Here is a 72,089-nt window from a genome sequence, read left to right as displayed (position 1 = left end):
ATGGGAGGCCATCCCCGACCCTCAGCAGCTCTCATGAGCGCTGTCTGTGCACACACAGCTGGCAATGTACTTGGTGTCTGTCCTCTCTCCATTGATTAACAATTGCCTTATTCTGTTGATAGGGAATACCAAATAATTCTAATGTTTTTCCAAGCTAATAAAATTAATCGGCAAATTCAGACCTCAAGGATTAAAATAATGATTTTTTTTTGGTCCAGATTTAAGAAAATGTCCATTTTCAAGGTCTGTGTTCACAAATTCTCATGGTATCTTTGAGTCAACATTCATGTTAAATGAATTGAGTTTATTTAACACAGACTAAGTAGTAGAGAAAGATCTAAGATCTTAGGTCTTAAACAAAGATCTAAACAAATGTTACAAGTAAAGAGCAACAATAATAACATCTTAAAATAAACTTTAATTAAACAAGGTACTTTACTAAACATTTTATTTGCCATTATTTTTTTCTTGGTATTCACAAATGCCTCACAAGAGAAGTATCATCATTTTCCATATTGTATAGAAACATGAAGCAGGCAAGGAGGAGTCTCAGATATCTTGTATATGCCCTATTATTGTTTTGGAGACAGTAAAACACAAAGCAGGAAAGGAGAAAAGTATTAGCAAAGCAAATACATTAATCACAATTGGTTTACTCAATGCATTTTTCAGTACAGGATTCAATTGACCACTAAAAAACTAGTCACATTACAGATCTCATGAAAATTGGTTTACTGTGGCATAAATAGCATTTCTTGCTTCTGCATGTCAACATTTATAAGAGCATTTTATTAAGCCAGGCACTACAGAGTTATGCCTATAATCCTAACTACTCAGGAGGCTGAGATCTAAGGATGGCAGTTCAAAGTCAGTCTGGAGAGGATAGTCTATGAAACTTTTTTTTTTTTTGCCAGTTGTGGGGGCCTGAACTCTGGGCCTGGGTGCTGTCCCTTGGCTCTTCAGCTCAAGGCTAGCACTCTACCACTTGAGCCATAGTGCCACTTCCAGCTTTTTCTGCTTATGTGGTGCTGAGGAATCGAACCCAGGGGCTCATGCATGCAAGGCAAGCACTCTACCACTGAGCCACCTTCCCAGCCCAGTCTATGAAACTCTTATACCAATTAAGCAGCAAAAAAACCAGAAGAGAAGCTGGGGCTCAAACTGTAGAACACTAGTGATGAGCAAAATGCCCTGAGTTCAAGCCCCAGTACTGTAACACTTAGCATAACTTTGATGAGCCAGTCCAAATAGAAATACACAGTGTAGCTCCCAGGATTTATGGAACACTTGGAAGCTAGAATGTATCTTATCCATTTTTCCTTCCTCAGTCATTTGCATGAACTTGATATATACAAACCAATTACTAAATCCACAATAAAATCCACAATTCCATTAAGTGTCTATACGTAAGAGGACATGTATATTTAGCAATACTACCAATTTGAAAATTGGTCCAGCATAGCAAATATGTTGGATTTGATGCTATATCAGGCCTTAAATAAAGAACCTTTGACAAGTTTATAAATGTATTCCCATTGTTGCTGAAAAGTGGAAACATAAATGTCATATATTTGAATCTTCCATTAATTGCAATAACTGAAAGCGAGCATAGAATGTGTGTGTGTGTATGATTTAACCAACTGTGAATTCTCTTATAACATACACATTCAGAATTATCCAGTATGTAAGTATCATAATCCCCTTCTGACATTCACTCTGAGGATTGAGGCTTAGAATGAAATTGTAAAGGATAGAAGCACAAATGCACTTGTGCCTCCTCTCACTAAAATACACCTATTTTCAGCTGATTCAAAAGATTCCAGATTGAGAATAAAGCAATACAGGAAGTATCACAATACTAGATTTCAAACTCTACTACAGAGCCATAACAAAAACAACTTGGTATTGGCACAAAATTAGCCCTGAAGATCAATGGAACAGGTTAGAAGACCCAGAAACAAATACACATACTTATAGTCATCTGCGATTCAACAAAGGAGTCAAAACATGGGCGGGGGGGCAGGGAACTGGGCAGCCACACGCAGAAAACTAAAAGTGGATCTCTGCTTGTCGCCATGCACTAACATCAACTCAAAGTGGATCAAAGACCTCAACATCAAACCTGAAACTCTGAAACTACTACAAGACAGAGTAGGAGAGAGATTAGAATATATAGGTAGAGGCAGGAATTTGCTGAATGCAGGCCCACAGTAGGAGAGAGACATGACAAGTGGGAATACATTAAAATGAAGAGTTTCTGTATAGCTAAGAACATAGTTACTAAACTAAAAAGACAGCCAACAAACTGAGAAAAGATAGTTACCATCAATAGATTAGACAAAGGCCTAACATCCAATATACACAAGGTGCTCAAGAAACCAACCCCTCCCAAAATTAATATACCAATTACTAAATAGACAAGGGAGCTAAGAAGAGGACAGAATGGCAAAGAAATACATGAGGAAATGCTCATCCTACCTAGCCATTCAGGAAATGCAAATCAAAACAACCCTGAGATGCCATCTTACCCAATTAGACTTGCCAACATCGTGAATTCCAACAACAGATGCGGGTGGGGTTGCGGGGAAAAAGGAAACCTACTACACAGCTGGCGGGAATGGAAACTAGTACAACCGCTGTGGAAAGCAGTCTGGAGGTTCCTCAAAAAACACAGACCTTCCCTGTGATCCAGCCATACCACTCCTGGGCATCTACTCTCAGCATCACATGCCAGGAGATGATAAAGACACCTGCACACCCATGTTCACTGCTGCACTATTCACAGTAGCCAAGATGTGGAAACAGCCCAGATGCCCCACAGTAGTTGACTGGATCCAAAAACTGTGGTACCCATAACAATGGAACTTTACACAGCCATTAGAAAGAATAAAATAATGTCATTCACAGAGAAATGGATAGAACTAAAACAAATCATGTTAAGTGACATAAGTCAAGTTCAGGGAGACAAATGGCACATGTTCTCCCTGATATGTAGAAGTTAGAGCTAAATCGCAGTCGGATATGACAAATTACACAGGATTCTAGAGACTCACATACAATGAAACCAAAAGAGGATAGTCTTAGGAGAGAATCATAAAGCTGAATACCCAAGAACCCCTTCATATGTATATAAAATAATACACGCACTGAAACGAACTCCAAAGATAAGGAAAAAAAGGACTTTTTTCTTAATTTGTTTCTTTCTTTTTCTGATGGCTCTGTACTCTTTACCTTATATATAGTGTATTCACGTGCTCATCTGTGGGAGGGGAAGAGGGAGGACACAGAAGCTGAGAAAAAAGGGTGAACAAGTGCCGTGGTGGAGCGCACTGGACATGGATGAAAGCGAACTGTGCGACTCGTGCGTGGAGACGGGAGGGAGGGAATGGGAGAGAGCGAGGGAGCAGATGACGCTGCGTGGAAGGAAATGTGCTCATTACCTGACATATGTAAAGGTAACCTCGCTGTATATCACCTCTAACACAACAATAGAGTGGGCTAAAGACTTAAAGAGAAACTTCTCTGAAGAGGAAAGAAGGATGCTCAACCTCCCTAGCCATAAAAGAAATGCAAATCAAAAAAACATTGAGATATCACCTCACTCCAGTTAGAACGGCAAAAATCAAGAACTCTAACAACAACAGATGCTGGAGGGGATGTGGACAGAAGGGAACCTTACTGCATTGTTGGTAAGAGTGTAAATTTTTTCACCCCTTTGGAAAGTAGTATGGAGGTTCTTCAAAAGACTCCACATAGAACTCCCCTATGACCCGCAATCCCACTTTTGGGCATTTACCCAAATGTTTACAAACAAGACCACACTAAAGCTACCAGCACAACTATGTTTATTGCAGCATTATTTACCATAGCTAAGATATAGAACCAACTCAGATGCCCCTCAGTAGATGAATGAATCAAGAAAATGTGGTATATATACACAATGGAATTCTATGCCTCCATCAGAAAGAATGACATTGCCCCATTTGTTAGGAAATGGAAAGACTCGGAAAAAATTATATTAAGTGAAGTAAGCCAGACCCAAAGAAACATAGGTCCCATGGTTTCCCTTATTTGCAATATCTAGTATATGTATGAGTCAAGCAGAAAAGGTCAGATAAGGTGAAGTTAGGAAAATGAACCCTAAGATATGTATTTAAATGTTTTTTTCTTTCATGCATTTGTTTCTAACGCATTTATAAGATTATTTCTTTGTTGCTTTGTATGTCCCTCCCCCACAGTATAACCCCTGATTTCACTGTATTTGATGTGGGTATAATTTGTGGAGGGGAAGGGGAAAAACAAGTCGTTTAAATAAGGATACAAGTGGACCCGTTGCAACAATGAGAAGTACAAGTTGTCACGGTCGAAAACTAACTTTACAACTTTGGGGGTGGGGAGGATTGGGTGGGGGGACAGAGGATTGGGTGAGGGGGTGGGGGGAGGCTGGGAAGGGATGGGAAAGGTAAACAAAGGAGGAGGCTACAATGCTTGATAAGAAATGTACTCACTATCTTGCCCATGTAATTGTAACCCCTCTGTACAGTATTTTCACAATAAATAAATAAATAAAACAATAGAAAAAATAGAAAAAAATTAAACCACAATTTCACCTTGATTTATTTTGACACAAATGTTACTACCAGATTTCATCCATTCTCTTTTCTACAATGAAGTTGGTTGTCAATACAAGTAGAAGAGAATACTTAAACTTAAAAAATCCTGATCTATTTAGTCCACTTACACACACACACACACACACACACACACACACACAAGCATCTGCATTTTAAAGCCTCTTTCCTCTTGAATGTAATTACATTTAAATTTATCAATATAATTACATTTATATTCTCCATGATAATGTGGAAATCCAGTAATCCACGTAATTAGGCTCATTACATCCCTATTTCCTTTTTTTTTTTCTCTAGCAAATAAGTTGCTCTGTTTTCTTGACTACAGCAATGAAGTTAGTTTGGTTTTCTTGGAACTAGAAGGTAAAGGGACCAATTTATCAGAGAGTGAGAAGAACACTGAGCTCCGGCCTGGAAGAGAATGGAGTTGGAAATAGGCACTCTACCTGCCCAGTCTCAGCCCTTTTGTAGCCCACTCAGCACTGAACCACGCCTGGGGAAGAGAAAGAGAGGGAATTATGTAGTCCTGAGGCCCTTCACTGAACAGTCAGTCTCAGTGCAGTACAGTGGCTGGGCAGCAGAGGCTGAGCCTTTCATCTGCACTCATTCTCCATGGCAGTGCTGGCTCCTCACTTGAGACGGTGGACACTCAGCCCACGGCCCGAGCTCCCCAGGCCTTACACTTCTCAGTGGGCCCACCTCAGACCCTCTCCCTCGGTGACCTTCTTCGTGGTCTTCTGCTCTGACGCAGCAGCCTCACACAGTAAGCTTTCTTTCAACGATGCCCGCCATCCAGGCAGTGACTTCACAACTTTCTTCTCCAATACAGTCCCAGACCCAGAGAGCTGTCCTTGGAACTTCAGCCTGTTTCCTACTTTCCTCTGTTTGTCTTTCTCTTTCCCCATGTCCTTCCATGACCTTTGTGATTTCTATGTTCTGGTTCTCATTTCAGATTATAGATGCTCCTTGGCTACCCTGATGCTTCACATACATAGAATTAAATGCACCATCTTGTCCCACCTTCCCCATCAATGGTCTGATAATAGCTCTTTTAAGAACTTTCCTACTACTTCTAAAATGTATCTGTTTTTGAGCTTGAGGGTTATTAGCTGCTAGATACTATATTTATGTTCTTGTAACTTGGATTTTTTTTAATTTCACTGGGTTTTTGAGCTCTATTCTGGGATAACATTGCTACTTTTTAACCTTGATTTTAAGCCTTGGTAAGCAGGATGAGCATAATAGCAGAACGGGCCTAACTGAGCTACAGTATTGTATGTTCCCTGATGCTCTACATTCAGGCTGCAGGAAACATGAGAATCCGCAGCCCTGTGGAAAACCTCAGAGTTTTTCTTTCCTTGGGTAGTTTCCTTGGGTACACACTGATTGGGGTGCCTGTGAAAACTAGAGAAAAATCCGTTACAGGTCTCTAAGGCCCTTCCCTGTGCGTGCAATTCTCTCTGCTACTTTGGTCCTGTGAATTCTAGAACCTTTAAGCCTCTGCAAGTTCCCAGATTTTTCTCTTTAACTCATGATGACTATGGGGTTCACAATCTAAAGTTTCCCTTCCTGAGGTACAGCCGGGAAACTTTCCCCAGTTAATAACTGGGAACAATTTTTTTGAAATTGTTTGAATAGGGATATGGATGGGCCCATTGCACCAATGAGATGTACAAGATGTTATGTTGAAAATGAACTTTACAACTTTGGCGCAGGGTGGAGGGGGGGAGATGGGAAGGGATGGGAAGGGGAAACAAAGGAGGAGGCAACAATGCTTGATAAGAAAAGTACTCATTACCTTGTCCATGTAATTGTAACCCCTCTGTATGGTATTTTCACAATTAAAAAAAATCACTGTTTTGTACTACCATTTGTTAAAAGTCCAAACTCTGTTGATTCATATATTTTCTTTGTGTTTTAGTTATTTTAAGGTAGTCAGGTAAATTCAGTTCCACTCATACCATCTTACACTGGAAATGAAGTATATTTTAGTCTTTTTATATATTGTTGGACTAGACTTTTAAGTATTAGTTTATTGTTCATATTTATAAGAAGTATCAGGCTGTTGTATTTGGGGGATTGGGCTTTGATATCCAGGATATGTCATTCTCATAAAACAATGGGCTATATTTCCTCATCTCAAGAATATGTAAGATTAGCATCCAGTCTTTCTTAAATGATCTCTAGAACTCACCAGTCAAGCCATGTCAGGTGAGAATTTTATTTTTCTGAGGTTTTTCTTTTAAATTTTGAACTCAGTTCTATAATAGATATTGGATATAGATATGGATATTTCCTAGTCCTTGTGTTAAATTTGGATAGTTGTGTTGTTCCAATGAATGGTATAACTGTTAATTTTTTCTTATTATTTAATGCCTTTAGGATGTGTAATGAACTCTCTCTTATTACTTGTATTTTTAATACTTTTAAATATTCTTTTTCTTCTGGATTAGAAATTTCTCCTTGATTAGTCTCTCTAAGATATTATCCATTTTATTAGAACATTTTTTATGGTGCTAAAGATCAAATTCAGGATTTCCTACAGGCCAATTCGGAGCTCTGCCAGCTAGCCTCCCCCAAGTGAAATATTCTTTATTTTATTCCGTTTTCAGACAATGAACTATTCTCTTTGTATGATTTCTATATTACTGACTTACACACTCTCATGTTTTCCTTATTTCCTTATTTATTTTGGATTTAAATCACTCTTCTTTTATAGCATCTAGAGAAGGAAGTATTAATTTTAAGTTATAAAATTTAATAAATCTTGCTTAGTAAATGTTTTCCATGTAATTTTATGAAAAATGTACTAATTGTGTGTCATAAATGTTGAGATAGTTTGTTTTCATTGTAATTACACTCAAAAGAGCTTCTTATTTTCCTTGGATTTTAAAAAAATTAATTAAATTTTATAAAGCAGTCAGTACTTTGTCAAGTTTTTCATTATTTAAGGATGTACTTGGTATATTTTTATGTGAATTTCCAAGTTAATTTTATTTAGTGAGATAAATATTATTTTTGTCCTTTGAAATATCAGACTTCATGATCTATTTTGGTACATCTTTTATTTCCACTATAAACAGGATATATTTTGTAATTATAATACATATTTTGCATGTTACAATGTAGTTATAATAGATACAAATAGATATATTTAGGTCAAACTAGTTAACAATTTCATTTGAATTTTCTATATCTTTATATAAATATAAGATATAAATATAAGATTATCTTTATATAAATATAAGCTATAAATATAAATATAAGATATAAATATAAGATAAATATATAAATATAAGATATAAAATAAATATAAATAAAATAAAATTAAAATATAAGATATAAAGATATAAATATAAGATAAATAATAAGATATAAGATAATCTTTATATATAGATAAGATTAGATAATCTTTAATTAATTGTGCATTTATTGATTCTCTTCTCTCAATGTTTGTTTTATTTTATTCTTGATTTGTATTTTTATGTGCATACACACTTAAGACTATTTTATTAGTGAACTGTGACTTGTCTTTTTCACTAGCAATACTTGGATATCTACTTTGTCTAATATACATACAATCAAAATGGTTTTCTTCTGATTCATTTTGCATTCTTTCTCTTTAAACTTCCAATGCATTAAACAGCATGAAATTAAGAGAGAAATCAGGCTACAAGTAAGGCAGCATTCTCTACAATAGCTAAAAAGTACAAATAATCTAAATGTCCATCAATGGATGAATGGATAAGTAAAATACAGTATGCACTTATGATGCAACATTTCTCAACTGTAAAGGAATGAATCACATGCAGGAACTCATGATAAACATTGAAGACATTGTGCTAAATGAAAGAGGCCAGACTACACAGTTCTACTTATATAAACTGCCTAGAACAGGCAACTCCATGGAGGTAGAAAAAGTAGATTAGTAACTTCCAGAGGCTGGGGTTTTCTGGATGAGAAGTTATAAGAATATTCTGTACTTAGTGATGATGATTCTGAAAACACTTCTGTGTATGTGTTAACCAATCTTAGGGCTTGAATTTGGGGCCTAGGTGTTGTCCTAAGCTTCTTTTTACTCAAAGTTAGTGTCTGCCACTTGAGACAGCTCCCTTCTGGCTTTTTGTTGGTGCTGAATTGGAGGGACTCAGAGATGACTTGACCACGCCACCCAGACAAATGGAAAGATTAGTTTGTCCTGTGTTTAAAGCTGCTTTGTTAGATTTCTTATGTTTTACTAATTGTCTTTTCTTAGTTTCCATTTCATTATTTCTTTTCTAGTTTTGGTGATTTAGTGACTTTGTCATTTTTTACATCAACTCATGGTCTTGTTTTTACATGGTAATTGTATGTATTTAGGTCTATCTAATTAGGTACTTTAAATGAATTTGGTCATATTTATGTATAAGCACATTTTACTGTAAATGTTTGGGTTTCTGAATTTACAACAGATGTTTATTTCACTATGTAGCAAACAGTATCTTAAAGTGTCCTATTCACAACTGTTAATTTTAAAAGTTATTAATAAAAAAAAAAAGTCTCAACGTCTTTCCTGACCAGCCTGTGATCCTGAGATACCACCCTCTAAGTAGCTAGGATTTTAGGTGTGAGCTACCAGCGCCTGGCCCAAAAACATTTTTAAAAACAGAACTGTATAGCAGATGAATTTTGCCTCAATAAAAATACTAGCCAAATAATATAGGGTCCAGATTTTCTATTCTTTAAGTGTTTGCTCAAGAGAAATGAAAGCATAAGCCCCATACAAAAACACAGACATGAATGTTCACTGCTACTCTGTTTCCAGATGTGGAAACATGTTTCCAGAAATAATCTTTCTAGAGAAAGATCATCACACTATAATATGCATATACAATGGCCTACGCTGGCCTTGAACCACAAATCTCCCATTTCTCAGCCTCCCAAGTAGCTAGAATGCAGATGTCAGCCATCAGTGCCAAGCCAAGACTCCAGAATGGAGTTCACAGTTCACAGATCTGTGTATATATAGTGGTTAGGGTACTTCTTTAACACTGGATTCTAAATAAAAGGCTCTGTTGAAAAGGCTAGAATTCACAACATGCAATGAGATTTATTTTTACATTGTACAATTAAGTAGAATAGTGTATGGCAAATATCAAAGGCTTTCCCATAATGCTTCATGTTAAGAGTCAACTTCTGATTTCTTCATACTTTGCAAATGTTTATCATCTACCCTCTTCGGACCAGTTTGAAATTTGTTTCTGGAGAAAGCAACAGTCCAAGTATGCAACAACCATTCTGAATTGTCTTCTGCTAGCCAAGAACCTATAGGTTCTTCTTTTGGACAAACTTTGAAAAGGTTTGTTTTTTTAAAAATTATATTAAGTGAAGTAATCCAGGCGCAAAGAAACATTGGTCCCATGGTTTCCCTTCTTTGCAATAACTAGTATATATCTGAGACAAGCAGAAAAGGTCAGATAAGATGATGTTAAGTGAAATGAGCCCCAAAATAAGGACCCAAGTGGTTTTTTTATTTCTTGCTATTATTTCTAACGTATTTATAAGGTACCATGTGATTTTTTTTTGTTTCTTTGTATGTCCTTCCCCCACAGTATAACCCCTGTTTTCACTGTATTTGATGTTGGTATAATTTGGGAAGTGGAAGGAAAAAAAAACAAATTGTTTAAATAGGGATACAGTTGACCCATTGCAACAATGAGATGTATAAGACACTATGTTGAAAAATGAACTTTACAATTGGGGGGGGGAGATGTAGTTGTGGAGATGGGAGGGAAGGGATGGTAGGGGAAAAACAAAGGAGAAGACAACAATGCTTGATAAGAAATGTACTCATTACCTTGCTCATGTGATTGTAACCCCTCTATACAGTAGTTTCACAATAAAAAACTTATCTTTTTAAAAAGAAATTGTTATTTCTTCAGTTATCCAAGAGATGCTGATTTTCTTCTGTGTAAACATATTCGTTACCTTCACTATATGTTGCTTCATGTATCAAGGTCATAATCTCTGGAAGGGAACAAAATGAACTGTCTCTGTCCACATCAGGAATTGCTAAATGGTCTCTAAGATACTGATATTCCAACACAATTGCTTGGGAGATTTGCTTCTCCTCAAACACTCTACAAGATGACCTAACTAATACATGGCCTGCCTTCTGGAGAAACGATTCACTAACAGAGCATTTTGTGCTCTGCCCAATCTATTTCTTAAATTTTTAATTCTCTGTTTTCCGGCCTGATGTATTGATGCAAAATCTTTCATAGTGGTCACCTTTTGACAAATAGCATTCCTTTTCCTAAAATCCAGTTGAAAAACAATTTCAGCACTAAAATGGCAATGAGGACTCTATGAAAATGCTCTCCACCCGACGACAGTGCATGCACCCGCGTTTACACACACACACACACACACACACACACACGCCTGCCCACACCCAGTATCAAGTGGCTTACACACACAGAGAAGATAACCAATTGCATTGCCACATTCTCTCTTAGGCTCTCTTAGACATTAGAGATTTCATTTAATCTCTTTTAAGAAATCCAATTTTAATGACTTCCTTTTTTCTCCCAAAACAAAGCTGAAATGATGGCTCATTTCTCTGACACCCTTTCAAATTACTTCAAAGTATCTGTATTATAGAGAGGCCAATTTATAGTTCCAAGGTGTAAGTCTAAAAACAACACGTCTTTGGTTTTCATAATGCATTCTTTTCCTAAAATCAAATTACAGTATTAAATTACAGCCTCAACAAACATTAGCATTCCTTTGCTTCCCCTAAGCCCAAACACCAAATGAAGAAATCTGAATGTAAGCTAAACTGAAAAGTTGAAACCATAAACAATAACCTGGTGAGAACTTATTTCCCATAGGGAGAGGAGCTCTAAAGCCAGCAGCAATAAATTCCAGCCTCTGGAAGGCCCAGCCCTTCTGGTCTTTTCCACCTCAACTTAGAGCAGCCTAGTGGCTTTTCTGGTGGCATAGTCATTAACATATATAGGTGCCGATACGTCTCATGATACAGCGAAGGTAATCAGAGCACATGATCAATACCTGGGCATGCCGTCATTTTAACAGCTGCAGTGGTTATCTCTGAACAGTATACTTTCTGTCTGCTTTCAACTAGAGTCGAACAGCCTGGTTTAAACTCGGGAAGGTGGAAGTGGGGCAAAGGAAAGCGAAATCTTGTGCACAGCATGAGTTCCAAAAACATCAAAACATTGCCTGTTCTGCCCTTTTGTGGAGGCAGCCCTTGAGCTGTTTGTTCAGGTTGCAGTACCAACTTCATGATGAATGAGGTTTTCCAAGGGCTTTTAAACATAGCACTGTTATTTCACTGGGACTCGGTAAGTACTTTAAACAGATGAAGACAAAGAAAGCCAACCATATAATTCAGTGTCTGATTGCTTTTCCACACTTCAGTGCTGAAAAGCACAACTCTCCCTTGAGCAGCTCTGAGTGCTTGCCTGATTGAATCTGGTAAAGGCTGAAACATTTTGGAATGCTCTCTCAACACAAGAAAAATAGCATCTAGACAGAATACTGTATAACAGCCAGGCTCTGCACCTTGCGAGAGAACTCTAGCAATCAGAGCATTTCACCACTGGACTTCAAGAGGGAAAAGCTAAAAGGCCTTTTCTGTTCTCCCCCGAGGACTCACCAGTAGGTGGAGGGTGTGAATCGATTCATATTTTGTCAAGTGTTAACTACACTCACCAGAATAGAAGCAATTGGTTATTAGTTTCCTTTTTAAAAAACATTCTTAAGACTGAGCATTTCCAGAAACAACACCTACAAAGATACAGTGAGGAAAGAATGGATGCAGTTTTTTCTTTAAATCACATTTTCTACTGCCTAAGGATAGAAAAGTGCCGTTTGGTTTAATCTAAGAACTAACAGGACAGGATGAACACAAAGCAGTATTTAGATTCTTACAGGCAATGCCTTTGGAACCCAGGTAACTAATTTGCCTCTACAAATAAGAAAATCCAACCCCATTGGAGGGAGTAACAAAGGCAGGGGACAAAATATAGAATTCAACGTCCTGTGGGAGATGTGGGGGAGGGAAGTGATTGATGGTGTGACTCTATTACTTTCAGACACATCACCTCCTAGTACTTCAAACCTTCCCTTGAGAGTCATTTTTGCTTATATATTGCTTTAAAAGAGTTATTGTAAAGGGCCGTTAAGTAACACGTCCACGAATAGAGGTTCCTCCTAGGACTCCAAGAACAGTATATCCCATACTGCTCAATAATAACAGCTCATGGTAAAATTATACATAATCAATAGTCTGTCCAATGATCCAAATACCCCAAAGGCCTATTTCTACAGAGTTGATTGTACATCTATTGCAGGCACACGGGGGGTGGGGGCTATTGATTCATGCGCAGCTGTTTTATTCCTGTTAGTGCATGATTATTTTCAAGTGTTTCACAAGAGCAGATGCTTTAAGAGCATGCTGAGTACTTAACTGACACTTCCCTATTTACATAAACAGCAGATTGCCGGGCTGCGGTTCTTTGGATGCTGTGGGGGCAAGAAGCTGGAGTGACCAATGTCAATTTGGATATTCGTGTGTGCATGTGTGTGTGTCTGTCTGTCTGTCTGTCTGTGTACATGCACGCTAATACTGGAGCTTGAACTCAGGCCCTTAGCTCTATCCCTGTGCTCTTCTACTCAAGGCTGGTGCTCTACTACTTGAGCCACAGCTCTACTTCTGGCTTTTGAATGGTTAATTGGAGATAAGAATCTTATAGAGGGGCTGGGAAGGTGGCTCAGTGGTAGAGCGCTTGCCTCGCATGCTCAAGGCCCTGGGTTCGATTCCTCAGCACCACATAAGAAAAAAGAAAAAAGCCGGAAGTGGCGCTGTGGCTCAAGTGGTAGAGTGTTAGCCTTGAGCTGAAGAGCTGAGGGACAACGCCCAGGCCCAGAGTTCAGGCCCCACGACCGGACCAAAAAAAAAATTTAAAAAAAAAAGAGTCTTATAGACCATCCTGCTTAAGCTGGCTTTGAACAGCAATTCTGAGACCTCAGTTTCTCCCATAGTTAGAACTACAGGCATGAACCACAGGTGCCCAGAGCGTTTAGACATTCTTCAACAAAGGTACTTCATCTATTTCTCTCCTTCAAGCAGTGTCTGTCTCTCTCCCTCAGTCACTTTCCCTGAAAGTAATTTTTCCTCTTCATCCATCCTCTGATCCTTTATACCATCAGATTGTTTGAAGCTGGCTCTTCATGGAGACTTTTCAAGCTAGAGCAAATTGAATATACCAGTGCACTATACAGAATGTCATTTTCTCTGTTGCATTTGTACCTGCTCCAAATAGTTGGATTTAGATAACAGTTTATTTTCTGAAAGTCAACATGGACTTCTGCTTGAACCTACTACAAAGCCAATCTCATCTTGGAGTAAAGAAAAGTCTTATTGGTATGGGAAATAACATTCTTCCACACAGTCATCCAAAGAAGCTGTCAATCTTGCCATTTTTACATCAATAGAAGACACATAGCCCTAAACTGAAATGTTCTACTTAAAGCACATGATTTTTGGCCTTTTGGGCAGAGAATACAGATGGACTTATGCCTTTAATAGGATGTTAAGTGATTCTCCAAAGTATCTTAGGAGAGAAGTAAAAGCGTTTTTGTAAGCTGTACTCCATGGCAGCTTGTAAGCTGCTTCTTCCAGGATTAGCACTGCCATCCAAGTGAGTCCAGAGTTATTTATTCTAAATTTAAAATGGAAGCACTAACAGTAAAGCTGCTCAATCTTTTCCATTCCTCTCTGCCCGTTTGGATAGGGCCTTCATCTTCCAGTAGTCACATGTAATACAACTCTATTCTTTCTGAAATTTCATCATCCACGCAGATCCTTAGTAATTGTTTTTCAAATGATGATTACTATCAATCTCCCTTGAACAATGAACAAGTCAGCTCAGAGCTAATCACTCAATCAATATTTATAAAGTACCAATTATAATGTGCTTTACTATCTTCTAGGGACATTGGTATAAAACATGATCGTTATCTGATAGGGAAGAAGGCATAAGCGACTAAAAGTTTGGTCGGAAAACAGCCCCAGTGAAACTAGATATATATATTCTTTTTTTTTTCTGGACGCAAATGAATTAAATCACTTTGAGTCTGAATTTCTATTGAAAGGAGCTCTCTTTTCCCTTTCCACTTATATTTATACTTCTGCAACTGGGACAAAAGAAATCTTACCAGCCAAAACAAATTTTGCACACAATTGTAAAGTTTCAACTGAAGTATCAAAACAAAGGACAATAACAAATAAGAAACTGCCTTTCCAAACAGACTCAGTACAGGTGGCAGAATTAATCTATCCGTATGCATTTCCCACCTCCAACCTACAAAAGAGAAAGCTAGAGACTCATTAAGACGTTCTGTAAAGGGCATGTAGAAGCCAGAGAGTGGGATCCTGTGATTCTTTCTGCCTCTCATCGGCAACATCCTCCCTAGCCAACAGAACCAGTCGGAAGTCCTGGAGATTTCTGCAGGCAGGAAAATGGCTCCTTCCTAACAGATGTTCCCTTGCTGAACAGGTCAGTTTTATCATGCTATTACCAGAATAGTATACAAGATATTCTTGGGAGAAATTAACACAAATGTCTAAATAAATTTGGGGGGGAAATTCAATAAGCAAAGAATCATGTCTGCCTCGTGCATGTGGAAGCACAAAATAGCAGTGTGTTTAAGGCAAATAGCAATGACAGGGAAAAAAATCACAGAGCAAGGAAGAAGGAGAGCATTTACTCAAACCCTAGGGGTGACATGTTGGAAGTTTCCTGCTGTCAGGGGCTCTGGAGAGTAGCAACTCATGACATGCCTTGAAAGACTTCATCTAAGAATGCTAAGTACTAGGCCAGGCTTCTCGTCAAGAAGAATCTACGGTATTCTGTTGGGAACAGAGATAAAGAGGAAGGGTTAAAAAGAGATTATCCAGGGGATGTGCACTGACCCACATGAGGGAAGAGTAAAAGGGAGAGGAGGGTGCCGGGGTCACTGGGAATAACAAGACACACCAGCGGCCAGATGACCCCAGAGCTAGCCATGTCAGCCTACCCATCATCCCTCACCCACTCTCCCTCACTCCTGACCCTGTGGAAGCCAGGAGCTTGATAATGCTGAAGGACTAACCCACACAGGAGGCAAAGGCAGACACTACAGATTTTACCCCTTCCTAGTCCTGGTATGAGAGCTGCAGCCTGAGCAGCCTAGAATCTTGGAATTGGATGGAAAAATTGAGTGTATGATTGGTAGACTTTTTGTTGTTTTTTGGGGGGGTTGTCAGTCATGGGGCCTGAACTCTGGGCCTGAGCATTGTCCCTCAGCTCTTCAGCTCAAGGCGAGCGCTCTACCACTTGAGTCACAGTGACTCTACCACTTGAGTCACAGCGCCACTTCCAGCCTTTTCTGCTTATGTGGGCCTCATGCCGGCAAAGCAAGCACTCTACCACTGAGCCACCTTCCCAGCCCTGAACTAGGTAGACTTTTAAAACCCACTTTAAAACCTTTTCATAGCTGAAAAAGGCTAGAAAGCTATAGACTCTCCCCAGATGGAGTGAAAAAAGAGAAATTAAAAAAAAAAAAAACCACCTTGCTCCAAGACTGTGAGAAGAGCCACTCCTGACTAAGGAGAATCAAGCCCTTCAATAAAACATTTATACTAGTGCATACAGAACCCATGCAAGAGACGGCTGAAGCAAAGTCATGGTAAACAAAGCAGTATCTACCTCCGTGTAGTTACCATAACAAACTACCACAGACTGGGTGGCGTCACACCACACTACAAATAGAAATTTATTTTCTCACTGCTCTGGAGTCTAGAAGATGAGAACACAAATGAATTCACTTGGTGTGAGAATGTCCTTCCTGATTTGTAGATGGCTGCTTTGTCTATGCCTCCGGGGATATCTTCATAGAAAGGACACTCTCTGATCTCAATTTTTGTAAGTATAATAATCACATTAGGTCAGCCCCTCCCATTCCCATCTCCAAAATTTTGTTTCCAAATTTTACAGTCACTTTGGGTTTTAACTTGGTGTGGGGATACAATCCAGTCCATAGTTTAGAACTGTTAAAGGTAAGTACAAAATTATGTCAGAAAGGAAATACATTAGATAACCAAATGACCATGGCAAAAAAGAGAACAAAGAAAAGCGTGAGCCTACTGTGTTCGAAGAACTCGAAGGCCAGACCCTAATGACTCAGACCTGTAATACTAACTACTCAAGAGCCTGGAGAATCACAACTCAAAGCCAGCCTGAGCAGGAAATTATGTAAGATCTCCATCTCCAAAATAATGAGAAAGGGTAGGTACAGAAAAAATTCCATTCTTCTCTTTAAAATTGTACTTATATGTCAAACAAAATGGGGGGGAGGAGGAATCATTTAATTTTAATTCCTGGTTTTATTATAAAGCAAATGAGTAAAAAATCCAAGCTGGAGGTGCCTCATAGAGTGCAGCTTCACACAAGACCCTGAGTTCAAATCCTAGTACCTGAAAATAAATAAATAAAAACAAAAACAAACTGATCATTTCTTGAATTCATTTGAAATCTATAGCTGCTACAGAGGGAAAAATAAATGTAAGTATAAATTCCATGTTAAAATTATATAAGATCTTACACTTTTATATATTTCTGTATAAATATATATATATATATGAAAATAAAACTGGCTTGAGAAAACTGGAATTAGAAAGCAAAATAAAGTGGGCATTCATTTCATCATAAGCACCTGAGCTGTCACCAAATATTTGAGAAACAGTTGTATTGTTTCAAAAAAGAAAAGGAGCCAGGTACCTGGGGCTCACATCTATAATCCTAGCTACTCAGGAGTCTGAGATCTGAGGATCATGGTCCAAAGTCAGACCAGGCAGGAAAGTCTGTGAGATGCTTATCTCCAATTAACCATCAAAAAAGCTGAAAGTAGCGCTCAGGCTCAAGTGGTAGAGTGCTAGCATTGAGCAAAAAAGGTCAGAGACAGCACCCAAGCCCTGAACTCACACCCCAGGACCAACCCAACAGATAATAATAATTATATTATTAATAATAATTAATTAAAAGAAAAGAAAATCTAGATGTACAGAGTAATCTGATGTACTTTGGGTGTCTAAAAGAAAATTTACAGTGAGATCTGAAGTCAAAGTCATCAAGCTTATGATCACTTTAGCTCTTATTTGAAACTCACTGAATGGAAGTTAAAAATGACCTAAGACATAATTTCCTGAAAATGCTGAGAACCTATAAGACATCCATAAGGTGAAGTCTTTTGTAGATTTCAGGATGACAGAACAAGGAATCCAACAGTACCATGTACACACCAAATCAGAAGAGCTGTTTCTCAGGCCTAATCCAGACATCTTGACACAAGACATGCTGTGTACCCTGGCACTGTCCAAAAAGAGCTTAAGAAAAGAGTAGGAGAGTACTGGGTTTTGTATGTTTGGTTGGTTGGTTCATTTGGTGGTACCTGGGCTTAAACTCAGCACTTAGTTAGCTAGTCTGGTAGCATTGAACTGTGCCCCCAGCCCTGTTTTTCACTGGTTATTTTTAGGACAGGGTCTCCCCCCGCAGACAGCAACCTAGCTTCTCTGCATTGAGACATTGAGATAAGAGTTTCACAGACTTATCTGCCCAGGCTGGTCTTGAACCGCAATCCTTAGCCTCCCCTGTAGCTGGGATTGCAGGCCTGAGCTACCAGTGTCTGTCTCTGACTGCTAAATATTTTTTAATACAACATATAGATGGAAAATAACTTTGAATAATCTCTTTTACACTAATAAGTGGCTTGAGGGCATGTAACAATGCAGAGAAAGAAATCGCATTATAGCATGCCACAGGTCTTGGCAGTAAAAAAAAAAAAAAACACTAATAGTAATGTAAAGATTGATTATTTTCGCCTCCAGGGCAAAACACAGTCGGAAAGTACAGACAGTAAAGTTGTAATTGAAGAATAGAAGGTAAATGTTGTCAACTTTGACAACGTAAAAGAAATTAAATTGAAGGAAAGTGAAGAGGAAAACAAAGAAGTGACAGAGGAAAGGCCAGAGGCACAAACTTTTCAACTTAGAGAAAAATCAACCACTTGACAAAGTAAGAAGCAGAAGAAAAAGAATGGTTGATATACTTTCAAAAGTTATGAAGAGAACCAATTATAGAGTTAAAATAATAACGTACCTATCGATGTTTTAAGAGCCAGAGAGGAACCAAAACCTCACCCTTCACAAATGAAAGTGGAAACTGCCCATGGTTACTAAATCAAGAAACAATGGTTTATACATGTTATTTAGAGAACTTTGAGAAACACTTTAAATATATTTTTATGTAAAGATACTGTACAGGGGTGACAGTTACATGAGTAAGGTAATGAGTGCATTTCCTATCGCGCATTGCTACCCCTCCTTGGTTTTTTCCACCATCCCTTCTCTCCACCTCCCCAATGCCTCCCTTCACCCCACCCCACCCCGAAGTTGTAAAGTTCATTTTCAACATAGTGTCTTGTACATCTCATTGTAAACATTTTTTAAATGGCTAAAAGAAGGGCTACTGGAAATGAGTCTGGGAGAGCTTCTCTTGTCCTTATAGGCTCTCTGACATTCCTGATATCAGCTTTCTGTCACTGTAATAAATGCCTGGGATCTGTGTATGAATAGAGTTGGAGGTTTCAGTCCCTGATCAGGTGGTCCTCTTATGAAAGGACATTACATTGTGATGAGGAGCTCCTGGCTGCACGAAGCAGCTCACCTCCTATTTGGGGTCCCACGCTTCCCTTGCCCTCTTACTAACCTGAACACCTACCCCGAGGTTCCACCTCTTGAGAGTTCCACCATTTCCCAATAGTACATTTACAGAAAATAAGCCATTAACATGTTGAGCTTGTGTGTGTGTGTGTGTGTGTGTGTGCTAGTCCTGAGGCTTGAACTCAGGGCCTTTGAGCTATCCCTGAGATTTTGCTCAAGGCTAATGTTCTATAAGAGCCACAGCTCCACCTGCTTTTTGAAGGATAATTAGAGATTAAGAGTTTTGCAGATTTTATTGCCCAGATTGGCTTTGAACCATGATGCTCAGATCTCAGCCTCCTAAGTAACTAGAATTACAAGTATAAGTATAAGCTACCAGCACTGGCCAGCACATTGACCTTTAGAGAAACATTTAATATCCCAATTAAAACATATGGAATAAAACAAGTAAATAGAAATATGTATTCGGTAAATGCCAATTATGTCCACAAATGTTGACTGAGGCAGCATACAGAAAGCAAACTAAGCAGGTAAAATAATCAACATAAATACTGAAAATAAATGCAAAGAAACTCAAAGAAAAACATCTGTACCCTCTCTCTTTCTCTTTTGTGCACACACACACACACACACACACACACACACACCACAGAACCTACACATACGATTCTGTGTAGAGTCCTCTGCCACTTGTCCCAAACCTTCAGGTGGTAACCCAACACATAGGTTAATGAATGACTACTGGATAAACTTAAATCCTCAGATGAAAATTAATTTAATAAAGAAGTACAGCACGTGCTCAAGGGTACAAAAATGTAAAGTAAATACAATTTTTAAAACTAGCTTTCCTGAATATAATTACCAAAATGAGTGAACACCCCCCAACCAGCTACACTAAGGGAACACTGATTCAACTTAACTTTAAGCGTGAGTCAACAGACTTTTTCTGTGAAGGCTAGGTAATAAAACTGGTCTTTGTGGATCATATTCAAGTCTGCCGGTAGGGCCTTAAAAGCTCCTACTACAGGCATTTCAAAGACAAACAACTCTGTATGCACCAACACTGCTCAGAACCTGTTTGAAAAACAACAGGCTGTGGCAATGTGTGAATGAATCATGGGCTGTAGTTTAACTCCGCACTAAACGATCAAGGACATGGAAGTATTTTGCAGTTAATAAACCAATAGCATATACTTTATAACAAACATTTGAGCGACTAATATCAAGCAATATACTAACAATTTTTGTTAGATTATAATTCTTGATGCCCAATTTTATTTTGAATAAAATCTGGCCAAATAACAGCTAAATCAAGCCCAGGGAAGTGGCTCCCACCTGTAATCCTAGCTCCTTGGAAGGTAGAGATTTGGAGGATCAGGGGTCAAAAAGTTTACAAGTCTCCAACTCAACCAAAGAGTGCTTGTTATCCCAGCCACACAGGAAGCAGGAAGCTGTAAGACTGTGGTCTGGCAAGCCTGGGTAAAAATTCAAGACCCACTGGAAAAATAACTAAAGCAAAGGGCCTACAGGTGTGAATCAACTGGTAGTCTATCTGCCTAGAAAGCGTAAGACCTTGAGTTCAGTCCCCAGGATGAAAGACAGAGAGCAATAAAACATGCATGATCCTGCTTCTTTTACTCGCATCACAGAAAAAATAAAAAATAAACTAAACACAATGAGAAAGCCAGATATCCCTGGTGAGAACTCCTTTTAGATAGCTAATATATTTGATTTCCCATTTCTCCAACAAAATGAGATCCCTGAGTGCATTCAGCTATCTATTCTATTGTTACATTTTAAAAATAACGTCAAGGGATGTCTCAACAGCAGTTGACACTGACACCAACTTTAAGAGATAGCTCATAAAGGATGCAGTGCTTTAAGTAAGTGACAGTATATAAACATGAAGATTAGCACTTGGCAGGGACCTTGATGGCTTGCTGGAAAACGTCATTTTAATCACTATCAAATCATATTTATTAAGCAATCTGGTGCTCCTGGGGGCCTGACTGAATAGAGAATATTTTAATGAGTTGACAGTGTAGCTAAAAAGCAAAACTCAAAAATCATAGCTACTTCCATCTCAAAATCTTCATTGTGTATGTGAGAAAAATATAGTCCTAAGCCAGGCACCAATGGCTCACACGTGTGATCTTAGCTACCCAAGAGAGCTGATCGTTGCCAAGTGAATCCAGTCAGGACAATGAAGTCTGTGAGACAATCTCCAATTAACCACTAGAAAGCCTGAAAATCAGCTGCGGCTCAAGTGCTAGAACACTAGCCTTGAGCATAAAAGCTAAGAAACAGTGCCCAGCGCCCTAGTACACACACACACACACACACACACCATTGTCCTAAATAAGCAGACAACCAATGATTTGATCAGAAAAGATGAAAAAAAAAACTCTCAAGTGCTGAGGAAAAGAATTTGATATATGGCACTCTCCAATTGAAACAAAAAAGAAAAATAACAAAAGAAATGCTCCAACCTTCAAAAAAAAAAAAAAGAAGAATGGACTGGGCTTTCTTCTCAGAAACTACAAAATTATCATTCCAATGTCCAGGTGGGAAAAGGAAAAGAAAAACAAAACCACAGCCAAACCTTAAAAGTCACAGAACATTCAAGTGTGAAGGAGTCTGGCAATCGAAACTCTGGTCATGGACAAGGAAATGAACTCTACAAAAAGATCAATGCGGTCATAATATTCCATGCATAGCCTATGCAACTGGGAACCCTGCGGGCGTGCGTTGGGTTGAGAATAATGAAAGACAATATGGAGCAAGGTGCACTGTACTTACAAACCAAAGTGCTCAGTGGTAATCCCTCCGTACAACAACTTAAAGATAATAAATATATATATATATATATATTTAAGTTCAGTGTTACACAACATTAAAAGATTTTTTTCTTGTTTTGTTTTGTGTTTACTGTTTTGGAGTGAAGTGAGTGCAAATACCCGTCCACTGTGTACATACAGAGACACGTGCGACTGAATACACAGCAAAGCTATGTGGCATTCACTAAGGAGACCTTTAGAAATGACAACTGCTCCCTCCAAACACCCCATATTCTTCCCAGGCAAAGAACATTTCCAAACTCCATTCTATAGATGTATAATTGCTAGTCAGTGTATTTACTGAACAAATTCCTGCCCATGTCATCACAGGTATTTTAGGACCAACCTGTAATCCTCAGGAGGCTGATATCTGAAGATCAAGGTTCAAAGCCAGCCCAGGAAGAAAAGTCAGTCTGTGAGAGTCTTCTTTTCCTAGCAAAATAATTAATAATAATAATAATAATGTGCCATAAAAAGAACTGTAGCTCAAATGGTAGAGCACTAGCTTTGAACAAAAAGTTAAGGGACAGAAACCAAGCTGAGTTCAAACCCTAGTACCAGCACCAAAAAAAAAAGAAGATATTAATTAAGGGCTGGGGCTCTCAAGTGTAACAGCACTTGCTTTCCAATAATAATAATTACAATAATATATTCCTAGAAGCTATTTCTTAGCCTTCAACTTTGAATTTTTAAGAACTAGATGCAGCACTGTTTAGCAAAATAGAAACCCTAATTATAAGAAATACATTATACATGAGTCTTCTTTCCCTAAAAGGATGAATAGGTCCAGGAGATCACATAATTCTCTTTCCTGAAAGTCTCCATAGTGACTTCCAGTAAACATACTGCTATCCCAGTCCTATGAAATGGTCGTGACTTCTTAATATTTCTTGTCTAGTTTCCTGTGATCAAAACTACCCAGTCTCTCGATCCTTGTTGGTTAACCAGCTAGAAATCTGAAAAGCCATTTTTTTCTATAGATGTTTGTGATCATTACCAAAACAGGTATTACTTTCTCCCAGACAGCAAATGTATTCCATCAGAAGCCATCAGTCCTCTGAGTCACAGGTTCGGTGGCAAGCAGATGCGTAGAAGGGAAAGGCCTCGTTTCGTGGACTCACCTTCTGTTTTATATACACAGAGACCAGCAATGTTCATTTGAACCAGCGGGCCAGAAAACCCAGGCTTGGCTTAGAGCCTTAAAAGCTGATCATTCAGAGGCTAGAAGAAAAGATTTCTCTGGTACAGAGAAGAATTTGAAGCAGATAAACTCCCGAGGTAGAGGTAGAGGTAGAGATCATTGGTGAACTACCACCTAAGCAAGCCATCCCTGCTACATCTCCAAGAGGGAATGTGTTCCTAAAAGTATCAGTTACATGGTTTGAAGCTAATATGTTCAAGATACATGAGCAAGATCAACAGACTAGTGAAAGAAAGATAAATGCTGGCTATCTATATATTTATCACATTATATCATAAACAGCATGCTTCTTTGTGATTCATTTAAATCACTCTCCATACCCTTCAGGGTATATGTGACTAGGCCCCCAAAATCTCTAGACAAGGCAAAAGAATCGGTACTTTTAATAGATTCTTAATCAAGTTCAAACTTATGAAACCTTGATATCTATACAAAACCCATGTTATAGACTGACAAATCATGTTTCATTTATTGATATCCAAAAGCAGAGCAGCAAACAAAATACCTCCAGAAATAAGATATTGTCATCATCACCAGCCCCAAACCAGCAACTCCCTTCCTCTTGGGATGAGCAGCTGCCTGTCTATGGAGTAGTAAAAATGAGAACCAGCAAGGCCTCTCAGGAATTAGACCCAAATATAGTTACGTCTCCTAGGCATATTCGTCAGAACAATCACACGGACCAACCCTAAGTGATACAGAACGACACTCTATAATTGACAAGGATATATGCATATCTGGAAACACATGTCAAATATTCAATTATGTCCACACAGTTTAGGCAGGAGTAAAGGCTTTGTTTTGGGATGCAGGCTAACCAGTAAGAAAGAGAAAATGACAGTGTACAGGCTGATTGGTCTGAATGAATCCATATTTTCATATTTTGCATTGAATTTTTCACCCACTCCTTAAGAGAAAGGAAACAAATTAAAATAAAGGCAACAACCTTCAGAGTGTTAAGGTCATTTACTCAAATAACCATGTTCTCTTATTTCCTATCATAGCTCATTTTGGGCTCCAAACCATTTCTTTCCATTATATTATATAGATTCTCATTTAGTCACCATAAATTTAGTACAGACTATTCTTTGGCCTGTTCATTTTTATTTAATAAGTTGTTAATTGACTACTTTGAATCTACTTTGATGTGCTTTCAAGAAGCTTTGGGTAGACAATTAGATGGAAAAGATAAGGCAAAAACAGAATAAAGAAACAAGCATTCGGATGTAGGTTCAGTTCAAGAAAAAATCTTTTGTTTGTAGTCTACGTGCGAAGTCCTGCAAAGAAGAAATCGAGAAGAGGGTGGACATGATAAGTTCTAAAAGACAGCAGAGCGCTACAAAGGGTAAAAGCTTCAAAGGCATAAGCGCCTCACTTAATAGCTCATTCTTACTGGGGAAAAGGGAGAAATTTGACTTAGAAGACAATAGTGAGGAGACAATGGAGTGGGGTGGCTGATCAGAATACATTGTGCATGTGTGTGGAAATGTCACAATGAAAACTGTTCATTTAAAATTTTAATAAACACCATACCTTTAAGGAAATCAATTAAGGAGGCCAGGTGCTGGTGCCCACGCCTATCATTTAACATAGTCAGGAGACTAAGATCTGAAGATCATAGTTCAGAGCCAGCTATGGTAGACAAATCTGTGATTTTTACCTCCAATTAACCAGCAAAAAGCCAGAGATAAAGCCACACCTCAAATGGTCAAGTGCCAGTGAAAACAAAGCAACAGCAAAAGATCTCAGAGTGGCACACACACACACACACACACACACACACACACACACACACACGCACACACACACACAACCACTATTAAGTGTCATGATGAGTAATAATGTAGTATCACCAAGTCAATTAAATAGCCTCAAAAGTTACTGCTCAATCTTCTACAGTACTATAAAACCATGGCAATCATGTTAAAGAATTAGAAGAGCAAAAGTCTGGTCTCAAATACTGTATTACCATTTCATCCATTCTGGAGGAATGGATGGTCTTCCCCCTCAGTCTTCCCCCTAGGTATCTGTAACATGGAGACTATCTGAGCTTGAGACAAGAATTAGTAGCCACACTATGGTGCTGTTTGACCAGTGGGCTTAGGACTCTTAGTCCTCTCTGTTTTCCAGAGAAGCAGCAAGCTGGAGGAAGCCTGCAAGCCAAACACGAAGCGTGACCAGGTACACCCCAAAGTAGGAATCTGCCTCGGGCAACGGCAATGACAGTGGCTCTGCCGGGAAACTGGGCATTGGCTGCGTCCACATGTTTCCTGCTGTGAACCATCTCCAGATGCGCTTTCATCACCATTACACACGCTGGAAGAATCCAGTGACCCAGACTGAGGCAAGATTAAGAGCTAAAGTGAAAAGACAAGAATTCTAGGGCCCATCACTGTAAAAGTAAGCTATGTCATCTGACTCTAAATACCATGGAAACAGAAGATATGCACTGAATGCCTTTATTTAACAGAAATTGAGAGCCTCTATTAGTCTCTATGCTAGAGTATTAGGTGATGGAGTATTATTCACCATGGCAATTATTCACCATGACAGGACTGCCCTCTGAGCAAACAGTTTGACACATCAGTTTGAATGGAGAAGAGCATTTGTGGGAGGCGGAACTCTTGTGCTTTAAAGGAATCTTCAGTAGCCAATGGGAAAAATCTTCTTCTGACTCAAGTAGATATTCTCTTTACCCACACACTCAGAGAAAGGCAATGAGCAGTTCGGTTTAGAAAGCAGTTAGTACTAGTAAGGTAATAAGGGGAAACATAATAATTCAAGAATGAACAGAATGGTGGACACAGAGATATATGAAGAAAAACGCCTCTATGCAAAAAGATCACTCACTTGATCCAAACTTTCCCCTGATGAGTAAAATCCTTTCCCAATCACCCATCCTGGCAAGAGACCTTGGTTAGGATTCAGAATGTGGAAGAACATGAGGTACAAACCAACTTCAGACTAGAGGAGAACCGTCCGATTTGACCTGCACTGTGGAATAAAATAATATTCTTTTTTTAAAAATGTCTAACATTACACCCGCAGCCTTCTATAACTGCATCAAGAAGCTAAGTGATTGACCTATACATCAAGGTTTCAGTAGGTACAGACTATGAGATCAAAGGAAGAGAAAACTTCTGTGCTGGCTATTTGATGATATTTAGGAATTAATGATATATTGTAGATATCATATATAATGTAATGATAATGTTGTGATCAAACAGTTTTAAAGACATTATCTTTACAAGCAAGACTAATATATGTATGAAAAACTGATAGATATCTTAGACATTCTACAAAATTATATATGGGTAAAAGTGAGTAGAATTAGAAATAAAACAAGCTGGCCATTATCTAATTTTTGTGAAAGAGGAATGATATACAGCTAGAACTCTAATTTTATATGTGTGTATATATATATATATATATGTATATACACATATGTATATATACATATATTCTCCATTGTATGGTGGTGTAAATTTTAGGATGATTCTATTGGTTTGGGGGAAAATAATGTTTTTTTCCTTAAGTACAACTTTTTTTCACTGAACTAGGAAGACAAATTATTTTCATCTTGGCCAAAATCATCAAAAGCAGCAAGCAAGAATAGTTCCAGCCTCTATTTTTTTTTGGGGGGGGGGGGGCAGTCATGGGGCCTGAACTCTGGGCCTGGGCGCTGTCCCTCAGCTCTTCAACTCAAGGCTAGCGCTCTACCACTTGACCCACAGCGCCACTTCCAGCTTTTTTTCTTTTTGCTTATGTGGTGCTGAGGAATCAAACCCAGGGCCTCATTCATGCAAGGCAAGCACTCTACCACTGAGCCACCTTCCCAACCCCCCAACCTCTTTTCTAAATCGAGACTGTGGGACTGGATTAGTTTGCAACTTAGCAACAGCCGTGGCATTTAGGCAGACAGTCATAAATGTAAAATAAAAGGGGATAAAATAGGACTTATTTTTCACATGGCCCTCATTTCCTTAGGAATTCATGTATGATGATCCTGGGCAGGAAACACACTACTTGCTTTCTTTACCTACTTCCCAGAGTGACTTTATCACCCAGGCACAGAACCATTTCCCACTGAGGGATTCCTGCAGGTTTAACCTTATTTGATGAGATTGGTTCCCCAGGCAATTCCTCTTCTTGACAGAAGAGGGCAGTGCGGAGCTTTTACCTTACAGGTGTTCAACCTTGAACAGGGTCAATTTAACCATCCTGGACATAAACCAAATCTAGAAAACAAAAATAGAAAGAAGGTTGGTCTTGTAAGAAGAGAGAGACAAGTAGCAAGCACCCATTTATGTTTTTAATGGACAAAGAATTAAAGTGTCTGAAAGGATTATAAATTGAGGGCAGGAGAATGAATGTCCAGTTCCCATGGTCTCTGTCCCCAATAAACGTGCTCGCGTGGCTTGCCCCTGAACGGGTTATTCTAGTGTCACTTGTCCATTCTTTGTTTATTCCACTTCAGGAGCCCCTTGTCATTTAATTAGTGGTTTGAAATGAAACATGAAATTTCCTTATCAACTCATTTTGAAAATATATTCTGACTTGCTCATCTCTCCCTTCTCTTACAGAAGATTTCAATAGCTTCTATTACAAGGAATGACAAGGGTAATTATCATTAAAAACTGAACAGAACAAAGCTGCGGTAATGAAGAGGGCTACACTCCATTCACCACGACACTCAATGAGAAAAGGGTAAAATGAACCCACCTTTCCCTCTCTGATAGCAAAGCAATTACAACTTGTGAAGTAACAGAGAAAATAATGGTTCAATAGAAAACCTCGAGAATGGTAGGTACAGAGAAGTGTCAAAGAAAACAATCCCGCACAGGAGATCATTCACTTTATCAAAACTTCCCATTACAAGGAGAAAACGAGTTGCCAAAAATGTCAAGATGCGCAGCAATATTTTTCCCCAGAAAGAGTAATTTTCTCATATTCACGTTCAGAAGATTGCTAGTAGAAGGATACAATGAAGAAATCTTCCTTTGAAAGTACAGAGCAAGAAAGCGCAGGGAAAGGGATGGGAAGGGGAAACAAAGGAGGAGGCAACAATGCTTGATAAGACATGGACTCATTACCTTGCCCACGTAATTGTAACCCCTCTGTATGGTATTTTCACAATAAAATAAATAAATAAATATTTATAAAAAGAAAGCACAGGGAAAGGTTGCATAATTCCCTCCCCCATCTCTCTGTCTTTCTCTGTCTCTCTCTGTCTCTCTCTCTCTCTCTCTGTCTCTATCTCCTACAAACTCATACACACACACACACACACACACACACACACACAGTGTATATGTGTCAAACACCACAGGATCAACATTCTGAATGGACAATCTACAGGTAAAAAGCAGCAGTCCTCATGACTTTCAAAGATGTTTGGGAAGATTCTAGATACCTGGATAGTGTCACTGGTTCCAACCAAAAGTCAGACACACCCAGGCTGTCAAGAAACAAGAAACACTGGGTGAACCAATACTTGTTTATGAATCCCTCACTAAAGTGTGTTGATTAAGAAATTTAAACCAAGCCGGGCGCTGGTGGCTCACGCCTGTAATCCTAGCTACTCAGGAGGCTGAGATCTGAGGATCTCGGTTCAAAGCCAGCTCGGGCAGGAGAGACCGTGAGACTCCTATCTCGAATAAACCACCAGAAAACCGGAAGTGGCGCTGTAGCTCAAGTGGTAGAGCGCTTGCCTTGAGCTGAAGAGCTGAGGGACAGCGCCCAGGCCCAGAGTTCAAGCCCCACGACCAACAAAAAAAAAAAAAAAAAGAAATTTAAACCAGGCACCCATGGCTCACTCCTGTCATCCTAGCTACTCAGGAGGCTGAGATCTGAGGATCGTGGTACAAAGCCAGCCTGGGCAAGAAAGTCCATGAGACTCTTATCTCCAATAAACCACCAGAAAACAGGAAGTGGTGCTGTGGTGCAAGTGGTAGAGCGCTGGCCTTGAGCTGAAGAGCTATGGGACAGTGCCCAGGCCCAGAGTTCAAGCCCCATCACTGACAAAAAAAGAAAGAACTTTAAGCATAAAACTGGCAGCCAGCGTCATTGATGCTTTCTCTGTATCGCCCTTAGGCTCTCTCCCTGTCTTAGATCACTTCTGTGGTTTCATTGTTGCCTGGGGAATAGTACTGCTTGCCTAGCTAGAATGCTGTGTAGTTCCGGGGATGTGGATAAAGTGCCCTGGAGCTGAGCAAGCTAGAGAACAAGCCAGAATCTGGCTGCACAGTGGACCAGGGTTCCATCCTGCTCCAATCACAAGTCGTCTCACTCTTCCAAGTAAGTGTTACAAGGAAACAAAACCCGAGACATGAAGCTTCATTCCACACATTGAGACAACATTGTATCTCCTTCCAGTAGCTATGATAATGGTGCCAACGTGGATCCCAAGAAAGAAGAACCAGGGGTGAATGTAAGTGAGCCTGTTGTTTCCTACACACAAAATCATCCCCTCTGTCCAGCTCTGCCCCTTTCTCCTCTCATTCTTGCTTTTCTATATTCATTCAAACACACACTCCTGAAGTGCCTCAATTTTCAGCTGAACCTCACATCTAGGTTTAGATCAAATCCTCCCAGTCCACGCATGGCCCGTCCCACAGAGGAGCTGTAACCTACAGATTGAAAATAGGAGAACACTTCACAGATTGAAACAGGTGAGCTCAATGCTCCCCGGGTGCCTGCATCTCCCGGCAAACATGCTCAACTGATAGCACCAGAGTAAGTCCACTTTCCCAGCCTGATTCTTTTGCAGTTTGAATTCTTTGAAAGTACCTTTGCATGTGGAATTAAATGAAATCTCTCAAACTCTGAATTCATTCCCGAAAGTTCTACAATTTAGGACCATGCAAATGTCTAATCTCTAGGCCTCACTGTAACTTCAGCCCTCTAAGTGTCTGATTGTGAGCATCCACCAAAATGCAACTTAAACAGTAGATGCTTCAAAGACCTGCAGCTACAAGCACAGAGAAGGTTTTACATACCTACTATTAGAAAGGGCCGTTGGCAGGCACCAGCACGGAGCTTGCCACAGCGCCACCTCTGGCTTTTTTCGTTTTGCTTATGTGGTGCTGAGGAATGGAACCCAGGGCCTCATGCATGCAAGGCAAGCGCTCTACCACTGAGCCACCTTCCCAGCCGCCCCTTGTTTCTTATATCCACTAGTTCTAAACAACGAGTGCCAGTTATGTGAGGCGCCTTTGCCTGTCTCACGGTGTTTAATCGTGTGGGCAGCAGTGGAGGAAGGCCCGTTAGGGGAGGGGACCCCTCCTCCATCTGGGGTTCCTCGGCCTCACACTGGTAGGACGTGGGGTGAGCCAGCTGAAATGGAGAGACACCAGGTATTTGCAGGAAACGAGGAATCCGTTTTGCCAGAGACAATATCTCCATGTCCTTGAGAGGCAAGCCACGGCTTTTGCCTTCGCTTATTTTCGAGGCATTGGGAGGAGGGGGTTTGTCCTCCCTCTTTGGTACAGAACTCTGGAAAGCAGTACGTGGCTAGAACAGGCTGGTGGAAAGACACACTGCCACACCAGGAGTCGGAATAAAGCAGGACCTGAACTGAAACCGGTGGGAGAACTCTCTCCCCGTGGGATTGCGTGATGCGCATCGGAGGGTGAGAGGCCCCTAACCTGTGCATAGCGGAGAGACAGGGAAGTCCGAAGGGAGAGTTGGAGGGAAGTAAGGACATGTGTAGAGAAGAATTGGGGGGTGGAGGGAGAGGAAGGAGTCCAGCTAGGAACGGGTTGCATGTGTTACCAGTGGTCCAAGCTCTGCTGCAGTGTGCCAAGTACTAGAGTTTATTCACAAGAGAGATCACACTAGCAAGAGTGGGCGTGGGCTTGGGGTAAGAACTCGGGAGCCCTGTGGTTTGAGTTAATCCATTTTATTCTTCAAGGGATGGGTTTCAGAATCGCCTAATGAGAGTGATTAGGCTTAATGGTAGACTTGGACGGACAGGTCCTGGTTATATAACCCAAGCTACACTCTATGCCTTCTGAATGCTCCTTCCTGAGGTTTTAAATCAGATGCATAAGATACAAATAATATTTATGAGCAGTCGAGTAGGGACCGCAGGTAAAAAGGTAGTTACTGTCAGGGGTGGGCAAAATGAGCATTGCTGTGGAGTCGTGAGCGCTGTTTTTCTCCTCTTCCCCCGTTTGCAGATGCAGATGACAACCACACAAAAAAAGGGCATCTGGAGTTGTTTCTGGGTGGTCCCCGGATGAGTCACTGCCCACCTTTCTCATGTACCCCAGCTCCCACGACCTCTGCCCCGAAGTCCCAGTTGCTCGGATCAGTGAGGAAAATGGACTTGGTAAATATTTTCTCGGTCCATTCTGTTTTGGATTGGCACCAGAAGAGAAGGTTAAAATAACGCGCAAACTTGCCTTGCTACTCAGGAGGTTGAGATTCACATAGTCAGGTTTGAAGCCAGCCAGGAAAGACAAATCTGAGGGACTCTTCACCTCCAACTAATTAGCAGAAAGCCAGAGTGAAGGTATGGCTCAGGAGGTAGGGCACCAGTAGTGAGCAAAAAAGCTGAGCGAGGCTCCAAGGTGAAGCGCTAGAACCAGCCCAAAACAAAAGAAATCAAAGTAGACGAGGTCTCTTTTATGCAGCCTGGACTCAGGAAAACAGACCTATTGATACTGATCTATTGATATGTTGGTTAAATAATTCTAGTTATTCAAGTACACACTCTGAACAGAACACTTCAAAGGCTGAGCACAGTAGGCAGGAACATGAGGCCCAGAACTGGTTTGGTGACCCAGGATGGTCAGGTGACTGGATGGGCTACAGGGACACCTTCTCTGACATCTTCCAAGGTAGATTCATGGAAAGAAGATTACATTTGAGGAGTCATCTTGATTTATCAGACTCATAAAAAAAAGCCAGTGATCAGTAACTCTAGGGGGTGTTTTGTTTTTTTCTGCAGATGCTGAAATACATGCTTCCTGGCTAATTATTCAGCCTGGCATCTTTAGTAGGTGTGCTTTGTTTTAAGAAGCAGGTGTACTTGCAGGAAATGGTGGCTAATCCACTTTTTTTTTGTTTTTTTTTTTTTGGTAAATTGACTCATTTTAAAAACAGCAGGGAGTCTGCCTTTTAAAGGAAACCCATGGAGCATCTTTTTATACAGGACAGAATATTTTAGAAAGCAGCTATGTTTTGTAACTTTCTCCTTTAGGGGAAGGGAGGGTCAGCTCCATAGAGAAACATAGACACATGTATTGATTGACAGAATTTGATAATTAGAAAAGAAGGCCCTTGGAAAACAAGAGCAAACTTCCCTTCAGAGTCTTTGGACTATACATATTTTAGAAGGAAAACCCCAATTCAGACCCCCTAGTTCTTATTTTTAAAGATTTCTGCATGTGAACAATCTCTGGTTTCATTTTCATTGGTGATCACAACTGGAGAATTAGGAGACAGTTGTATCAGGCTGTGCCCGGGACTGGGTTATTTGAAGATACACACTTTGCTTTCTTTCAGTTCTGTGAGTAATGATTCAGGGGAAAAAATGTGCCTCTCAAAAAGAGACAGCATCTACCTCTGTGATTGCTTATTCTCAGGAGTGGATCGGGAGCGTTTCTCAGTGATTCTGATGTGTGATTGCGTTCCCCAAGCCTCCCTGGTGACATATAGACATTACCCTAGAGAATGCTGGTGATGGATTTTCTTCCTTTAGTGTTGACTTCTAGGTCTGCTTGATAGGGAATTTGTCTGGGGAGCAGGAGCTTTTCCAACTGTTCATCTTCCTCTGAGAATCAGATCTCTAAGAGGGTTCTCGTGACTTCTCTAGGGTTTGGCGTGGCAGACACTTAGGTTTGATGCAGAATAAAACACAAAACACACAAAAACCTTTATTCGGCCCGTGTAATATATGTATTCTACCTGCTTTCAGCTACAGTGAGTTATATTAATAACCTGTTATTGTAAAAATGTCAAGAGCATTTTCTGCCTCTTGGAGTGATTATTTATCTGTGGAAAGTATAGAGTTTATTTTAACACTCTTGACAAGAAGAAAAAGGAAATGTACCTTTTGGGGAAATGTTCATTTTTCAAGCTTTTTTTTTTTTGACATTAACCAAAAAATAGCTCTTGAGCTGACACAGTAAAATGTTTCAACAGTATAGAATCTGAAGTAGCCTCTCATTGCATTTCCTTTACAGACGGCTACAGGACTATCCTCTTTTTTCCCTACAATTCTATTATCATACTGATTTTATCTTCTATAAATAGCTTTATCATTTAAAAAGAACCAATGAAATGCTCCATATATTTGTTGGAAGAAAAACATCTTTAATTTTCTCTCCACCTCTGTCTACCTGAGTGTAGACAGATAGACAGGTACAGCAAAGTAAAACTGCTGATTAGAAACCCAAAAGTATCATAAATGATTCCTTTAGATTGACCCATATTGACCCTTGACCTTTATTAGCCCTTGACCTGATCATGAGTGGCTACCAATTGATAAGGTCAAGATGTTGGCTTTATCACTAGCGTATATTAAGTAGTTCTTGGGTCATTGCATGGTCTATTTATAGTTGAGAACTGGAGCAACTATTTTTAAATCTAAGTGGAGAAACTAATGAGAGAGAAGCCAAGGATGTGGTTTGTTCTGGAAGGTTTGTGGTTTGGGTGGTGGTATGGGTGGTAGTGAGGACTCTAAGGAGAGTCTCTGGATGTCTCTCCCTGAAAGGACTCCTGTGTCACTGGCTTTCTGTTTGGTGGCATGATTGCTTGCCCCACCCTGCCAACCCGCCATGCGGCATCATAGCTAAGGGCGACTCTTTCCAGAACTATTTGGATATTTAGCTTCTAGAACTGTGAGCTAAATTAATCTGTATTGTTGATGAAGCTAGCCTGCCTCAGGTATTTCATTATGGTAGTGAAAAACTGACTATAAATAATGTAAATAATACCATGTTTCTTTCTTCCAGCTCCCAACACGAGGGCCTAGTACTAAATAATTAATATTGATAGGACTCTCTCTCTCTTTCTCTCTCTCTCTTTCTCTCTCTCTCTTTCTGCCCCTCTCTCTGTCTCATTCTTCCTGCTGGTTGCATTATCATTGAATCTTAGACGACAGCTTTGTCAGTCTAGAAACTTTATCTGAACAGACATGTGGAAACAGATAGCTCAGGTTTTAACTCACATTAAACTCACAACTCAATCTCCACTTGTCAGTGATGGATATTCTTTTCAGGGAACAGAATGCACTGACCACTTGTGGACCCCTGGAAACCAGGACATCTTAAGGGGTAGACCAGAGGCTGCCTGATGAGCCAGGAATACCAACCAAGGGCAGCAGCCCGTCTTGAGTAATACCGCTCCCGCCTAGGAGAAGCCTGGTGACACAGTCCACTTTCCAAAGCAGAAGTTACTGGTGTAAAGCGATGAGTTGCAGCATGAGACTCGTCCCCTGAAAGGGCAGACAGAAGCGGTTTGGCTTGTTGAGCGCTGCCAAGGGAAGGGGATTAGGAGAAGCCCCTGTGGGCCACGGCGAATGCAGTTGAACAGCTGGCGGTAGGAGTGGAATGAACTTCCACTGGAAAGTTAAAGTTGTGTGGGGTGTATAGGTGATGTGGAAACAGTCTCCTTTTAGCGTTATTTCTGGAAAAAAGGCCAACAGCTTTTCCCCCATGGCGAATCCTGAGCCTTACTCTTTTATTCTCACTGACCCAATAAATGGCCAAAGCCACTGGTGTCCAGAGCCTGGAGTGGTCACATGGGCAGTTAGAGGGAGGGAGCACTCACGTAGGGAGGGAGCACTCACGCAGGGAGGAGGTGGGTGCTCTTGTGGGAGTTGTGTGAGGTAAAAGAGAGGGAGTGAGGAGGAAGGGGCAAGGGGAGAGGAAGAGAAAACAGGGGTACACTTGGAGTGTCCTTACAAGATCTGGAAGGCAGCGCAAGCCCAGCCTGGGAAGACTGGCCCGGTAGGTAGGAAAACACAGTAGCCGACCCCGACTTGTACCCACTCACCCTTGAACTCCGTGTGACCTTGGAGCTGCCATCAACAGTCTGTCTTCTAAGAACCATTTACTCTTTTCACCTACGTCTGGATTATGCTTGCCGTCAGGAAAACATGAGATGACATGTAATTAAAGTCTTAGATTAATTACTAAACGGTATGCTTTGGTAAGACTTTTCAGGCCGGCTCAGATGCCACACACTCCCAGGAAGCATGGAGATAATGGATTGGTTCATGGGATAAGACGATTCCTTGGCTTTGACTGTGACTTGAGGGAACCCAAATCTTGTGTGACTACCCAGTGTCCGCCTCCTTTGGCAGTCTGTGTCCCCTGATCAGCATCCTAGGCGCTCAGTGGTGGGAAAGGTACTATTTCCCCATCACTGGTTCTGATTGAGACCCTCTAGGTTTCTGTCTTGGTGGCCACACCCACGCATGCCCAGTCCTCATCTCAGGAGCAAGGCAGAGTGGGCTCAGGGATCAGGCTTGCCTCTTGGCTAACAAACAAATGTTTGGGATAGGTGGTTTCCCAGGGGGAAGTTGGCTACTTAGGAACGTCTAAATAGGAGGCAAGAGCAAATATGAGCAAACTTGAACTCCTCCCCGCAAATATGGGTAGTCAAGTAGCTGCAGATGCCCTGATAAAAGATTAACGGAACTGTAGACTAGACAGAATTGTAGCCTCTATCACATACCTCTTCGATTTTAAGTTCCCCACAGACTTGCTGGGGAACAATCATTTGGAGGAAGGAAAAAGCAGATGTCCAAGGTGGGGGGGGTGGGGGGGAGGTAAATTATCTTGTCTTAGCTGAGGAACTATTTTGCATCAGGTACCATGCTACCATGTTTCCTATTGTCTAACTTAATTTGTCAAAGAATACTGTGTCCCAGGGACTATTGTGATCCTTGTTATAGAGATGAGAAAACTGCAGCTAAAAACAGACTAAAATGACCTAAGGTAACACAGCTAGTAGTTGGTTTTATTTTTCCAGAGAGCGCTGTCACTATGTTGAATCCAAATTTATTGACTGTGTGCTGTCTGTATCGTCCACTGGGACACAGGCTCCCTGTCCTTGTCCAATTTCACCACTTTGTTTCTGTTGCTCCGGGTAGCACTAGCAAAATAATACCCCGTCCATGCCTGGCACATAGAGGACTTTTTATGACATCCTAAATCTTTCCCAGAAAAGAAGAGAACACAAAATGCACCAGACATTTGTAAATTTATTGTTCCCCTCTCCAGGTTCAAGCCAATCTTCAGCTTTATATCTACCCCCGTGAGGTGGTCCAGTCTTCATACCCATGACCTCCTTGTGAAATCCTGCACGTTAGTTTATCCAGTATCCCAGCTGGCTACTTCCTGATGAACCTGGAAGCTTCTGCCCATTTTTCTTCTGCCCTGAAGATTCCCCAGTCATTGAGTACAGGCTGATAAATGTCTTGCTATTGAAAAAAAGATCCATGCCCTGCTGGGCGCTGGTGGCTCACGCCTGTAATCCTAGCTAATCAGGAGGCTGAGATCTGAGGATCCCGGTTCAAAGCCAGTCCGGGCAGGAGAGACCGTGAGACTCCTATCTCCAATAAACCACCAGAAAACCGGAAGTGGCGCTGTAGCTCAAGTGGTAGAGCGCTCGCTTTGAGCTGAAGAGCTGAGGGACAGCGCCCAGGCCCAGAGTTCACGACCGGACCCCAAAAAAAAAAAAAGAAAAGAAAAAGATACAAGGGGCATATGCGTTTATGTTTAAATGCCTTTGCTAGTGTTGTCTTTTAGAATTTGTTTCGTTTTGTTTTCCTTTTTAATTCAAAGTCCCATATGTCTTCAGTTCATTCGTTCCCCTGGTACTCTACCTCTTGAGCCACCCCTCCAGCCCAGACTTTTTGCTGGTTATTTTGGAGATGGAGTCTCAACTACTTTTCTGCCCAGGCTAGCTGTGAGCCATAATCCTCTGAATCTCAGTCTCCTGAGTAGCTAGGTTTATAAGCATGAATCACTGGTATCCAGCCTTACCTTTAAAAATAAAGTTTTAGGGCTGGAAAGGTGGCTTAGTGGTAGAGTGCTTGCCTCGAATGCATGAGGCCCTGGGTTCAATTCCTTAGCACCACATAAACAGAAAAGGCCAGAAGGGGTGCTGTGGCTCAAGTGTTAGAGAGCTATCCTTGAGCTGAAGAGCTAAGGGACAGCACCCAGACCTAGAGTTCAAGCCCCACAACCAACAAATAAACAAATAAATAAATAAAGTTTTATATTAGGGAACAGGAGCTTAATCAAGAAGAATTATGCCTGAACATTCTGTTTTCAGGAAAGCTTAAGCACATGGTATTTTTAAAAAGTTGAACCTTAAAATCTGAAAGTCTTTGGAAAACATCAACAAATTAAAAAATAGAAAATAAACCAGATATCTAGTAATAAAGAGTGGAATAAATTATAGCATACCCATATAATAAAATATGTTTCTGCCATGAAAACCAATATTGGGAGTATATTTCTTAAGAAGCTGTGTAAAAGAATATAGCATTAACTATTGTTTATTTGGTATGAAGCAGATACATATATATATATATTAATATTCTGTAAGACACCACAGTAAAATGTAATAGAACTTGTCACTGAGTGGTATAAACTATTTATTTTATCCTCTTGGTGATCTACATAAATTGTCTAGATACTTAATCTTTTTTTCAGCAAGCATGCTTTTAACACTGTGTACAGCAGAGAAAATAATGAGGTGGAGTTCTTTAAATGAAGGAATGAGAAGAAGATAGACACACCTAGATTAAACAGAGACCTTCTGCAGAGCAGAAAAGGGGCAAAGAAAAGATTATCATTATGGTGCAAATGGTTAAGGATTTTTTTTATTGTAAAGATACTGTATAGAAGGTAATGAGTACATTTCCTATTGAGCATTGTTACCTCCTCCTTTGTTTCCCCCCCCATCATCCCTTCCCTCCCACCTCCCAAGCTCCTCCCTCCTTGCACCAAGATGTAAAGTTCGTTTTCAACATAGTGTCTTGTACATCTCGTTGTTACAATGGGCCAACCTGTATCCTTATTTCAGCATTTTGTTATTTCCTTTCCCCTCTCCAAATTAGAAAAAAATGGATATACAAGATGCAAGACACTGAAATCAAATGCAGTGAAAACATGAAGAACATACAAAAGAAACAAAAAAAAATCACATACTACATTAAAAACAACAGCAACAAAGATAAAACTGGTTGAGGATTTTTTTTTCTTTTTAAGGGTGTAAAAGGAAGATAAGGACAGACAGTCTCTATTTCAGTCACAGGCATCTGAAAGCTTGAAAGAGTGAATCAGGAAGCAACAGCTGGAGCTCCAGCAGCCTCAGAAGAGCAGGAGGTTCTAGAACACCAGGACACAGTGTCTCTCACAGAGAGGTCTTGTCACTGACAGCACAGTCCAGCTCTTCTCTAACAGCTGTATGTGTGTGTGTGTGTGTCTGTCTGTCTGTGTCTGTGTCTGAGGGTGTGTACAAGTACTAGGACTTGAACTGAGGATCAGGACACTATCTCAGCTTTTTTGCTAGAGATAAGAGTCTCATGGGCTTCTTTAACTCCGGCAGGCTTCTTGCTATGATCCTCAGATCTGAGCTTCCTAAGTAGCTAGGATTACAGGTGTGAGCCACTGGCAGCTGGCACTTGTTTACTTCTGTAGTGTTTAAAATAGAACCCAGGACCTCATGGTGCCAGACAGATGCCCTGCCATCCACTTACATCCCCAGCCAGAGGAAGTCTTTTAAAGGAACTAAACCTTTTTGAAGAATCTTAGATTTCTGATAATTCCATAATTTCTCATCTACTGTAAGCCATCAGACCTAGTATACATTAAACTTTGTAATAGATACTGTGTTATCTTTATGTAGTTGTACCAATGGGGGTTTCCATTCAACATGTCAGTCTGTGAGTCCAATACACCTTAATCAATGTCTCCCCTACATTGTTCTCCCCCAGTCCCCCAACTCCACACATCCCCTCTAGTTCCCTAGTTCCATTTTCACGTGTGTTCATTGAATAGCATAGCTGCTTTTGCCCACCCTTCCTCTCTCCACCCATTTCCTAAAACACTATGTCCTATAGGTTATTAACTTTAAGACAAGGAACATTGACCTAAGTGCTTCCCTACTGTCCTTATTCTGCATGTGGATAATCAAGACATCATACCTCTTGTGGAAAAATAACCCTACTGCAGTAGTGATAGTGGCCTTGAATACAACAATGAGCCTCTGCTGCCTTGCTAAGATGGCCTACATGGACCCACGTGGGCGTCCAGCATTCTTGCTCCTTTCAGAATCCCTGGGATGTGGCCCCTGGCCACTAGAATCATTATGTCTCCCTTTCAGAACAAGGAGAGAGTGGCCAGCACTGTCTCCCTTGTCCAGTGTGTTGAATGAGCCAAGTGGTGAGTCCCTCAGGCACACAGATGCAGAAAGGGGGCATGAGGTTCTTTTCCACGGTGGACCTGTCACCATCTTCAACCCCATACCATCAGTAGACTACTGCAAGTGTCAGTGAAGCCAAGTAGCTTGCACATCTCTGATCTAGTCTAAGTGTAATGCATTTAAAGGCATGCGCAGTTGTGTGGATCGCCAGCATTCAGGGGCACAGCCACAGACAAGTTTGGCCACCCAGGAAATCTGAAAACATTTCCCATGGGGCCCAAGGCCTTGCTTGCTTTCCCTTTAGCATGGTGGTTCTCCATCTCTGAATCCACTGCCACGCCCCACACAGACCCGCTGCCGCCAGGGAGCTCAGGGGAGTCCCTGGTGGGGGACTGATGAAAAGCTGTGGTTAGGAGCACCTCACAAAGTCAGGAAAGCCCCAGACCCTTGCCAGTTTCTAAAACTAATTACACTGAAGAGGGAATGCAGAAATCAAGATGTCAAAATTAGGAGGCTGATGGAGACTCCTTTGGACAACTATGCAAAGACAATACAAATAATTTTAAAATTTACATTTCAAACATTAGTATCTGAAAAATACATATACAAGTATATAAAATCCATCTTTACCATTGAGCTACTCACGTGAGAAGTTTAGGATTTATTTATATATACATGCAAAACTCAGAGGTCACTTGCCTGATGACTGTGTTCTTAGATTCTCTTAGTGTGTTCTGTGTGTGTACATACCCAAATGTAGAAATCACATCCCCAAAAAATTAAGAGTTGAGGTCCATCCTTTTAGGAGTGATAACACCCCATCCTCATCCCAAACACAGGCCTATATTCTAAGAAAAATGAATGTAAAGCACCTCCCTCAGCGCTGAGAACATAATAAACACTCATCCTATTTATAATTCGTTCCTGCTCACTTCTCACAATGCTATGAGGCAAATACGTAAACTGAACACAGCAAAACAGTTACATTCACACATAAATTCCCAAGGTGATTGCTCGACCCAACAACTTAAAAAAAAATCACCATTTTGTAAATGTGAAATCATTTTATGTCTGTGTACCTATGCTCTTTGATCTTAAAAGTAGCATTCTGAAACTAAAGTTCTAGAGCAGGATTTTATAGGGCCTTGCACATGCTAGACAAAGTACACTATCACTTACACACACCACCAGTCCTTTGATTTATATTTTGTCTTTGAGATAGGGTCTCCCCTGGTAGCTTCAAACTTGAGATCATCACATTTCCACTTCCCAAGTAACTGGGATTATAGACACCTAGTTCGCATAGCAGAAATCCCCTGGAGAGATTATGAGCCAGCGTAAAATTCGATGCCAAGTTTGTATCTCTGTGTGTGTGTCTCCCTCTTCCATAGAAAGGAATCAGAAACATGCATAAGATTGTCAAGGCCATTCAAGACCTCCCACCTTGAAGACCGACCTTGTAGACAATCCCTCTGTCCTTACCCCGCCCCAGGCTGTAAACATGGGCAGAATCCCAGTCCTAGAATCCTGCAGTGCCTTAGGATGAAGAAGAAGCCAGTGAGAACCTACTTTGCCACTTCTTATTGACCCCCACCCCCAAACCCAAAACTGTGGGTACCTCTGGCCTCCACCCGCATCGGCAGAATGCTGTCCCCTGGTTCTGACCATCCTTACTGTCCAGCAGCTGAAGAATAGCCCTGCCCCTAATGATCCTCTGTAAACCAGCTTGCTTGTGAAACCGCCACCTGCGTGTGGTTATTCCCTTTATAAGCCCTGCCCACTAGAGGTCGCTGCTGCACTTAGTTCTGAGACACCTTAGCCCAGGGCCAGGCAGTGGCCAGCCAGCTAATAAAGACTCCTTTGTCACCTTTGACCTTTGATCTCTGTATGAGCTCCCTAAGGCTACCATAACCAAGTGCCTCAAACTAGATGGCTTAAAACCACAGAGATGTGGCTCTCAGAGCAGGGGAGGCTAGAAGTAGGAAGTCAAGGTGTCCGCAGAGCCCTGCTCTGGCCACAGCCTCTTCAACTGGGATGCAGCCTTCTAGTCTCTTCAGCGCTGGTATTTCCCAGGTGTTCCTTGTTTATGGAAGCAAAACTGCAATCTCGACCTTTCCCTCCACCTGGTCACGTTCCTGTGTGGGTCTGGGTCCTGATTTCATTCTTCTAGGAGTTATCAGCCATGCTGAATTAGGGACTATTTGAGACATCTGTGGAGGGTGAGGTCTGAGGTCCACAGTGCAAAGCCAGCCCAGGCAGAGAAGTCCGTGAGACTCTTATCTCCAAATAACCACCAGAAAGCCAGAAGTGGCTTAAGTGGTAGAGAATCAGCTTTCAGCTAAAATGCTAACAGAGAACTCCTTGGCCCTGAGTTCAAGCCCCAGTACTAGCACACACAAAAAAGTGAAAGCTAAGCTCATCCAACCAGTATACCTACTTACATCTTACACAGTCTATAAGATAGCATTTTTCTGGTTCCATATTCTGGCTTTCAGTCAGACTTCTTCACCAGAAAATATGATTATAAAGAAACATGTCAGATGACACCATGAATAGCTCTCCCTTGACACTGTACGACTGTTCATGCATCACATTTTATATGCTGCACATAGAAATGGCATGTGAAAGGAAGGGAGTTTCTAAATGAAATCCACATTACTAATGGATCGTTGCCAGTGCTAAATAGCTAAGCTTTTGAAAAAACCCACAAGCTTCCCAATAGTCTTACAGCTAACCCTTAATTTTAAAGAAATAGTCATTTGAGTGTGCCCTAAAAGAGAACATCTCAATATGTTAGAAGCCCCAGACATGAGCTTTCACATTTGCTGCACAAAGCACACAGGGCCTCAGAATTAATGTCACTAAATAAGATCCATAAACATGCCAATATTGAAGGATTTTAATTAAAACATCATTTTACTTTATTACATTTTATGCATATTTTACTTCAAAATTTACACAGGACCATCTTTCATAATTCATAGGCGTCTATCAAGAACACTGACGAGGGTGTAGATCCACCATGAGTGGGGCAGGTTTGGGAGGGAAGGCTTCAGAAGGCGGTGGAGCGACATGCAGTCTCCGTGTTCTCGCAGTGAAAGCCGCCATCAGGCCTTCAAATATGCAAATCTGCCCTAGGTAAGCCGGGAAGAAGGTACCCAGCACCACCACTGCTCGGTTACAATCAAAGTAACCCCTCAAGAGTACAGCATGACAAATGATGTCCAGAATTCACTTCTAATTTGTCTAAAAGGACTGTTACAAAGACTATTTTAGCTTATCATAACAAATTGTTAAAGTAGGTGCTTAATAGTTCATCTAATTTATAAGGGAGATAAGTCTGAAATCACACAACAGGACTGGGACTGAAACCAATTCAACTCCAGAAGCCGTGGTTAGCAACATATACTCTAGAAGATAGGTACAAATGCAGAAAGATTTCCTTAATATTTTTAATCAAAAAGTTTTTCAAAGCCGAGTGTGGTAACATACCACTGTAATCCAGCACTCGGAAGGCTAAGACAGGAGGATCCAAAATTTGAGGTCATCCTGCTAAAATTATGTATATATATATATATATATATATATATATATATGCACATATAGCCACATCTGTTTATGAAGACATATCTGAACTGAAATACTTAGTCATCCTAATATGATTTATTTCGAAAGGATAGACTTACAGGGAAGACTGGATTTTTTCATGCTATATTTCAATGCTTTCTACAGCATTTATAACACTGTTATATGTTGTTTTGATCAGTACAGTTATTTTCATAATTAATATAACAAGCCATAGTTACCATTATCAGAGAGAGAAATGGTGATTATCGATGCATATATTTAATAAAAATTGAAGGGAAAAGAGAAAAATACAAAGCCTAGATGAAAACTTCAAAGGGAGATTCTGTGTCTGGTGACGCGCATTCCCTGATGCACAGCGCTGTGTCTGGTGTGGTGCATTCCCTGATGCACAGCGCTGTGTCTGGTGACGCGCATGCCCTGATGCACAGCGCTGTGTCTGGTGACGCGCATGCCCTGATGCACAGCGCTGTGTCTGGTGTGGTGCATTCCCTGATGCACAGCGCTGTGTCTGGTGACGCGCATGCCCTGATGCACAGCGCTGTGTCTGGTGACGCGCATGCCCTGATGCACAGCGCTGTGTCTGGTGACGCGCATGCCCTGATGCACAGCGCTGTGTCTGGTGACGCGCATGCCCTGATGCACAGCGCTGTGTCTGGTGACGCGCATGCCCTGATGCACAGCTGGCAACGGCTTGCTGTTCCCGCTGGCGGAGGAAGGAGGAAGATGGCATTCAGATGCCTCTCCCATGATCCATTCTTTATAATGTCATCACATTGAGGTTTAGCGTTTGAAAGTAGGAATTTTCTAGTGACACATTCAGATCACAGGATATGTGACGGGGGGGAGGGGGTGCAGTATTTTCTAAGGGACATTTTATCCACTTTTTTTGGGTGGGGGGGGTACAGTTGTGGGGCCTGAACTCTGGGCCTGGGCCCTGTCCATCAGCTCTTCAGCTCAAGGCTAACACTCTACCACTTGAGCCACAGCACCACTTCCGGCTTTTTTTCTTTTTGCTTATGTGGTGCTGAGGAATCGAACCCAGGGCCTCAGGCATGCAAGGCAAACGCTCTACCACTGAGCCACCTTCCCAGCCCTTTATCCACTTTTTATAAGAACCATTTTGTTTCAAAATTCACAACATAAAACATGAAATCTTTTTATACTAGTCATGTAAACCATAGAGAGCATTTATCTTAACAAGATTTAAAGCTCTTGAACAAGAACAATCATACAACTAATCTGGCTCCCACCTATAATCCTAGCTAGTTAGGAGGCTGCCAGGCCTGGCAGGAAAATCTGTGAGACTCTTATCTCTAATTAACCCCCAGAGAACCAGAAGTGGCTTTGTGATTCTAAGCAGTAGAGCACTAGTCTTGAGCATAAAGAACTCAGGGACAGTGCCCAGGATCCAAGTTTTAGCCCCATAGCCAACCAACACATAAACACACACACACACACACACACACACACACACACACACAATCTGACCCCTCACATCTCTCCAGAAGGAAGTTATATGTTGCAATTCCTGCATCTCTAGGTAATATAATATTAAACTAACCAATTAGAGGATTAGAAGTAAAGAGACTAAATCTACAAACCACTTGACTTCATACATTCTTCTTGAAAGATCTCTTTGTTTTAGTGTGATTATTGAGAATGAAGTGGGTGTCTAACCAGGTTACATCCATGGAGAAATTTGTGATGAATGAATCAAAAGATCCTATAATTTTTTGAAATCTATTAAATATACTAATTTCCTAAAACATAGTAAGAAAGTGAAAATCAAAGATACTATACTAATCTTTTTTCCCCTGAGTTTGTTGTCTCTTAGACTGGTGTTTGAGTGACCAATTCTTGTTCCCTTGGCCTTTTTGTCTGAGGGTTTGAAGTGAAGGAGCAGTCAGTGAGCAGTAAGTAACTCAAGAGTAAAGCTAGAAATTCAAATTATTCAGTGTCCCCACAGGCAAAGGATTGTGGTTCTAAAGCAATCAGAAAAAGGAGGAATTGAGCATTTAATCATCTTAAGGATCAGTGTGATCTCATTAACTTTGTTGGAAACTTGTATGATATGACAGTTTTAGAAAAGATTAGATCGTGACTCACTCGAATCTAAAATGAGTGTGTCAGAGATTCTACTTCATTCATTAGCTAACAAGAGTCAGTAAGATGAAAGCAGTTTGAGTGGACATTTGAAAGGCACATATACAGCAGTGCTGTAATGAATTTGGCAATCGCTGCAAGTATCAAGGACGATAAAATGTATGTTTTCATCATCTTGCCGAGAACAAGCAGGCGAGGAGGACATCAATTGCATTTCCTCCCACCTGACAAAATTTGTATCCTACTAAGCAGGGACCATTCATTTTGCTTATGAACACAAAACTCGGTATCACCCAGCCATCTTTGTACCTAGTTCCAAATATTACGCAACTTTTTCTAATGTTAAAATGATTTATAGAGCCCCAATCTTGGCTTAGATTTTTGATATCATATTTAATATCCATTCAGTAATCCTCACACCAGAAGTGATCCTGTATTGCTCAAGAACAGAGGACCCATTTTTAATTATATTTGTTATTTCCTTTAAGTAGTTGCATGGACAAGTCACCATTCATCCAATGGGTTTAGGAACACGATGCACCTTGATGGAATTACCCCCTTTCATCATTCTCCCCCCTTTCCTCCCAGCCCAGCTCCTCCCCCTCAATCTTCTTAAAGTTGAATATATTGCATTCTTTCGCCTTCCTCTTCCATTCCTCTACCCCTTCCCCTTGACCTCCCCCAACCACATTTCAAGAGCCAGTTTCCTGGTATCCATTTTATTGGACTATGTGTTGGTTTTTCTATGGAATTGAACTGTTTGAATTCTCCCCTGCAAATACCATGCTTGGATTAATACACTTGCAAACACTTGCATACAACTATATGTGTTTACTTATACGTTTATAAATTAGATCTAGCTTCCACATATTAGAGAAAACATGCATCCTTTGTTTCTCTGGGCGACTCTTTTTGAGGTCATCCATTTCCTTGCAAATGATGTAATATCATTCTTCCTAATGAATGAGTAAAATACCACATTTTCTTGAAATATTGGTCTACTGAGGGACATTTGGGCTGATTTCATACCTTGGCAATAGTGAAAAGTGAAGCAATAAACATGGTTGTGCAGGTGGCTTTACTGTATCCTCATTTGTAATTATTTTAGTTAAATGCCCAAGGGTGATAAAATGGTATTGCTGGATCTGTGTGTGTGATTGTGTGTGTGTGTGTGTGCGCGCGCGCGTGCGCGTGTGTGTGCATGTGCATGCCAGTACGGGGCTTACACTCAGTTTCTGGTTGCTATCCTTTTGCTTGTTTGCTCAAGACTAGTTCTCTACCATTAGAGCTACCCCTCCACTTCTGGCTTTCTGATGGTTAACTGGAGATACGGATATCAGTCCTTCCCTCGCGAGCTGGCTTCAAACTGCAATCCTCAAACAGCTTCCTGGGTGTAGCTAGGAATACAGGTGTAAGCCGCCCGTGTTTGGCTCTTTTAACATTCCTGAAGGCTATTTTGCTGTCTTCGCTGGCATCAATCTCTCTCTTTTTGTCTAGAGATCTTACACAGCTGTGCTGTGACTGGAGCCTCCACCCAATGAATAAGGATGACCTTTTTTATCTCTCTTTTGTTCCATGAACCCCACAAACCCAATCCCAGCACTATGCTGGAGTTAAATACAGAACTTTCACTCTTTTTCATCAAGTCACTTCCAGAGAGACCATGATTATCATGGACTTGATTTTCATAAATTAAAAAAGCCAGCCATGTGTTCTAAATAACTCAGCAATCCAGCCTTGATTTCCATCTTTACCAGAGTAAAAGCTAGTCTTCAGAGTAAAATCATATCTTCAACATGCTCAAGATCAAATTCCTGGGCAGTGCTCCATCACCATGCCAGCACATTTCCCCATTACCAAGGAAATCACGAGGACAGTGTCGCTCCTTCTTTTCTCCTGTTAGCATATTTGGTGTATATAAATTAGACCTGAGATTTTTCTTTATATTTTAGAGGCAACATATAAGCTACTGACATATAAATCGACTTTAACCATGTTATTGTGGGAATTTTAAAAATAATCTTTTTGTCTAAAATCCCTCCATCTTATAACCAGAAACCCTTGTATAATACTATTTCCTGGTATTGATATTTCCTGGAATTATTTGCTTCTTGGCTTCAATTATAGCTATCATCTGTGTTGTTTTTAATCAGCCAGTCTGGTCAAAAGGAATAGAATTAAAGACTAGACCCTCCTCCCCCCGCCCCCCGGACTATACTTGAGATACATACAGGAGAGGGGGGCGTTTAAAAGCAGATATAAGGAGAAACGCAAGAAGATATCATTGGTCTCTGGCTCTAGAATCTCTTCTCTTCAGAGAAGTCTGTTACTTTTGCTTTCAGCTCTGCTTTGGAATAAATCTTTTATCCCTATACTCTGTCTTTTGGCATTCTTCAAGCATTTCCTCTCAGCTGTGGCCTTGTATGAGCTAAGGGTGCCCACTGCTGCTCTGGTCAGGTGGTTCTATTGACTCATCAAGTAACAAAAGCTTAACAGCCTGAGGCTCTCCTCCTTACTCTTTGCCACACTCTGAACTTACCTTCCTGCTTCTTAATTCCTTAAAATAATCGGGGAGGAAGACCCATTCCCTAGATGGTAACATTCAAGTTGTAAAAAATGATTTTAGTTTGTAATATGACTAGCTCTATGTCTTTTGAACCATCCAGCAGATAAGATCTCTTTGTAAGACATCTTTGGTACTGAGAACCTACACTTCAAATGGAATAGAAATTTGCGTTAAAACTTGAGCAGCATTCCAAATACCCTTGCTCTTTCAGAACTGAGGCTGCCGAAAGCGAACATCGCTCACCTTGCAATCTGCCACCAGCCAATGGTCTCTACAAGACTCCGTGCCATTTCAAAGCACTACCACTATGTCTTGAACTGCCTGGGTAGAGAGGAGTTGTAGAATTCCAGCTTCTGTGGAGGAATTAGAGTTCTTACCTCATCCTTCCACTTTTAAATCGTGGCAGCAGGAGAAATGTTCAGGCCAGTGATTAAACCTACCAGCTATTAACTTGACCGTATGGCTGTTAGAGCCTTTTAACAACACTGAACTTCGGCACAGAACCATCCTCACTTCCAGCTGGGCTATCATCCCAGGCCATTTTCCTTTTTAAATTACTGCTACATTTCCCCCACTAGTCTTCCTATCCAGAACCAGCTCATAGTAAATCTACTTGCAATATAGAAAACATCACACAGATAATGAATTTTACTGAGATCATGCAATAACTGTCAGTCAGAGCTACTCCATTACCCCCGTGCTGACTACATAAAACAAATTAACACATTTGCTAGTGCTCTTATACTTTGTTATTTTTGTCATGGTTATTCTTAGGCTAGGACTAGCTGGTGGGGCAGAGCAAGTGAGAAAAACAATTGCTGTCTCAGAATTTAGAAGAGGAGAAGGATTTTCTGAAAAATGAACTCTAGGAATACATATTCCCAGTTTTTTCTAAGCCTCCCCAACTGAAAAAAATACTCAAAAGTGAATTCACTTTTCATTCAGAGTCAATATGAAAAACTAACTCAAATTTCTTTTCTATCTCTTGAAATTATTGAACTTTATCATCTCTAAAAGGATTGCTTTTAAACTTTGCGATAGTTCTTTAACCACACATATCTCATACAGTTACAGATGCTAATAGGAAGAAAATAATTTCACATAATTTCCAGAAAAGCAACTTTCTATTTTTTGGGGGGGGGGGTCCGGTTGTGGGGCCTGAACTCTGGGCCTGGGCGCTGTCCCTCAGCTCTTCAGCTCAAGGCTAGCACTCTACCACTTGAGCCACAGCGCCACTTCTGGCTTTTTTCTTTTTGCTTATGTGGTGCTGAGGAATCGAACCCAGGGCCTCAGGCACGCAAGGCAAGCGCTCTACCACTGAGCTACCTTCCCAGCCCAACTTTCTATGTCTTAATATGGAAAACCGTAAATTTATAAAATCAAATATACTTCCTATTTTTGTGCTGATGCTGGGCCTTGAACTCAGGACTGGGCCCCTCTCCCTTAACCTTTTCATCCAAAGTTGGTGCTCTACCACTGAAGTCATAGTTCCACTTTCCACTTTGTGCTGGTTAGAGGTAAGAGTCTCCTGGACTTTCCCAGGAGCTGGCTTTAAACTGCAATCCTCAGACCCCAGCTTCTAGACTAGCTAGGATTATAGGTGAGCCACCAGCACACTGATAACATGAAAGATTTTTTGAAAGTTATGACTTTTACATATTAGCCTATCTATACTTGAAAATACAAAACAAAAGAACCTCATTGAGTAGGACTCATTTTTCCCATATGAAGATAGATGGAATTAAATATGAAATACAAAATTATAATACCTCAAATAAAGATGTGTGTCTGATAATTCCATATAAAGGTAGTCTTCAAGTTAGGTGGATTTTATTCAAGTTCAAATGGTTGTTCGAGGGAGCTGTCACGTGACATGCTCATGAAGGTGTGGGAGCTTCTCACAGTCTTCCTTCCTTCCTTCCTTCTCCCTCCTTCTCCCTGCTCCTCCTCCTCTTCCCTCCTCCTCCCTGGTTCAAAAGGTTTAATCCACGAGGTTTCGCTCCTGCATGTGAGATTTTTACTTTTTCTTTTCTTTTTTTTGGTCGGTCATGGGGCTTGAACTCTGGGCCTGGGCGCTGTCCCTCAGCTCTTCAGCTCAAGGCTAGCGCTCTACCACTTGAGCTACAGCGCCACTTCCGGTTTTCTGGTGGTTTATTGGAGATAGGAGTCTCACGATCTCTCCTGCCTGGGCTGGCTTTGAACCACGATCCTCAGATCTCAGCCTCCTGAGTAGCTAGGATGACAGGCTTGAGCCACCAGCGCCTGGCATGTGCTATTTTTAAAAACGAATGAATAAAGAACACGCCAAGACAGAAGCAGTAAAGGAACAGTAATGTTACCAGGAAAGAGCTTTCACCTTTACCCCCAGCCAGGTTCGATTTTTATCCAGAATCAAAGAGAGAGGGAAGTGTGGGGAAGGTGCACACGCTTTGCTTCCAGAACACCGCAGTGGCGATCACTCCACAGACACAAGGAGCCAGCAGCTCTCCAGCCTCAGGCCTCGATCACTCCACAGACACAAGGAACCAGCAGCTCTCCAGCCTCAGGCCTCGATCACTCCACAGACACAAGGAGCCAGCAGCTCTCCAGCCTCAGGCCTCGATCACTCCACACACACAAGGAGCCAGCAGCTCTCCAGCCTCAGGCCTCGATCACTCCACACACACAAGGAGCCAGCAGCTCTCCAGCCTCAGGCCTCGATCACTCCACAGACACAAGGAGCCAGCAGCTCTCCAGCCTCAGGCCTCGATCACTCCACAGACACAAGGAGCCAGCAGCTCTCCAGCCTCAGGCCTCGATCACTCAACAGACACAAGGAGCCAGCAGCTCTCCAGCCTCAGGCCTCGATCACTCCACAGACACAAGGAGCCAGCAGCTCTCCAGCCTCAGGCCTCGATCACTCAACAGACACAAGGAACCAGCAGCTCTCCAGCCTCAGGCCTCGAGCTCCCACTGGGCAGGAGACGCAGGGCTCAGCGGGGGCTAGCACTCTGGGGAAAGCATTTGTACCGAGGGTCCAAGTCACCGACAACTTGAATTCAGAAGCCCAAGTCAGGTCTCTAAAGGACTCCAGTGAGTACTGGAGTTTCCAGTTGGCCTGGAAAGTAGAGCAGGTTCCCACACACTCCAAGACTGAGCTGAGGCTAAACCTGGCCTTCTTAGACCCCACTCCACCCCTGAGTGGATCCAAGCTCACTCAGCCTCTGATTCCCACGCCAGGCTCCAGCCGTTCAACCTCCTTCCTCCTTTTCCTGGGTCACCAACTTCCCACGACCACTCTCTTTATCTGGCCCCAGGAAAAGTCTTACTCTCCTAACTTCCCCTTATCAATAGAGAACGAGCTTCAATCCATCTGCAGAGTGCGAATCAAATTATGGCATCATTTCTCATTCATAGATGGTTGGGAGCTGCCAGGGTAAGTAGAGATAGGCATAATTTTGTCATCAGAAAACATAGCTAAATGATTATTTTCCCCTATGCCTCCCTGTAGTCAAATAAATTTTACTAGACGGGTCATGATTCTGTACATTTATAGGGTGAACCCCCTTTTTTTCTTCTTGGCAGAAAGTCATAAAAAGGGAAAAAAGATTATTTCCATAAAACTACATCTACTGTTCATTTATATTATACTTATTTATGCTTTAGGAACCAAGATTCTCCAGACATGTATCCAAGTTACAAGAAACAGTTGAGCTAGTGTTCAGATAGATAGTTCAGATAGATAATTTTTCAACATTTTCCAATATATTCCTGACAATGGTGGAGACTTTGCAGGTGTCAGAAAAGAACAGAGAGAAAAGGGAAACAGAGAGAAAAAACCACCACAGTATTGAACTGCGATGGTACATTCACACCACAAGACTCAAAAGATTAAAAAAAAAATATATCTACCGTCGTGCAGGAAAGCGGTGGGAAGCAAACGAGGCTCGGAACCCGGGGAGAGCTTTCTATGTGAGCGGAAGGAAACAGCTTTTCTCTTTGAAAAGCTGATGAAGGTTAAGCCCCGAGGGACCTCTCACTGATGACTCGCTTTCATGAAGCAGCGCATCTGAAACACATTTCCCCTGAGAAGTGGCATCACCCTTTCATTTCATGTTCAAGGTCACAAAAATGCTCCAAAAATAAGTTTGAAGCGAGAACAAAGGGAAGGAAGGGGGGAAGGCAGCTTTGACAACAAAATGATGATGTGAACAGGTGCACCGTGGAGTGGCTCACAGCTTTCATCCTGACAGGTCAGACTCAGCCCCCACAGACGTGGGCTCCGAGTCTCTCTCTCTCTTACTCTAATGACTCAACTGATTTCTAATGGATGCTCGCTGATGAGAAGGAAGAGGACATGCGCAGTAATCAGATGAATTAAGTTTTGGAAGATGGTGTGGTACTGATCCCCATGCGACAGGAACAGAGCTCAAAGGAAAACAAGACTGTGGTTTTTCTTCAGGGTCACTATCAAAGGCCCTAGACAAGAAGTGTTGCCAGGGACCTGAGTTTCAGGCAGGAGAGCAGAGATGAACGGCTTTGTACATTAAGTGCACCTGACTCCAAGGTGTGTGACATTTTCATCACTTTGAAAGAACACACACACACACACACACACACACACACACACACACCCAATTTAAAGATTGAAGATCCATTTCTGTGGGTCTGAGGCCTGAAGTGGAAAGCTGAAGGGTACAGCTGATAAAGCTGTTTACCTCCTGACAGCTAGGAAGGAAGGAGGGAGAGAGAGAGAGAGTGGCAGAGAAAAGGAGAGGGGGGGAAGGAAATAGGAGAGAAGAACAGGAAAAGAAAGAGGAAAACACAGAAAGAGAGGGTGGGGACAAAGAACGCCTTTCAAAGTTAACACTTCTACTTCCTTCCTTTCTCTGAACAGGCTTCACCCCTAAGGACCTCTTGAGTATGCTCTCATCCATAGATTAACCCGTTGATTAAATCTGTTCCCTCATGATCCAGTCACCACGCAATAGCCCCCCATGTGGTACTAAGCCTTCAAGGCAAATCTTTTAGGGGAACACTTCAAAGCATAACACCAGCCAAACTTGAGGGCTTCTTTGATGGAATTAATGCCAAACCCTGTCCTTTCTTTTCCCGAAACTTCATAGATGAAGATATCTCCACCTCAGTACTCATGTCTGTTCGGCTATCATTCCCTACATATCATTACCACTGCCCCTGTCAGCTCCAAAGCTCAGCCTGCTTAGCATTCCGCTGTCAGACCCATCTTTCAGAACCACCATTTATCCAGCCACCTGTTCCATGGACAATGCTTCCCAGCTGATTAATCCAACTGCTGCATTCCTCTAAGTCTTTACCACTAATATGAAAAACTTACTTTGGCTTCTCTTTGTTCTACTATTAACAGTGACACAGGTAAGAACCTGTTTTCCTAAAAATATCCCTTCCAGCTGCTACTACCCTTAATCTCTTCTTCATGACCATTCATTTAGAGAGCACAGACATCCCACAGAAACTCATCAACACATTGCATATTGGATTTTGCTCTCACTGCTGAGTCTAAGGTGCCTTGTCCACCAAACTATCCTACTATTTACATGCGTCAAAACGAATAGGAAATATCCATCTCATCCTTCCTCTCTTTGGGGCGTTCATGCAAGAGGAAGCCCTCCTAGCTAGCTTTTGAGATTACTCTCTTGACATCATCTCTCTTCTTTCTTCATTTCTGTCTTCTTTTATGGCTATGTGCTATGGTTTTCACATGGAATGCTCCACCAAAACTCGTGTCTTGAAGGCTTTCTCTCCAGTACAATGTTCAGAGGTGGGACTCATGATTGGTCATGAGGGCTTTAAGCTAAGCAATGGACTAATACGTTAACAGACTCGGAACCGATGGTATTATTGGGAAGTGGTGGGAACTATCAGGTGGGGCCTAGTGGGAGGAAGAAAGTCAGTGGGCATGTGTCTTTCGAGGAAATGTCTTGGCCCTAGCCACTTCCTGACACTCTCTCTGCCTCTTGTCCACACTGAAACATCTCTTACCCCCCACCCTTCCTCCACGATGCTCTGCTTTACCACAGACCTAAAACAAGAGTCCATCGTCACCGGCTAACACCTCTGATGCTGTGGGCGGCAATGAGCCCTTCTTCATGAAGGTGTTATTGTAAGTGCTTGTCAGAGCAACACAGATTTAGTGCCCCCTGGCTTTCATGTTGGGGACACTTCCATCTTTCCCGGAGCCCAGGCCCACATCAAACCCAACACGTGAGAGCCTCTCAATGTATGAAGGCTGGTGACTTACAGAAATGGTTTCAGATTAGATTTGTCATTTCTTGGTACAGCTTCCAGGGTAACAATCAACCTCCTCAGCCTAGTATTAAGTCTCCTACCATGTTCCCCATCTCTACCACACCTTCCCACAGCTCTTCCCCAGAACAGCCTCTTCCCAGAAGACTTCCACACCACACCCACTCTCCACTGTATCAATTCTGACTTTGAAACTCTAGCTACGTAGTTTCTTCTCCCTTATAGTCTCTCCCCAACCTGGCCTTACCCACAGTTAAACCTATACTAATCATACCCATATTCGATTATCTAGTTCACATTCCATCTCTTCTCAAAGGCTTGCCCAATTATTCTGAATAACAGCCAATTCACATTCCTATTTCCCATACTTGCAGGGTGGAAAGGATCTAGAAGAAGCAGAGGGATGTGTGTGTGTGTGTGTGTGTGTGTGTGTGTGTGTGTGTGTGTGTGTATGGGGTGGTATTTGGGGGATGAAGGATGCTATGTGTGTGCATGTGTGGGCCTGAGCTAAGTTTCTCTCAGAACAGTCAAGTCTACAACTGCCTACAGATGGAGGTGTTTCTTCTCTTGTCAAAACAAAGCAGACATCTTGGATTGCAACAACTACTTGGCTCTTGTTAATTTCAAAGGACAAACTTTGCATATTCAATCTGAAAGTAAACCTCAGAAATGACGATATTCCCACAACAAATGCTCGGGCGTGTGCATGTGGCATGACATTCCCAGGCACTGGGAAACTGTCCACAGACCTCTCCTCAAAAACGGGCCTAAGACTCAGAAACACATGAATGGATAAACACATACACTCATGATATATTACATAAATATATAAATATATATACACTGTGTGTATATATATATGCAAATATATACAAAATGCATTTGTGTATATATGCAATAGAAGATATTCCAATCCTAAAAAGGTATGAAAGTTTGATATATGGCCCAGTATTATCCAGAGATGATCCTTGTAATCACTGTTGAAATTAGCCGGACACAAGAGGAGACATACTGCAAAATCCCATCTATATGAGCAACCCAGAACAGGTGGATTTGTAGAGAACGAACATAGAATAGGGGTTTTATTGTTTACTGAAAATAGAGACTGGGGGGGGGGGGAAATGATGAAAAAGGTTAGATACAGATAGTAGGGGAAGGGAGAGAAGAGAAAATGACAGAGAGAAGGAAGGAGAATGAAGAAGGCAAGCAGAGAAAGAGGGAGTCAGCCCCTCTCCTAAGCAGCCTCCGGAGAAAGCAAGAATCTAAATCTGCCTCACCTCCTGGCTGGGGACTGCACACTGAGGGCAGATCTCACACTGCCTCTCAGTGTACCAGCACCTCTTGTAGCAGCTCCAACAGATAGCTCCTCCAGAAAATAAAATGTACCAGGCCCTCAAAGAAAGCACTGAACAACTTTGTGGCTGAGCTTCTCTAGAAAGAAAAGAAAGGATCACAGAAGCTCTACTCTCCTAGAAGTAGGCCACCGGAAGAAACGTCTGCCCTCTGAGCTTCAGCTTACTTTTGATGTCAGGGGGATAAAAGCAAATATCACCAGGAGTGTGGCTCACACCTGCAATCCTAGCTACTCAGAAGGCTGAGATCTAAGGATGGCAGTTGGAAGCCATTCCAAACACAAAAGTCCCCAAGAAACTCTAATCTCCAATTAACCCCTAAAAATTACACAGAAGTGTAGCTGTGACTCAAAGTGGTAGAGCACTAACCTTGAGCAAAAGAGCTCAGAGACAGCTCCCAGGCCCCAAGTTCGTCCCATGAGAGAAAGAAAGAGAGAGACAGAAAAAGAAAGAAAGAGAAGAAAGAAAGAAAGAAAGAAAGAAAGAAAGAAAGAAAGAAAGAAAGAAGAAAGAAAGAAAGAAAGAGAGAGAGAGAAAGAAAGAGAGAGAGGATGGAAGGAAGGAAGAAAGCGAGAGAAAAAGAAAAACAAGCAAATATCTTGCAGGACCAGTATTAATCAGATTGTGTATTTGAAAAATTGTAGATGCACAAAACACTTGTAAAGGTGTCTGCCCAGATCAGACCCAAAAAAATTTCTTATCTGTATTTAATATTCTAATAGAATCTATTATACCAGATTTACATGTGCTCAAACTGGAGTTCAAAGAGTTATCCTTTCAAGAGCCATCAAGAAAAGTGAAACATCCCGTGACTACATTCTGAAGAATAAGAGATTAGAACTTGGTCAGTGACTGGATGGTAGTACCTCAAAAAGAACATGACTGTCCTGGACAGTCCCGGACAGGGACAAAGTAATGGGCTGGCAGAGCTAAGACGCAGGGTCACAGAACTTGTAGACGGAGCACCTGCCGTCTCTCCCGTCGGCTGCGCCAGTCCCAGCATTTCCAAAGATCCCAGCAGCTGTGCACTGTTGCTGATGATGGCACAATTGGATTTTCAGCAACAAACCTGGCAAATGCCACCGGAATCGAGGGCAGAATCTCCAGGATACACTTGAGGCTGAGCTCGCAAATGATAGAGCCACTTCCTCCTGCTGGGGGCCACGGATTCTGTCCTTCACACCTGCTCTTCAGCCCACGTGTGTGGGGGGGATGCAACTTCAAGTCGATTTAATGGTGGAAATCCAAGAGAAGATACTTATCAGGTCAGCAGGCCCACGGTAAATATTCAAGAAAAGGACTTGAGGTAATTGGATCTTCAGAATGAAAAATGTAAAGCAGGAAACGCAGATACTACTCCATATTAAGCACTTAGGTATGAGCATTTTACAAAGGAACTCTGGAATGCAAAACACACATGCTCAAACAAGACCCAGTCTTAACATTGGCAGGGGGAGAGGGGAGAGCAGAGAGCCCAGAATAACTTTCATCAATCACTGTAAACAAAGAGGTCAGGCTCACAGCTCCACAGAGCCTCCCACACTGTACCCAGTTCTGAGACAAACGCTGACAAACAGGAACATGCAGGCATAGCAGAAAAGAGTTATTTATTGAAGTCTCCAGAGGACAGTATAGGGGCAAAAACACTTTTCTTAGAAGAAGAAAGAACAAAGAGAATGGGTGTGTTGATCCATTTTGTTGCATCCTTTCTCACGCTGATATCCACAATCTGATCTGGTCATTCCATCCACTTAGGATCTCTGCAGAGTCTTCCAAATTTTCTCTAGATCTTGGAAATGTTTAAGGATAAAACTGGGGAAAATTCAGTGGGCATTTTTTTCCAGAATAACCAGCTGCATGTATTTCGTCTATATCTTTGAAGTATTCAATATTTCATATATCCAGAATACAGCCACTTTCACACACTCAGTCATAGGAACAGGTGTAAAATATGAGAATGAACAGTAAAACTAGATATCATAGGAGGCAGGAGGTAGGAGGATTGCAGATCAAGGCAGCCTAAGTGGAAAGTTCACAAGGCTTTACCTCAATCAACAAAATGTTGAGTCCGATGACATACCTGTCATCTCAGCTTTTGGGAAAGTGTAAATAGGAGCATTGTGGTCCAGGCTAACATACAACAGAAAAGTGAGATTTTATTCAAAAATTAAAGCAAAATGGCTGAAGGTATATCTCAACCAGTAGCCTAGCAAGCATAAGTCCCCAAGTTCAAAGCCCAACACCATCAAAAGAAAAAGGAAGTATATTGAATACAATTTAGGTACTATGCATACTATCTATTATTTGCATATACTTTGCATATACACATACAGATACTAATTAATGTGAACTGATCATAGATTCCTGATAGGCTCAATATTTCTAAAATCTTTTTTTTCCTTCTTTTTATTTAATAGTACTGCAGTTTGAAATCAAGGCCTGACACTTGATGCACGACTCTGGACCCTTTTTGCCTGTCTTTTTGTTTTGGAGGTAGGATCTCCCTTTATGCCAGACTATCCTGTCTGTGATCCTCTTGCTTGTGTTTCCTAGCCATTGATTGACATGGAGTCTCATGAACTTTTCTGCTTACGCTGGCCTCAAACTAAGATCCTCTGATGTCTGCACCCACATGGGTAGGACTAAAGGCTTAAGCCACCATGCTTGGCTAAATTCTTTGCCTATTACCTTATTTAACCTTCCTAATGCCCCATGAAGTTGTTGCTCTGAACATCTATATTGTACAGATAAGGAAACCGAAACAAACAAAGGAACTTCTACCTCTGTCCCTGCAGAGCATGTGTGGACTTTTTGCCAGCCAAAATCATCCACAGATAAGGCCCTGTGACCCTACGGCATTTTCACATCCACAAGGCACTTGTAAGCTTTTTAATATTCACTGAACACATTCAAGCAACTGCTATAATTGTTCAGACAATAATTGGGGAAAATAACTGTTCCAAACCAAAGCTAGTTTAGGAAATCTGGCACAAGCTAATCCACTGAGGTTTGAACATATTGTATTAAAGGGCTTTTCTTTTCTTCTTTTTCTTTGTCCTTAATGCTGTTTGGAGTTTTCGTGAGCTGTGAAGACTCCAGGGAGCAAGTCAAAGTATCCTTGCAGAAATTCTGAATACACTAACATTAGCTGTCAAGAATAAATCAGCATCCAGCTATTTTCCAACTATTTATAAAAGTGCAGCTGTGAAATGCATCTAAAATACAAATTTGAGTACATTTTTCTGAAGATGGTACTTTTAGCAATAATCTTTTCAAACAAACAAATACCATCTATCAAAAGCAAAGTAATTGTACTATGTTAAAACGTTGGGAGTGTATGTTAGTAACATAGTCAGTAGGACAAAAAGTGGAATTTCCCCTGCTATCAGCTGCATCCTAACTACCCTGCAGCTTAATACTAACTCCAGCCTAATTCTAGTTTTTATTGAAAAAAGAAGCTATGTATCAGAACCAAACACTTCCAAATTTTTACTGACTATTCTCAGAGGTTCTAAGATTTTAGGTCATGATGAATTCAGATCCTAAGATCACCCTCGTAGCATATGCTCAATATTATCCGATTCTGGATCAATTTTCTCTTCAGAAGTATTTGCCTACTGTCCTAGAAAGCAAACAAATGCCAAACGTTCCAATGTTTTCTATATTCACCCTCAACAACTGCACATTAGTTTTCCTAAGCAAAATCCCGTCAGGATAAAGTCAAGACAAAAAGAATTGTTTTTCAACTTCTACGAAGCTCCAGATTTACAGAAAAGTAGACACAAGTGAGAACCATATGATTTTCTGAGCAAACTCAGATGTCAACGACTACCCTTGTCTCATTTGACAGCAACGTTTGATTACTAACTCATTGTCATATCTACTCAACTGGAAAACCCTAGGTACTTGTTTAATTATAGCCGACAGCCTGATGAATATAAAAAGTCTAACTCTAATTATGAAAATACAAAATTCTAAGATAGAAATTTGAGATATCCTAAAATAGAGCTCTCTGAACTGATAGTATTGCTTTGTCTAGTGCTGGAACTGGAGCTTGAACTCAGGGCCTGAGTGCTGTTCAATAGGAGGCTGGCACTCTGCCACTTGAGCCACAGCTCCGCTTTGAGCTTTGTGTTGGTTAATTGAAGACAAGAGTTTCATAGACTTTTCTTTGTGGGCTGGCTTCAAACCACAATTCTCAGAGCTCCTGAGTAGCTAGTATTACAGGCTGGAGCTACTGGTGCCCAGCTTTCTGGACTCATTTTAAAATAGGAAAAGATCACATTGTATTTTAATATCTAATAACAAAGGAATTGTCTGAATTCTATATCTCCCTCCCCCCACCAAAAAAAAAGCATAGCATGTAAGAATAACAACTGCAAGTTCTGTTCAAACACTGAAATCAAATAAAGTATGATTTCAAGCAAAAAAAGGAATCTCTCTTACATATACACAACAGTAATCTAAATGAGAAATACTCTTGGTGTGTGTGAGTGATACTGCACTTTGAACTCAGTGCCAGACTTGTCAGGAAGGTTCTCTACCACTTGAACCACTCCCTCAGCCCCATGACTTTTGTTAATTTTAGTAGGGCCTAGATTTTTGTCCAGACCTGCTTACACTGGGATTCTCCTCTTTATGCTTTCCATGTTGTTGGGATGACAGGCAAATACCATCACTCCCAGCTCTTAATTGCTTAAGTGCTCATGAATTTTTTTTACCTCAAACTTCAATCCTCTGGGTCTCAACTACCTAGGTAGCTAGGGTCACAAGTATGAGCCACTGTTCTAGACTAGCAATGTTATTTTTTTAAAGAAGACAAAGTCCAAGGGCTTACTTGAACACAACTTAATTCTGCAGGATATTCATTTATAGGACTGTAGATGATCAAAATCCACTTGGTAGAAGTTAGAGTGCAGTGTGTACATGTTTGGGTTCCCTGGCTTTATACGGTCTGTGTCACAGGACAGGGGGTCAGCAGGGTTCTGTTCAGCCTACCTGTAGTTAGTACTGTCATCTGAGTTACTAGGCATGCTACCCTGAATGCTCTGCATAGCATTGTTCATCTTAACACGTTTTCAGATTTGTCTTAACCAAGCGTTGTATACACCTGCTCCAGATCACCTGCCAAAGATGCTATCAAGTCGCACACCTACAGCAACCACCTATAACACTGTCTCTTCCACGTCTTCTGCCTCCCACATCTATCACCAGTGGCTACGCCTAGCACCAGTAGCTCAGGCCTGTAGTCCTATCTACTTGAAAGACTGAGAACAAGAGGATTATAGTTCTAGATTGGCCCAAGCAAAAATGTCCATGAGACTTCCATCCACCAAGGGAAGTTGGATGTGGCTGCGCATGCCTATGACCCCAACGGTGACATTCGGAGCGTTAAAGTGGACTAAGCTTGGGTGTATTCTCAGGCACTAAGTGAGACCCCATCTTAAAAATAATCAGAGAAAAACAGGGCTGGAAGGGTGGCTTAATTCTAGAGCACCAGCCTAGCATGTTGAGGTCCTGGATTCAACCCCCAAGAATAAAAACAAAGAATTTTCTTCCCTTTTGTATCATAACTAATATATTAAACTTAGTAAGCATTGCATTTAGTTGAATTCTTTTATTTCAACTAGGAATTTCTAGGAATGAGAGGGGATATCTTTTCTACAAGTCATAGAGGTTCCCATCTGTTAATATAGGCACCAAACCAATCACTTGCTTCATTTCAATGATTTGTTCACTAATAAAACTATAGTTTAGAAAGCAGAAATTAGTGAATCTAACTGGCAATGTGAAATGTGTGTGCATGGTTAGAGAGATGTGGGTGTGTCGATACACTCATAAGGAACTCACAAAGTATACAATTTAAAGCCAGGCACAGATGGCTCACACCTGTAATCCTAGCCACTCAGGTGGTTGAGATTTGAGGGCTAAGGTTTGAAACCAACCCAGGCAAGAAAGTCTATGAGACTCTTGTTTCCAATTAACTAAAGAAAATCCAGAAGTGGAGCTGTGGCTCAAGTAGTAGAACACTAACTTTGAGTAAAAATGCTAAAGCACGCACCCAAGCCTTGAGTTCAAGCCCCAACAAAGGTATAAAAATTAATTAATTAATGCACAATCTGAATCAATACTTTTATTCAATATCTGCTCTCAGGAAACTGAGTGATTGACTTTTTTTAAAAAAATACACATGACTATAAGGGTTTTTTTTTAGAATATTGTGGATTTTTAACTCCAAAATTATAAACAATTTCATGATTTTTTAAAACCATCTTTCTTCTTGGGTGATTTTATGTCATATAGTTCATGCTTCATTCAGGCTATCTTTTGAGGAAAACGTACAGACCTGGACAAATTACTTGGCTAACTTCTGTAAGACACACTCTTGTCAGTCTATTTTATAGGAAATTAATTGTTTCATGAGGAATTTATAAACATCAGCATTTTTAACAAGAGGCTAATCCCTGTAATCCTAGCTTCTCAGGATAATGGCTCAAGGACAGACTGAGCAGAAACTTCCATGAGACTCCATCTTCAACATAGATAACCAAACTATACTGAAAAAAAGCCATGCTGGAAGTGGGGCTCAATCAGAGCACCAAGAGCAAGAAAGTCAGGCAAAATCTGAAGATCTGGAGTTCAGGACCCAGTAGCATGTACACGCACACATGCGTACGCACACACACCTTTGATCCACCAAAGATATCAGAGGACCCCACTCATAGGATGGAAGTCAAAAGTTTTAATCCCTCAACAGTGATATGAGCCATAAAAGAGACCTCGTTCAAATAGAAGGCACACACTGCAACAGACTAAAGACTACATGTGACAGACTAACAGCCAACGTCATACTAAATGGTGAAAAACTAAAACCATCTCAGCTAAAATCAGAAACAAAGCAAGGATGTCCACACTCTCCATTCCTTTTCAATATAATTCTGGCAAAAAGGCAAGAGGAAGATATAAAGAGGAAGAAGTCAAACTATCCCTGTGCATGATGACATGATCCTATATCTAAAGGACCAAGAGACTCCACACTCAAGCTTCTAGAGGTGATCAATAGCTTTGGTGAAGTAGCCTGATATAAAATGAATCCACAAAAATTGGAAGCTTTCTGTATACCAACAATATACAATCAGAGAGGAAAATCAACAAAACAATCCCATTTGCGATATCCTAAAAGAAAGAAAAGTTTAGAAATAAATCTAACCAAGAAAGCAAAGGACCTCTATGGTGAAAACTATTAAACTCTGAGAAAAGAACTGAAGACAACATCAGACCTCCCATGTTTGCAGATAAGCAGAACTAAGATTGTGAAATTTGCCATACTGCCAAAGGTGACCTACAAATTTAATGAAATCCCCATCAAAATCCCAATGACTTCCTTCACCAACATAAAAATTCATGTGGAAGAACAGAAGACTTCAAATAGCCAAAGTAATTTTTGGAAGGAAAGAAGGAAGGAAGGAAGGAAGGAAGGAAGGAAAGAAGGAAGGAAGGAAGGAAGGAAGCAAGGAAGCAAGGAAGGAAGGAAGGAAGGAAGGAAGGGAGGGAGGGACGGAGGGAGGGACGGAGGGACGGAGGGACGGAGGGACGGAGGGACGGAGGGACAGAGGGAGGGAAAGAAAGATTATGTCATTTTCATGGAAATGGCTTGACCTAGAACAAATCATGCTGTGTTATGTAAGACAATCTCAGTGCAAAAAACCAGCACATGTTTTCTCTCATATATGGAATCTAGATCTAAACATAACTGGATATGATCATCTATACAGGACCCTAGGCATTCACACACAGTCAGACCTTTAAGGGAGAAACGCAAAGGTGTAACTTAGCTCTGAGCATTTAAAGTATTATTTACAGAAATTAACTCCAAGAAATGGAAACATCAGTTTTTGGATGTTGTTGTTGTGTTGTTAGTGTTTGTTTTTGCTTCAAGTTTTTTTTTCTTTTAGGAGGGCAGAAGTGGGTGGCAGAAAGGGAGGGAAGAAGGGTGAATAAATACAATCATGGTGTTCAATATACATACACTGTATGGAAAATGAACTATGTAACTTGTGGGCAAGGAAGGGAGGGGGGAACGGAGGAAAGCAAAGTTCTCTATACAAAATAATACGCATGTCTGGAGTCCTGTATAATTTATAATGTTTGTGTACTTTTTTTGTATTTTATTATTCAGTGTGTTTACCTGTAGATTTACAGGTACATTCTAGTTACCACAAATGAGGGAAAACATGCAACTGGTTACTTCTCTTAATATATTTTTTCCAAGTCTTTCTGTTTCCTTATGAATGGGACAATATCATTCTTTCTCATGGAAGCATAGAATTCCATTGTGTATAGATACCATCTTTCCTTGAGCTGTTCACCCACTGAGGGGCATCTGGGTTGATTCCATATCTTGGCTATGGTAAACAATGCTGCAATGAACATGATTGTGCTGGTAGCTTTAGTGTGGCCTCATTTGTGATCTATTGGATAAATGGCCAAGAGTGGAATTGTTGGGTTATACAGGACTCCTGACATTCACACCGTGAGACCAAAGGATGGTATCTTAGGGGAGGATCCTAAGATCCTCCAAAGGCTCAAGTGGTATACATGTATCATAAAAAATTATGTTTATCGAAATGAACTCCAAGAAATAGAGATAAGATGGGCTGGGAAGGTGGCTCAGTGGTAGAGTGCTTGCCTTGCATGCATGAGGCCCTGGGTTCGATTCCTCAGCACCACATAAGCAAAAAGAAAAAACCCAGAAGTGGCGCTATGGCTCAAGCAGTAGAGCGCTAGCCTTGAGCTGAAGAGCTGAGGGACAGCGCTCAGGCCCAGAGTTCAGGCCCCACGACAGGACCCATTATGTCCCAATGGGTACTTCACTAGGCTCCAGCCACTTGCCCACTATGGAGCATGTTGAAATCTGAGGAATTCAGTAAGATTTTAACAAACCTCCAACATGAACCAGCTTAGGAATTAAAATTTGACCATAAGCCATAGGTAGAACTGCAGCTATACTTAAAACAAATGTATACCAAATTTTCTTTATCTGTTCATAGCTTAAATTGAAACCTAGGTTTTGTTTTCTATGGGGAAATAAATGGGTTCGCCATTCCTTTCATCTGAAATGTTTGGGATCAGAAAAGCTTTGGCTTTAACAGGTGTTTTTTTCTTTAAGACTTTGGAATAGGAGGCTGGGAAGGGATGTGAAGGGTAAACAAAAGGAGGAGGCTGCAATGCTTGGTAAGAAATGTACGCATTATCCTGCCCATGTAATTGTAACTCCTCTGTACAGTATGTTCACAAATAAAATTAAATTAAAAAAAACAAACAAAAAAAGACTTTGGAATATTTGTATATACATACTTAGGTATCTTTGGGATGAAACTCAAGTCTAAATACAAAATCCATTTAGTTTCACACGTTTTTTATTATTTATATATTTTTATTGTCCTTACGTAGCTGTAAAAGCTGTACAATTCTACATGTCAGTTTTTGAGTAATGCCTCTTGTCAACGTCAGATTTTCCTCACTCTCTCCCACCCTCCCAATCCCGTTCATTCCCTCCAGCTACCTAGTTCCAATTTCACATTCGTACGTTGGCTAGTATGACTGCGTTTGTCCACTTTTTCTCTCTCCATTTGTCTACCCCCACCCACACACACCCATGCAGCCAACACATGTTCCCGCTTCGTGGGGTTCATTCTGTTAAGCTGTAAGGTGGTTATTCAAGGAGGTTACACCATTGGAATCCTTCCTTGTATATACTATACATTCATAAATTGTTTACATATACAAGTGCCCCTGTATATATTTACATATATAGTTATAATTTAGATCTAACTTTCACAAATAAAACATGCATCCTTGGTCTCTCTGAGCCTAACTTACTTAATTTTTTCCAGATCTTTCCACTTTCCCGCAAATGACATAACATCATTCTACCTGATGGACGAGGTAAAATTCCATGGTATGTAAACGCCACATTTCCTTGATCTATTGGAGGACTGAAGGGCATCGGGCTGTCTCCACAGCATTGCTATGGTGAATAGTAAATAAACACCGGTCACGCACACACTGCCCACCTAGCCTGAAGGTGGCTGCACTGTGTGGTTGGCATATTTGTGATTTGGCTTCAACTTGCCGCCTGGGCCTTGCCGTGCACTTTCCCACAATGGCGGCATGCTGGCACTTGAAAAGTTTTGCATTCTGCAGCATCTTGCACCTTGGACTGTGGCTCTTAACCTACACTAAGACAGGTGTAGCCAGAACATACATGGAAAGTTCAGATACCCGGCCGTGTACCATCCATTGGTCATTCTTCATGAGAAAAATCTCTCTTGCTCAGAACCGGTCACCAACTATTAGGAGTCCAGGGTCAAAGCGAAAATGCAGGACTCCTTGTTAAAAGATGAGCAGCCATGTGCAGAGAGCAGAGACCTAGGAAGACGGGCCTCGTGGCTGCACGGGTGGAGCCCAGTGGCTGCAGTGAATTCACCCACACCCTAAAGCCGGCTGGCCAGGCCCTCCCACCATCAATTCCTCCAAGCACAGTCAAGGCCCCTGGGCTGGGGTGACTCCTATTGGCTCTCCACACAGTTTCCTCCTGGAGCACCACTGCAGCTCTCCCCCTCTGCTCGCTGCGCTCTGCCTTCAGCCATCAAGACAAGCAACCCATTCTGCCATGACAAGCAGTGCACACTGGGGTTTCTCTCTGAAGTGAGCTCTTCCCATGGTGTGCCTGAAGATAGAGTGGTGTCTCTTCCAGTCTAACCTAATTGAAAGCATACAAGATTCCCTGTTGTATGCTTGTTTGCTCGAAACGAAACATATTTATAGCAAAATATGTCAACACAGTGTGGCTATTAATTCTCTTCCTTTCAGAAGCTCAAAAAAAAAAAAAAAAAACAGGCCACAGCATGCACTTCAGCCGCTTAGTCCTCTTCCGGTGTTTGAAAGGCTCCCCACCAGTTGAACGGGTGTGAGCGGGTGTGAGCGTGTGAGCATGTGAACCCATTTGTGCTTGGGAGAGAAAGGCATTATTCTCCAGGCCAGGAAAGGTTACACAGAAAAGCCCCTGCCAGAAAACCCCCAGCTTCCCTCCCCTCCCTCCTCCCTCCTTCATTTGAAATTCATGAGGATGAAGTGCAGCTTTTGTTTCCCATCAGTGAGATGAGCCTTAAAACACTCTTGCCAAAAGCAAGCTAACACAGAGTAATTGTTTTCCATCTAAATTGCATGTCCAACCTGCTTAGTCTTCAAAGAACATAGATGCTACAGCTTTGATACCCGTCTGCCGAATGACAAAGGAGAGGGCACTCGGCGAATTTTTAATCACCACCTACCTGTCAGGGAGCCCTGGGACTCAGGGGCTGTAGAAAGAAGAGAGAAGATTATTCATAAGGAAGATAAGGTTTCCCATTTCATTGGAGGCCAACTCTTTTTTTTTTTTTTCAAAAGGGAGAAAAAGGTGATTTAGAGGAAATTAAGATTCCCCAAGGTGTGTTTTAATCTCTTTTCACTCCAGGGCCTCATGCTTCGTGTAGTACTTAAAAGGGTTTTAAAAAATGAAAGCAATGCCTAGAACACAGAAAAGAGATATCTATCTACACAAGCATCTGCCTTTGTTTAAGGGGAGAAAAAAAAAGTCATTTCAGCTTTATGAACTGCACATCTAAACATTTTCTAAGTTTGATGTTATGGTTCTTACAGACTTTTGCTCTATGTATACCACCTCTGATACATTAAAAAACAAAAACAAAAACCATCAATATCTAATACCTTTTTAATATTATAACACCTCCCTTATGTCAATAAACACTTCCATTTATAACTACAGTGTTTCCAAGGAGGCCTGTGAAATGTGCGTACAAATCACACAAAGACCTGGACGAAATAAATCTGTCCTTACTCCATGGTACACAGGTCAGGATGCTAACTAAAGCTGCATGGCTTTCGTCATTGACCCTTGCACTTGATTGTGTAACCAGGTGCTGAGACAAAAGATCTGATTTCTGTTGATTGTGTTTGTTGCCGTTAATTTAATTCTTCTTGCCTGGTTTAAATTTCTATCTTCTAATTACATCCATGAGCCCTACCAAGACTGGAAAGCTACTACAACTTTACCTGAACTTAGAAAATGTGAGCATCAATGAAATTACTTTTGTCAGCTACCAGAGAATTGCTCTACTGTCCTAGATCATCTAAACATTAGAAATATGAACCCCGGGCAGCCTAATAATAAACTGTCTCCCAGTGGGATGCCAAGATGGAGGCAGGAGAGAAACTGGGAAACTCTAAGCAGAACAGACTCCCTGGGTTGGAGATGTGAGTGTCAATGTTGGCTCCAAATTAAATGGGCCGACTGTGTAGGTCACTCGGCCGAGCCTTGGGGGCTCTGTGCTGCCTGGAAATTGAGAGTTTGGGTTCATCTCCCAGCCACTCTGTCAGTGCATTCTTAGGGCAGAATTAATTTCAATTTGGGAACAGCACAACTTTCTCTAAAGTTAAAACATTGGATAACTATGGTTCAGACATGAAGGAGATACCCTACCATCGGGAAGCTGTCATTGAAACCTGAAAACCTTTCCATTATGTGATGGCTTTGGACATCAAAGGTTAATGTACAACGTTTACACTGCAGGGCCACATGAGCCTCACTACCACTTGAAGAGCGAAATGCACACTTCAGGAAAATCGTCTGATCTATCTCTTACCTCTGTCTCCATCTTGTATTTATTTGCACTTCTTTTTGAGATGGGATCTTGCAAGGTTCAAACCCAGGCTGGCCTCAACCTCATGACCCTCCTGCAAGTCTGCGACATGCTGAGGATAACTGGGTCATTACCATGCCCGGCCAGCCGGCCTTTCACAAGTTGGAGCTTGATGCTGCACCCATTCGATCAAAGTCCTGGTGTTTTTCAAATACCCAGCTCATAAACTGACATGTTGAAATGAAGCCCCACTGATCAGCTATTTAAAGATAATTTTAAAAATGAAAAATAATAGAACTTTTTAAAAAAATCTGGACATAAGCAAATAAGGGGCCTGATTGATTTCTCTAGCCTTCATTGTCAGGGGCAACACCCGCTTCGGGCCTGGCTGGAGCCCCACATCTCTGATAGCAGGGATTGACCTCTCTTTCCACCTCTTAGCTCTGTTTCCTCAAATATTTTCTGTATTGTTAGGGTTGTTTCTGTTTGTTTGTTTTTTCAATATGGCAGCAAACATGGCATCATGGCACCTGTCTTAACTGGAAACACAGCAGGAAAAGAATGAACACCAACTATTCACTGCGATCCCAATTTCAAAGTTGTTTTTTTCCCCCTCTGTTCATTTGTTAAGTGAAGTGAGTTGGCACTGTCCCGTGTCTAGCTAGCTGAGCTAGGATGGTCACACAGTCGTGTGGTGGGAATAAAATTGCCATTTGGTTTCTGCCAAAATAAACGATTTCACATTGATATCAAGCTTCTCTGACTGGATACGGCGATATTTTTCAAGAATCTGGTCACAACACTGCTTTGATTTGCCTCGGTTTGGAGAAAGGCAAACGTATTTCTTAGGAGTTGGTACATTCTAGAAGTCTTGGCATGTGGGTCTCGGGCTAGCAGTTCAACTCGAGGGCATGTGTGGCATTGGTATAGATGGGAGACAAGAGGCATTGTACTTACAAATTGATAGGTTGGATTGAAACCTCCTTGTACAAGTACTTAAAGCTCATTTTTAAATCTTTTCACTTAAATTTAAAAATGAAAGCCCTTGACACTCTGGTTCATTGTCAATGTCATAGGAGAGCAGGGGCAAGCAATTCTAAGGCCTTCTTTAATTGTGCAACGTAGCAATCAAATGAGTATGGACCTTGCTTGCGTTGTAGCGCACTGTGGCTGTTTTGGTAGTGGTGGTGGTGGTGGTTTTTTGTTTGGGGTTTGGTTTTTTGGTGTTTTGGGGGGGGAAGGTTGCTTACTTCATGCCATTTTTTTCCTCAACAAGGAAAACCAAGCAGTCTGAGAAATACTAAGTAGGTCAGAGACGTTGCACAGATGAAAGCTTTCAGAAGCTTCATAGGAGGTAAGTAGAGAAGCCAACGGTCCATTATCCTGAGCACTTTGACTTGGGCAGGAAAATAACCAAGCACACGAACAGCCAACAAGCCCAGCTACAGGATGAATGAGTAGTCATGTATTGATCTTCTGTCTGACTGGGTCACAGGACTGCCCGTGTACATTAAGTCAGGAAAGAACTGAAAATTGCATTAATTCAAATGGCCAAATCAATATTTAACAATGCAGTTAGTGGTAGTTGACCTTAAATGCACCTTTAATAAAACAAAGGTGATTCAGACTGGCCCCCAGCACATGCCATTCAGAAACATGAATTAATGCAGAACAGATATGCTAAAGACCCTGAACAGATATGCTAAAGGCGCCTGGCACAGCTAGGTCCAACTGCAAGAAGGTCAAAGCCGCTCTCTTAACAAAGGCAGCTGGAATTTTAGTCAAGTAAAGCTTTGTCTTCATTTATCACCTTTCTGCCTATCTCTAGAATTTGACAGCCTTGATTTCCACACATCTAAGAGTAGGAAAGGGTTTCTACGACTATTTCCCCAGCAAATTAGTGTTTAGTGATTGCTTTGTAACCTTGAGCAGTCTCTTCATGAGCAAACATAGACGCTACCAGTTGCTGCTCCAGGAACCATGACTGCCTCATAGTGGCATGATTTGCATATATTTGCATCTAAACATACCTCTTTTGTACTTCACTTGTATTAAAGATTCCTGAAGTAACTTCACTTACATTAAAGGGAATGCAAACAAATATAAAATAAAAGAAGGAGGAAGAGGAGGAGGAGAAAGAGGAGGAGGGGGAGGAGGAGAAAAGGGAAGAGGAGGAAGAGGACGAGGAGGGGGAAGGAGGAGGAGGAACAGGGGGAGGAGGGGGAGGAGGGAGAGGGGGAGAGAAAGAAGCAATCTCTTCAGGATATCAGAGAACCATCTCAGGTGTCTTACCTATCAGACTTACAAATGTGACGCTTTTCAAAATTGCTTTGCTACCCATAAAATACCATAAGCTACACAGTACTTTGGTTATCACTATTCAGGGCTTGGTGATAACTCCAAGGAAAAGGTCAGTCTAAGAATCCATTTCAACACGGCTGGGGGGGCTGTGTGGAATCCACCGAGGGGCTCGGGATGGTTCACATGAGTTTGTGACCCGAAGATGCCCAGTGCCAAGGGTGCCATTTCCCGAGCACCTTGGTTTGACTGCAAGGACAAATGTGTGATCATTGGAACCGTCTCCGGGGACACTTCCCTTTGATTTGCTGCGTGGCGCCGGCGCGGCTCCTGCAGCGGCCGCTTCCCTCGGCCTGCGGCCGGTTGCCATGGCGACGCGGCTCCCCGCATCCCGGCAGCTAAATCAGCATTCTGCCACATCCCAGCTGCCGCCAGGAGAACTTCTGAGAATCGGGAGGTAAGTTGTGAGGCCGGATGTAAAAGTGATTGCTGGGGAAGGCGATCAGACACTTGGAAAAGAATGGAGGCGCCGTCTGCAGAGCAAGATCACAGTGTCTTTGTTTTGGGTGTAGAACAGGGATCTCATCTCTGGTAGATGGAGCCAGCAGAACTCCGAGCAGGGAGAGGGCCAGAGATAAAAGTCAGGTTCCACAGCTAATGCGAGGTGCAAAACAAAGCGGATGACAGCCCAAAGGCAGCCTAGCTCAGCGGGGTCTGAGGATTCCCTGTGCTCACGAAAACACGCAGCCAATCCGGTCGGCACACCCGCCCTGCACACAGCCCCGGTCCAAAGACTCGGAGCTTGAAGCCGCCATGTTGTAGAGGACAAAGGATGACCCTCGTCACCAGCAGGGTGACCTTGTATACAGACAGTCCTAAGAGCCGCCAACAAAACCCAAGAACTAGGAAACAGGCTCACCAGTGCGCTGGTTCTGTTTCTACACACTGTGAATGGGAACAATCCGAGGGTAAATTTGAGAAAAGCAAGCTATTTACAAATAGCATCAAAAAGATGAAATACCGTGGAATAAACTTAACAGCAACAAAAATGAACACAACTAATCCTTGAGGGAAACAAACACAACCACCACCGAAGTAGAAAGACATCTCAAGTCGACAGATCAGAGGCGTAAACGCTGCAAATAAACTTGTGCTATCATTATCGAGGGCGCGGCTGCCGTCCTAGCAAAAGAAGAAGAAACTGAACTTCAGAAAGAAGCTAATCCGAAGTTCAGTGAGCGTGCACCGACAGCTTTGGAAAGGAAGTTTACCGCGTCTTCACTTTCGGGTGTCAGAGACTCTCGCTGGGTCGGCTTGTACCCGAGGCTCCGCTCAGCGAGGCTCAGGAACCCGAGCAAAAAAGCCCCAGGCCGGCGGCGCTCGGTCCCA

Source organism: Dipodomys ordii, unplaced genomic scaffold (assembly GCF_000151885.1).
Source record: "Dipodomys ordii isolate 6190 unplaced genomic scaffold, Dord_2.0 Scaffold27, whole genome shotgun sequence".
NCBI classification, from domain to species: Eukaryota; Metazoa; Chordata; class Mammalia; order Rodentia; family Heteromyidae; genus Dipodomys; species Dipodomys ordii.
Note: the sequence above shows the minus strand (reverse complement) of the source record.